At 39.7% G+C, this 66102-nt stretch overlaps 1 protein-coding gene across 2 annotated transcripts; it reads left to right on the top strand.

Annotated features, from left to right (window-relative positions):
- Positions 1 to 50732: 50732 nt before the first annotated feature.
- On the top strand, positions 50733 to 60139 carry LOC104610637 (ubiquitin-conjugating enzyme E2 5-like). 2 transcript variants are annotated; one of them, XM_010277354.3, is made up of 7 exons: positions 50757 to 51073; positions 51170 to 51249; positions 51882 to 51996; positions 52144 to 52196; positions 52341 to 52469; positions 58757 to 58810; positions 59709 to 60139. In XM_010277354.3, exons 1-7 carry the CDS (start codon positions 51030 to 51032, stop codon positions 59837 to 59839), a joined length of 606 nt encoding a protein of 201 aa, XP_010275656.1. In that variant the 5' UTR covers positions 50757 to 51029; the 3' UTR covers positions 59840 to 60139. The 2 variants fall into 2 exon arrangements, with proteins under 2 accessions (XP_010275657.1, XP_010275656.1); XM_010277355.3 differs by lacking the exon at positions 58757 to 58810 and having other exon boundaries at positions 50733 to 51073.
- The last annotated feature ends 5963 nt before the right edge of the window (positions 60140 to 66102 follow it).

Here is a 66102-nt window from a genome sequence, read left to right as displayed (position 1 = left end):
TCCCATCGTTTGAGAAGAAGAGCAGTCGGAGTACAGTCCGCAACTTCTTACTGGCCACTGCTTCTCTCATCATCTGAGAAGAACGGTGGATTATTGTCTCTTTCATCGTCTGAGAAGAAGAACATTCAGAATATTGCTGCTCATGTTTATGCACACACATACAGCATTAAGGTTCCTTCACAGGATTTTTAGAGAACTACCAAAGTCACGGTTGTCTACCATCTTCATCACACCAAAATCTGCCTTATTGGAACTCCCAATAGAAGACAATTAGGACTTGGTTTGTCACAGTTGCTTTCTAAGCAAAGCAAGAGGTTGCAGGAAATTAATGGGCAATAGAAGACAATTACGATTTGCACTTGCACTGAAAACTTGAGAACAAAAACACTGGACAGAGAGAATACAAAGAAAATTAATGGGCAATGCCATCTCTATTTGCAAAGGAAGAGAGAGTAGGTTACCTGACAAACGGAGGCCTTTCTGTAAGTGAGCATATGAGCCATGGCAGGTATGATGTATATGATGAAGCTGACCAGGAGAGCACCGACGACGGAGTTGATAGGACTAAAGAAAGGGAAAATAATGGCCAAGAACCAAATGGGGATGACCACCAGCAGCCTAGTCAATGCCCTCAAGCATATACTCTTGGTACTCTATACATCCCTATTACCTTCTACCACAGCGGCGTACATGCGAACCCAAACGTTATGAACTGCCCACGATGAACAAAGCAACCAAAATGGTAAAACGTTGTAATTTCAATCATTCAACAAGGCTAAGTACATCCAAATAAAAAAAATAGGTGCGCCAATGGGAACGGACTTGACGAATGAGCATCAAGATAACGGCAACGTCACACTAGTTGTGTGCCAACGGTGGGTTTGTCTTAATGTGGGACCAGTTATTCCAGGCTTTCCATGAACTTTCTTGTGGGAATAACTGGCTCACTAGTCGTATTATTAGGGATGCACTCACTCCTCTTTTCCTACAACCTCTTGCTTTGCTCAGGAAGAGAACTCTGTTTCTGCAACCTCATCCCCTAAACATTGGAATCTTCCACTTTAGTAGGAAAACCTCCAAACTTTAACTTAGAAGACACTAGTTCTTTCTTCCCTACTTCCTCTATTTTTATAGGGAAAGACCTCCATTGTGATTGAGAAGCCAAGGAACTACCGTTAAAGATCTTATATTGAGATTCAAATGCTACAAGGTTTTTTGCTTTAGTTCTGCTTCCAAACTTATCCAAAACCCAAGAGTTCGATAAAAAAAATTGTTTAATAGGTTGACTCACCATTCAGGGGCAATTTAGTCATGAAATATGCATTTAGGTTGATGTGGACAACTTGGGTCATTTAACTTTAATAGTGTTGTAACGAATGGTAAATTTTAGAAAATAAAATCTCACTGACATGGTGAGTTTTAAACATTTTGAAAAGTTGTGGTGGGTTTAAGAGAATTCAGAAAAAGTGTTGGTGGGTTTTTGACAATTACCCTAAATAAAAATATTCTTTGAAGATAACTGACGGAACACTAATGGAGGGGGTCTTTGTCTAACGGCTAAAGTTTAGGGGGGTCTTTGCCACTGACCCCATAGTACAAGGGGGTCTTTCTAATTTACCCTAAAGCTCAATTTGGAAGGAGCACAAATGCAAATATGTACTATAAAAATACATACAAAATAATATAAACTAGAAGGTTTTGTGCTATACATATTTGTATTTGTACTCATTCCAAATGGAGCCTAAAGAAAAAAAAAATGCAAAATTAAGAGCTTAGAACAAAGATGTCATGTTGAGGATGTAGGCACAGAAAAAGAAAGTGGTTCTTCAGAAGATCTAAAAGAGGAATTAAGTTTTGAAGTCCTAGTGGGAAGACTTGGGGTTGATTTAGGCCGAAGAACTTCTGTTCTCAAGGTTAGGGACGATGTTGCTCTAAAGATTTTGAGGAAAGGAAAAAATGAAAGCAGGTTTCACCTTGTTCATGTTTCTAAAGTTTTGCCTCATCTGATAGATGGGTTAGTCGGTGCTGATCCCACCAACAAATTTAAGAAAAGTGTATAAGAAGAGAGATCCAAAAGGTAAAGCTTCAAAGACAAATAACAACCTCTTTGTACCCTCCTCTTACACCCAAAAAACTTAGAAACACAACCAGATCAACTTGAGATGTTCCCAAACATGAAATGCCCTCATTTGACACAATCCACAAGACAAATAACAATCTTGAGATCAATATCAACATTCGATTAGACATCATCCCCAGACTTGGAAAATTATAACTTAGTTACACATCACTTTTCATTACTAAACTACAAAGATCCATCGTTCATCATACTAGCCCCGTTTCTGACAGCCCCGATCTATGCGATATTCAAACTCCAATCCCCAAAATTGGATCCAACATATCCATCACCTCAAGATCACTAGAAAACAATCAACTAACGAATCCTACCACAAATCTACAATGATCAACTACAAAAACATCAAGATCTCATTTTGATGGCCCTGAATAATTGTTAAGATTGGCCATATCTTTCTCGGATCAGAACCATCAACTTGACCTCTCACCCAAATCCAGGCCCACTTACCAAATTGTAGCTCAAAATTCCCTTGTTTGACCCCCCATCAAGCCAAGATCTTATTTCAACAAATCTCATTAATTAAAGCTTACCATCTATCATTCCAACTTCATATGACCAATGAGACCTTACCACTGTGTTCATAGACCCAAAAAATCCCACAGTGTCAAATTTCACGACCAAACACCTCCATTTGACCGTTAAAAAAGTAAGATTCTAATTCAGGCCCTTTTATTAATTGAAAAATCATAAGCTAAAACCATGATGAATTAAATCTATCAATATACACCTCTGATCAAAGATCCATCACTTCCATTAGATTCAAGATGTCCAAAAATGCCAACCCACCAAATTTCATCCCAAAATTCCCTCATTTGGCTCTTCATCAAACAAAGATTCTATTTAAGCAAATCCCGTTAATTTGAACTTGTCAGCCATAAATCTCAATCATCCCGAGCCTATTTGACCAATCAAACATCACCACTATGTTTAGAAACCCAAAAACCCCAACACGTCAAATTTCATGACCAGATTCATCCATTTGACCATTAAACTTGAAAGATACCATTTCGACGTACCATATTAAATTGCCACATCATCTGTCCCAACCTAAAGTCCCAAAAGGGTGATGGCTGATGTCAAACCCATTAGAAGACCTAGACCAATGAAATAAAGCCTAATAGACCCCAAAAGCCCAAAAACCTAACGATACCCCCACTTAAAACCAAGAAAAGACAAAATAACATTTAAAAGTTCATTAAATTTACGTTTTTTGCCATTGTCAGCCCCCAAATACGGGGCTGCAACGTCTGGCATGCCCCAAGCTCCCATTGGACGCACAAAACCCATGAAAGCCACCCCAAATAAAAGAAAATGTTTCACCAAATTGGTAAGCTTGATTAGACATTTATTTCTTTGAAGAATCCTTACCTTTTTTGTAAAAAACCTCTGTTAAATCCCAGGCACTGTAGCTGAGCAAATTCAGACTACACATCCTCCCTTTCTCTATAAATACTGGTTTAATTCGAGCTCAAAGGAGAGAAGAGAAAATGGAGAAAAGAGAGAGAAAGAGAAAGAAAGGAGGAAAACTTGTGAGAGGAAACCTGAGAGAAAAAAGAGAGAGGAAGAAGGTAACTTGAGGAAGAGACCAAGGAGATGGGCAGATTTCCAACTTCTATAACACACCCATTCTGCTTAAAACCCTGAAATCCCTGAAGCCAAGCTTAAGCCTCATCCCTTGTCTTTTAAACATAACACAACATCGCTCTGCCCAGCTCCCACCTTGCTCAAGTTTTGTTTAAAGTCCTTTTAGCTGCTGGAAAACTCCTGTGAAGGTACATACAATAGGTAAGCCTTTTTAGTTTTTTATGGGTTTCTTGAGGTTCTGAAATATTGGAGAACCATCGTTTTCAATTTCTTCTTGACTGAGAATAGAGGTAGAGAGGTGAGGGCATTAGGGAAATCAATACTTAAGACCCAATAACATCACCTTAAAATCGGTCTTGGGAGAAGTTGAAAGTATGTTCCTATAGATTTAAGAAATTCTTGCAACCATTTATGTCTTTCTCCAAAAGAAACTGAGCCTGAACAATTTTCGTATTGGGCTGCTACGACAACTTAAAGAAAGGGGTGCCTAACACCTTCCCTCTCCCAATCCCTGGGACTTGGAATCTCTTGGTTATGTGCCTTTTCCATGGAGGAAGGAATTACTATCAAAGACTTAAATCAAGTTTTTCAAATCTAAAAATGAAGGCCCATTTCTTCTAAAAAATGGGTGGCGACTCCATCTCTTTGAGCCAACCATGAGCTTCTCGGAGCTCACAATTGTGGTTTGCTATTGGGGCTCTCAAGGTGCAAAGCTACAATGAGAGTAGGAACCCCAGGACGAAGAACAGGCTCTAGAGAGGTCAGATGTGTTCCTAGTCATGGTTGTTTTGAGTGCACGAAATGAGGTTTGGGAAATGGATTTTTGTACGTTTCCTACAAATGATGCCAATCTGATTATGTCTGATCCGAGGTGTCCTAAACTGAGGACACAGTTAGATAATCCTACTAACTAGATGAAGCTGAGGTGGAAGGATGAAGTCGTGCACTAGGATCTGTAACCAAGAGGGAAGGTTAGAGGCCTAAGGAGTTATTCCCCGGGTAGGTACTCTGACGATCAAGTTAGTTGAATAGAGGTAGGTGGTTGGGCCAAACAAGTGAGAATAATGCTGGTCTAGGCAGAAGAGATAGTGCAGGGGTATTCTCAAATTGAGTGCTTCCAAAAGTCCCTTACCTTGAGCGGAGATTACCTATTTATAGTTAGATGTCCATGTTATAAATGGATGAGGCTTTCGGGATTGTCGGGATGAGGTTGCCTGTTGAGGTATTTGGAATGTCTCCTCTTCCCCAACGGAGTCAATTTCCTCATTTGTGTAGGATACTCCTTCTTGGTCATGATTATCCATCATGCGTGGTGCCGATGTGGTTGCAGAGAGAGGATGGTCGTGGAGGCCGCCACGTGACATCCTTGGCCAGCTCATCCATAACCCAAACAAGATTAATGAATGATATTTTGAGGCCCGTTTTGGATAAATTTGTGTTAGTTTTTGTTGGATGATATTTTAGTTTAGAGTGCTACCTTGGAGGAACATCTTAATCATTTGAAGGTTATGTTAGAAATTTTGCAAGATGCAAAACTAAAGCTAAATGGAAACAAATGTGAATTTGCAAAAAAAAAAAAGAAAAAGCCATTGGTGTATTTAGGACATGTGATTGGTGGTGGAACCATTCAAACTATTTAAGCTAAGGTGAAGGCAATCGTGGATTGGCCTAAGCCTCCAACAATGGTTGATATACGTAGTTTTATTAGTGCTACACAATATCTTTGAAAATTTATCAAGGATTACTCTTGAAATTGCTATGTTGTTGCTAAAACATATGCAAAAGGACAACGACATCATTTGGGGGTGTTAGAAAATGAAACCTTTGAATTACTGAAATAGAAAACTAGTATTTCCCTTGTTCTTGCTATGCCTAACTTGAGGGAACCATTCAAGGTGGAAATGGATGCATCTGGCCATGCTATGGGATCCATTTTGTTATAAGGAAGTAGACCTATTTCTTATCATTCTGAATTATTTTCTAGTTCTATTTTGAATTATCCCACCTATAAAGAATTATATGTGCTAGTTCTTGCTATTAAGAAATGGTGACATTATCTTGTAGGAAAAGAAACTATTGGGCATACAAATCATGAACCACTTAAGTATTTACATAATCAAGGTTGTAGCAAGTACAACATTCCAACTGGATATATGTTTCCTTGGGCAATTTCGTATATGTTTGGTTTCATTTACGTTTATTGACGATGCCACATAGGTGCCCCGTTAGCAAATGCTTCATTAATTGCATCAAAGTTTGCAAAAGAAAACTTTGGCTTTTGTGTGCCTCTCCCATTTCAAGAAATGAAGCTTCCTGAAATGGGTAGGCGTTTATTGGCATTTTGCTGATGTAGTGCCTAATTAATGGCACCTACGTGTCATAAACGCCTTCATTAATTGTTTTTTTTTTCGGTTTTGCAGTCATGCAAGTACAAAACGTTTAATCAATAAAGGTAAACGGAACCAAACACCTTGTTCATCTCCTCATCTAAAAGGGACAATAAACAAAGTACTTAATTGACTATCAAGGATACCTTCAAAAATTAGTGTAATGATTATGTGCTTTGATAGATTTAGCAAGATGGCAATTATGGTTCCCTATAGGAAGACTTTAGATGCCATTGGAGCTGCTCATTTGTTCTTTTTGCATGTTTTTGCACACTTCAAATTGCCTAGAAGTATTATTAGTGATTGAGATACAAGATTTTTTAGTAGATTATGGAATGTTTTGTGGGGTATGTTGGATACTAAGTTGAAAAGATATATTATATTGCATTTCATCCACAAACAAATGGGCAAATGAAAGTTGTTAATTGAACACTTATTCATGTGCTAAGGGGATTCATAGATCAGAGTCCTAGAAGTTGGGATGAAAATTTGCCATATGTATAATACTATTATAACTAAGCACTTCACTCATCTATTCAATTGTCACTGTTTGAAGTATGGTATGGTTTTCTTCTATAGTCACCATTTGATATCCTTTTTATAGAAAATGATGTAGAGATGGTTGAGGGCAACGAAGGAGACAATGCTTTAAAGTTTGTATAGATAATTCAACTTATTCATCAAAAGTTTGAACAAAGACTTAAACAATCCCAACAATGTTATAAAGGGCGTCATGATAGGTACTGTGTAAATCACCATTTTTAGGATGGTGAGACTTGGGCAAGGACAAATTAAAAAGGGAAAATAAAAAGTTAAAACCTATTCGATATGGTTCATTTAAAATCCTAGAATAGCATGGGAGCAATGCTTTTTAAGATTGATATAACGAGTTATATGCGGATGTAATGTGGAGTGGATGTTGAAAATCTAAGATTGTTTGAACCATCTCTCTCAGGGGTGTTCTTTGTTTGGATTTGGAGAGAGGGGGAAGTTGGTTAACGGGATTTTGGTTCCTATTAACCAAGAATCCCATGTTCTTTTTTTAACTTTATGTAAGGATTAGGGAAACTTTATTTTCTTGGGTACCACTTACCCAAGAAATTGATACCCATCTCCTAGGTGGGTAAATAACTTTCCCATATAGGGGGAAAGTTGCCAACACTTGAATGAGACAAAAATGCCCTTTTAATAAAAGAACATGGGTAAATGCACTTACCAGGGAGAAAAACCTACCCAAATAATTGCATTTACCCAAGTAACTTACCGAAAAGTAAACAGGGCCTTAGATGAAAAGGAGGATACTACTTTATTGCCTATTATTCATGATTTGGTGCCTAGTAAACAAGCTACAATTGATTTCACTATAGATAGGAAGACAAAAATGACTTGAAATGGGGAGTAGAAATTTTTGTGGATGTCCCAACATGCAATTTTCTAATCGAGCAAAGTTGTATTCTATTAAATGGGTGAGAGATGAAATTCCTCATTTAATTGAGGAACCTTTGACGAACCAAAAGCCTTCCAATGGGGAGGCTTGGTCTGAAATTAACAAAGAGAAAAAGGGACGTGGAGTTAGTTGGGCCCTATAACAACTATGTCCTAATGTGTTGGGTTGTAAGTGAAACCAACTCATCCTCTATTTTGTTTTGTTTATGGGGGTATACCAAAAAAGGGACTTGAGCGTAGGAAAAAAACTTATATAGGGAAGAATAAAGGAATTTTGGGGTTTTGAGGAGGCTAATATTGTTAGAGAGATATGTGGTTTGGTTCTTTGACACCATTGTATTTTCTTCCTATTGATTATAATGGACATTTTGCCATGTTTTGATCATGGATGTTTCTCTATGTTGGGGTTTTACCACTTTAAAAAAAATCCTAGTGTCTTGAGTATTATTCTATTTGGACTTTTTCTTATATCTATGGTGTTTACTGCATTTGATCTTGATTGTTTTTTTTCCTGATTTGAGGGACCAATTTATAGTACAAAAATAGGGTGTTTACAGATCAGTAACCCATTACCTTCTTGATGTTTCAACATCTCACTCTTATTTCAATTTTCACTTAATAATCAAATAAAAGCAAAACATGCCGGCCCTAAACTTTCTACCTAAAAGGTTTCTCTACTCCATATTTCAAACCCGGTTTTAGTTTTCTTGGTTTTGTTGATATGAGTATCCATGTGTAAGAGGGGTATGACACTGGGAATATGGTCTTCTTGAAAGATGAAAGATGGCCTTCCAGAAAGAAGGGGGAAAGGTGTGTAAGGGTCGTAGCAGGTAGAAGGTAATGAAGTTTGCAATAGGGTGGTGTCTCTATTCTTTGAAAGATGTTAAGTGGTCTAGGGAGTTTGGTCTTCACCTTATTTATAGGTGTAGGGTTTCCTATCTGAATGGGAAGGTGATGCGATAAGGAAGGAAATCTTCCTTGTCAAAGTAGGTTTGTTAGTTGGTTGGGTAAGGGAGAAGGGAGGTTCGCGTGTAAAGTTTTGCCACATGTTCACATGGGTCTCGAGGTCAAAGGTCTACAACTCCTTTTCTAGGTTGACACATGAGCATAATCTTAGCTACAACTCTATTCTTAGGGGCGTTCTTTTTTTAGATTTGGAGGGGAAAAGTTGGCCAATGGGATTTTGTTCTTTTTTCAGCTATATGTGGGGACTCGGGAAAGTTTATTTTTGAAAGTGATACCCATTTCCTAGGTGGGTAAATAACTTTCCCACATAAGGGGAAAGTTGCCAACACTTGAATGGGAGAAAAATGTCCCTTTTAGTAATGGATTTCTATGGCTGAAATGGTCATTGCCTTATTTACCTGGGAAATAAAAGAACATGGGTGAATGTACTTACCTAGGTAAGTGTTTCCTAGGAAAAACTTACCCAAGTAATTGCTTTTACCTAGATAAATAACTTACCGAAAAGAGAATGGGGCCTTAGAAGCCTCTTTTCTTTAGCTAGGGTGTTGTCATTTATGCTTGTAATCACATTCGTCTCAAGCACGATGAACTATTGCGTTGTACTTTGAGTAGCGTGGCATCGTAGTTTGTCTTCAGAGTGTTGTATTGTTGAAGGGAACATATTGCGATGGAGCAACGTTGTAGTGTGGGTGATTGTTGATTTACCATAGATTGTGAGATATTCTAAGTCTTTATTGCATGCATAGATTTCTATGCATAAGGCCTTTGGTATTGAGGCTATTGACATTCGGGTTTGTGGGTGCTTTCTTATGCATTTTTCTTTCTTTTACTGGTTATTTTGGGTGGTGCTCCATAGGCATTTGTCTCAGTACCTTTGCGGTCTAAGTCCATGCATTTACACCTGCATTTCTACTATCTAGACCACTATAGATCAATGGTTTCAAGGAGAAAGGATGTAGGATTCAATGATAAGTTATGGAATTGGATATGCTTAGGTGGTTTCTAGCAATTTTTGCATTTTTTTTGTGTTTTTATACTTTTGTTTTTTTATTTTATAATTTTTCTATAATTTCTGTTATTTTTTGTAATTTCTAGTATTTCTTTGTTTGTTGGGATTATATTAATTTTCAACATTTTCTATGTTTTACTATTTTTTTTGCAATTTCTATTATTCTATAGCAGTTTTTTTATTTTCCTATAATTTCATTTATTTTCTATGTTTTTTATAATTTCTATATTTTTCTTCAATTTATGTTATATCTATTCATTACGGGTTGGGAAAATTGATTAGGTTAAAATGGGCTTGGGTTGAACCCGACCCATTACGGGTTGGGCAGATTGATTGGCCTGGTATTACGAATAAAACTATAGACTATTAGAAGTCGGCATTAAGGTTTAAAGTTTCAACACAATACACTTAATATAGGGTGATGTTGTCCGAATTGAGGTGGATAAGTAATAAATAGAATCCTACCAACCTAGATGAGCTGATTTGGTTGGAGGAGGAGGTACATTAAGCACGACTTGTGAGGAGATAGAGTCAGAGGTCCCAAGGAGGTTCCCCAAAGGAGGCACTCAAATGCTTATCAGTAGTAGATGAGAAGGCCGATTGGGCCAAGTAGGGCTAAAGATCTAGAGAGTGGGAGCAAAGGGGGCTATGATGCGGAGTATGCATGTGTAGAAGAGAGAGATACATTGATGAAAGTGCCCTTAAATAGTTGAGTGTACTTGGTTATGCTCCTCACTTATAGGAGTGCTTGGTGCTTCAGCGAGGAAACTTTCATCTAGGGTTTTGTTTGCTGGGGCGTCCACTAACTCCAATGTATGACATTCTACCCATGGTTCAAAGTATCGATATGCCCCAGTGTATCGGTAGGGGCATATTGGTACTAAAAAATACCCGCTCAATGGTTTTTTTAGTTTTTTTTTTCAAATTTTAGTTTTAAAGATGTTTTTTTAATGATTTTTTATTAAAATAAATGAGGGTCCCAAAACACTTGTAAATAGGTGTATCAAGACCAAAAGATACGATATGATACGCTCGATGTGTGCATGGAACATTGTTTTCTACCAATAAATATTCCTTGTTAGTACTATATTGTTTGAAGTGGGTGTTTCATCTTGGAATAATCTTCTTGAGGTTTGCATTTAGGTATATAAAAGTTATTTAATGTCTTAATGTGTTTTAACAATTAATTTTTCTGTATTTGATTTTAGCATTAACACTTATTTAATGTGTTTTAATAGTTAATGTGTTTGTATTTGATTTTAGCGTCAACAATTATTTAATGTGTTTAATTTGTTATATTTGAGTATAATAATGACCAGTTGTGTGTTTGACCATGTTTATTATGTTTGAACTGAATAAACTAATGTTTAGGTTCACAATGGTATTTGGTATATGTTTGTTAATTTTGCGTATATGTTTAATCTCAATAAAATCACCTGTAGAGAGGGATACATGACTTTGGTTTTTACCACCTATTTATTGTTACCTTTGGGTATAAGGACTTTAGATATCCATTTATTACCCGCCTTGTCTCCTTATTCATGTCATCATGAGAGTTAGAGGGCGCTAAAAGGAAGGTGTTTATATATGAGGGGGCCAAAGAAAAACAGAAGGCGGGCGTTTCATCTCCTAAGGGGCTGACAAAGGGGGAAACCAAAAGGGGGGGGGGGGGGGGAAGTGTTTCAACACTTAATGTGTAAGTCCAAAATCAAATTGCTTGATGAATGATGAAGGAGAATTTTTCCTATATCTTCTAATTGTGAATCAACATGAAATTCTCTATGATTTTTAGCACTAATGCTTGTATACATGTTTTTGCCCAAATGTCAAATAATATGCATAGTATCAACATACACCATGGTGGTTACTTTTTGAACATACCGCCAATGATATACATTGGTGGTGATATGTTTGTAAATCATAATGTTAATGTTGACCTTCTATCATTCACTAAGATACAGTTATTAGTCAAAGATCTTGGTTAGAACTCAGTTGGCGTTGCATATTATAGGAGGTTGAATGCAGACCTAAATGATGGATTAGTAAGCCTGAAGTGTGATAGGGATATATTGGAGATGTGTAGGGTCCATGAGAAGTATAGACACATTCATATATACGTGACAGGGTGTAGGGCTGATGTAGGGTTGTCACAAGCAATAGTGTCACAGGTCCAACTTTCATAATCTGGTTCATTTGGTGCTTTGCCACAACCTCCACCACCACCACCATCATGTTTAGTTGATCATGTGGATGAAGTTGATCTTGGTGCTGATGTTGAATTTGAGTTTGAATATGGGTTTGAAGCAAATTATGGGTCTGATAGAGAGGGTGATTCTGATTTTGAATTGGAATGTGAGGTGGAAGAAGAAGTGGAGGTTGATGAGTGTTTTGAGGATGAGGTTGAGGATGGGGATGTTCACTAGGGATGAAGTTCTTGTTGACAATGTTGATGTAGTTGTTAGGTCAGAAGTACTGTTCAATTATGAGCAGTCGGAGGAGTTGGAGAGTTTACATGGTTTTGATGATGAGGAAGGACCTCGATTTGGTGCTTTTGATGAGAGGCAGATGGAGAATCCATAGTTGGTTATGGGTATGCTATTCTCCAGTCTTGCAACCTTTTGGAAAGCCTTAGTCAACTATGCAATCATGGGTGGGTTTGATTTTAAATATGTGAAGAATGAGGGTGCTAGAGTGATAACTGCTTGCAAAAAAGAAAAGCGTGAGTGGCGTGTGCATGCATTCTAGTTGCAGAGTAAGTAGGCCTTTCAGGTCAAGTCATTTAGGAGTTCACACACATGTGAACATGTGTATTCAAACACAAAAGTGACATTTGCATAGTTGCTTGAGAAGTATAAAGACAAATTCAGAGATAATCTTATTGTAAGAGTAGTGCAGTACAAAATGAGACACTCCCGTAGTTTAGGGTTGAAGTTTCTAGATCCAGATCTTACCACACAAGGAGGTGGGCAGTTGTTGACAATAAGGGTGTACATGCTAAACAATATAGTAAGTTGTGGGATTATTGTGAAACAATTTTAAAGACAAATCTTGGAAGTGTAATCAAGATTCGTTTTTGTGAGGATTGTATAGGCTAAACATGTACAGGGGAATTTTAGAGGTTGTTTGTTTTCTTGGTAGCAATGAAGAATAGGATTATAGATGATTGTTAGTGGTGGCAATTGGGCGGGTTGGGTTGGATTTGGTTTGGGTTGAGCTTCAACCCAACCCATCTAACCCGCCAACCCATTAATGACCCAATTATATAAAATTAAATGGGTTAGGTTCAACCCAAACCCATTAATCTTATATTTATGCACTTAAAACAAAAAACTCTCTTAACAAATAAGTTGGTCATAGCTTGGTGGTAATAGTAGTTGCTATTTACACAAGTGGTGAAGGTTCAAATCACATTACATGCATGCTATTTTTACACAAATGACGAAGCCATTTGACTATGTTCGGGTTTCGGGTTTGACCGAACCACTTAGGTTCAAACCGGTCAGACCAAGTTGAACTATCTAATTGGATTGTCTTCAAGCACATCAAGGGTGGTTGAACCATTTAGATTTGGATCAGTCCGGTTGGACCAGACCGGATCGGTTCAGTCAATGCCAGATTGACTTGGACCGGCCCATATCAGGTTTGTGCACGGGTTTGGGGTCAAATCGACTGGCCCAAAGCGGGTCAAGAGAAGTAAATCGGATCGGCTTGCGCTCTAATCGGGTTGTGTGGATACAACCTAGATTTTGAGTCAAACCAAACCATCACGTCCGGACTCGTTTCGAATTCGGGTCAACCTAGATCGACCTATCTTGGGTTGGGTTGGGTTGGGTTCGACTAGGATTACTGATCCAAATGAACCGAACGAAGGTGATCGAGCTTGTTCATATTTAGACCAAGTTGAGCCGGTCTAGACTCAGGTCAAGTTGATTTGGATGAAGTGTGTTAATTTGAAGCAAAACTAATTTTAGTCAATAATTAATAGAAAATTAATGCATTAATTATAAATTATTTTATTCAAATAAAGAAAATTTTAAAAAATGGCTAAGGAAACCTTTAGTGGTTAACCCAATTTATCCACAACCCAACCCATTTAAATTGACCCAATAGGTGATCAACCCATTTCCAATCTGCCAAGTAAATGGATGGGTTAGATACTGGGTGGGTTTAGCGGGTTCGGTGAAAATTTGCAACCCCTAATGATTGTCACCCTATCATTGGGCTTGATGGGTGCCATTTGAAGGAACCTCATTCTGGGATTTGGGCTGTTTTTTTTTCTCTTTGTATAAGTTGGTCAATCAGTCAACATTCATTTCAAGGGCAGGGGTAGTGGTATGGGAGGGCCCCCACCCTCACATAATCCATTGAATCAAGGTTCTCCATAGGCAATTGGTGTTTAGCATATATATTAATGTTTTCTAATCAGATAACTAAGTAAAATATTGGATATTATTTTTTATAGGTTAGCTAGACTACCACTACTCGTGCCGGTGTGAGTCAGTCAATCAATATTCATACTAGGGGTGTTGACATGGGTAGGTTCGGGGCTCTGATACCACCTTCCACATAACAACATGATCATTTAGTAAGAAACTAAGGCTGCGTTTGAAAATGATGCAAATAGAGTGTAAATCCCGATTCAGGATAAATTTGCACTCTGGTTCACTTTTGCCTGTGTTTGGCAACATTACATTTATGCATTGACAAATGACATACCAATGCATACTTACATTGATAATAAGATGTATTGATGTAAAAGTACATCAATAAAAAGGAAGTAAATTTGCATTCAAGTGGGCTTTTGATAAAAAAGGCATATGCTTTATTGGAATTTGTGTTTTCATCCATTAAGCTAAGTCTGTTTGGTAAGAAGATAAGTTTGTCAGTGCAACGCCAACCCAACTTTGCAATTTATATGGACTGTTTAACATTACATATTTGCATTCATACTTATTTGCATCGTTTCCAAATATGCAACCTAAATAACAATTTCAGACTTGATTAAGGAACATCAATAACTTCCCCTCTAGTTGCTTCATTAACAAGACCCCAATCAACATTTTGCCAATACTCATTCAGTTACAAGAATGATCAGTAGGGGCAAAGGAACAGCACCCACATCACATCAGGTAGTCATCCTATAACCCAAACCAAATTCTGATGCAACCTCACATGCAATTATTTGATGAGAGAGAGAGAGAGGGGGAGGGAGAGATAGTGTTTAATTAGTTAATGAGATTGATCCGTAACTACATTTACTAACTTATTTGATGAGAGAGGGAGAGAGAGAGAGATAGTGTTTGAACAGTTAATGAGATTAACAAATCATTATATACTGATCTGAAAGTACAACTACCAGGTTATTTGATGAGACATGAGAGAGAGAGGGGTGTGTGTTTGATCAGTTAATGAGATTAACAGATCATTATATATCGATCTGAAAGTACAACTACCAGGTTATTTGATGAGACATCAGAGAGAGAGGGGTGTGTGTTTGATCAGTTAATGAGATTAACAGATCATTATATATCGATCTGAAAGTACAACTACCAGGTTATTTGATGAGAGATAGAGAGTGGGAGGGAGGAATTCATTTGCTGTTTAGGTGAAATCTATGATTAACTAATGAGATTAATGATGTTATGTGGCTTGATATGATCTATTATTGGATTAATGAAAATTATTGTTATATACTTATATGAAATTCTTGATTTATTAACATTTAATGAAATTAATGATGTTTGTGCATTTCATAAGCCTTGTCAAATGATGTAAAAACTATTTGGTCTTGGGACTTTGTCACTGGGTATAGAGAATGTAGTTCACTGGGTATGATGACACCAAGTTCATTCTCTAATGAACATGTAAAGAAACTTGCTCTGTTTACAGTTTCAAGTGTATGTTAATGCTCAGCCACCATCTAAGTCCCTCAACCATTTAAAACATGCAAGCCCTTCTCATTCATGATGATCCACCATGAATAATGAACTCAACTGAGTACACTTACCCATATTGTGCTGATCACAAAAACAAAGTACTTAATTGAATGACCTTACCCATATTTGTACTATCCAAGTATTCACTGTAATCATTGTACATCATACAAAAACAAGGCAAAAGAATCTAGTTGCACCACTAAAAACACAAATAAGAATATACAGAAATAATTGTACAAAAACTTTATTTGGGACTTTGACATGCTTAATGAATTTGTTGAGCCGTCCAACTTTAGAATCAACAGCTACCTGTCTCTTCCACACTTAGCAAGCAGAATGACTTGATAAAAGCTGATCACAAGAACACTCTTTAACAAGTTCACAGAACCATGTCAGTTTTGGAGGAAAAGATTCTACCTCATTCAAAGGATTTGGTAATGTTTAACATTTGAGAGAAACAAACCAGCTTGTTCATAAATAAGCATCCCAATGAATACTTACACTGCTATCTTTTTCATAGATGAATTTTTTAATTGATAAAAGATTGCTTGGTTAAGAAAATCAAACAGTTATACTCACCACATTTGTTGTAATCCTCATATGTATTCATTGAATGAATAAGGGTGTATCCGTGTTTTAGTCACTGACCTCCATTTTCTTAACTGGTGTAGGGCACATCATATGGATATGGGCATCAATTCGGCAGGGGTCAATTAGGCTGAAAGAAGACTTGACAATTGAGTTTATTATTCTTTTTTTTTGGCAGTAAAGTAATTAAATGTTGTGGACAATGGTGTGATTTTGATTATAGATTTTTTTTTTTTTATTTTACACGCTTACTAGAATGGAGAGGGTCAGTACTGAGCACAATGAGGATGCTAAATTTATTGATATTTTGGGAAGTTGCACAGGTGGAAATATATTGTTACAAATGCTTGTACAGAAAGGAAAGGTTCAACCGAACTCAAGACATGAGCTGGAAGATGGAATTGATCTTTTCCTTCCAATATCTGATTCTCATTTATTCTTTTAATTCGGTCTCATCTTTAGTCTCACCATACTTAAGCTTATTCTCATCTTTAGTCTCACCATACTAATTAAGCAAAGTGTATTCTCAATGGATAGGCAAGCAAGCAACCTTTCAAAAATTTTAACTCTTGCAAGAGATCTCACTTTTACCCTTTAAAGTCATAACTCCTCCCCCATTTACCTTCAAAATTCAAATAAAAGGAAACTGATAAAAAAAATTCAAATAAAAGGAAAAGTAGAATACACATTGAACTCTTGTCTTCTGAACTCTAAGGAATTTTCGGATTAAAATCTGAATGATGATCACCAGCTTTTCTAAGGAATTTTACCAAAACAGAGAAACCTGACCCAAATCTCGTCAGCTTTACCAAACCAACATTCGGTTTAGATTGATCATTTCTATGTTAAAGGGCGAAGGGGTGCTCTACTCTACTAATAGTGAGCCTTAAGAATCCATCGGGCCATTTGGAGGAATCTGTAGGAACCTCTCTCTCTCTCTCTCTCACACACACACAAAGTTTGTCCATTGCCAACCTAATTAAGATCTAACGCATGCATCCATTACACCACATGGTAAATAACACCATAAAATTCACAATAAAAACATACCAAAAGGATCTAACGCCATAACCAACTACTACATGTTTTACCCATACAGTTAATTAAAAGTATTAGCTCCAAGAGCTTAAGTACTTTCCCTACCACCCTACTTTTTAAACATAAACATTAGAATGAATCCAAATAGAACTATCGGTTTAACGAGGTGCATGATCCCCAGGCCTTCAATCAACAGTTGGTCAGACTTGCTTTCCAGTGCTTTCATCCGATTGTCCAGTTCAACAACATACCTCTCAACCTCCCTAACATGTTATAGGGGTGCCCAACCGTGCTGTGGGCTAATTTTTGAAACCAAACCGGGGTTATCGGTTTTTGGAAAACTGGTAATTGAAATTGAACTGAAGCCAATCGGTTAACCGATTGACCGGTTCGGTTCATTGGTTTTTTTGACTTTTATTATAGAAAAATATATAAATATATAATAAAATACTAAAAATATATATAACATTATATTTTAAATAATAAATAATATATTATATATTATAAATATATATTTATATATACAATGCATATTTATTAATTTATAATATATTAAAATATAATATATAATATATACAAAATATATAAATATATGTATACTGGTAAGTTCGATTAACCGCTGGTTTTCTATTTTAGTTAACCGAAACCGAACCGGCTGGTTTGGCAGTTTGGTTAACTGAATTTTTGGTTTGGTTTTGGTCAGTTTTTTAGTCGGTTCGATTTTTTGGTTTTTTTTTTTTTTTTGCTCACCCCTAACACTATATGCTTGGCCATCTTCATGGTACACATGAGAAATGACTTCATTTGTGTGGTTGATTGGAACGGCCCATTCAAAGAAATAATCACAAGGCTTCACATTTGGTTGTTTCCCCTGCATAGAATATTTGTAAGGACAACTATGAACAATTGCAATCATCCCAATTATGATAAAACTGAATTCATCCTAACACTCACAACTTTGCGAGGGAAGGTATAGAACAACTTCTATGGGTTTGATGCTGTCTCGAACACCCTGATGACACAGTTCTTCCCATAATCACATACCTTTGTTTCAAACCTAAGGCTACTTGGTGATTGTAGGGTGAATGTTGAGTGCTAACTCATTTCTACAAAAAAAAAATCAATAAATTGAAATTAATTGCACATATAAAATTGATAAACTTATTTGTGAACTTTAACCTAAACAAAATGTGAAAAAAATACAAGCACCATCACTTATGCATGACAGTGTAACCAATCCATTTGCACAATGTGGACATATGGTTCTGCACAACCCTGAACCATTAGATCATCTTGAATTAGAGGGTTCAAGAGGTTAATCTAATTTCAACAATGAATTGAACCCACAATGGTGAGAGCCACACTTTAATGGATTTCCCTCAAATGTTAGAATCTGTCCAATCTTCAAGCTTGGGGCTTAGGGAACTGTACCAATATTGAGACAATAAACTTGTCCATGAATAACCCTACATAACCCATACCTCAACAAATAGGAAACCTTGTGAACTTAGAGCTTTCATAGATGTCTCATAACCATTTGATAGGTCTACTACCTCCACAAATCTCAAACTGTAACATTCAACTCATTAAATGGTTCCATTCAGTTGTCTCTGAGGAACTTGGCAGAACTATCCAATCTGATTCCATATTTATTTTCTACATTTGGAAATCTTTCATAGCTACAACTTGGAGGAACCATCATTCATGGTTAAGTTTATCAATCGGTTGGATTATTACAAACTTAAACACCAAGTGCAAAATGACATGAAAGTGCAAAATAGCAATGACAAGTGTTTAGTTATCTACCAAGTTTGGATTTAAACTATATCAACAGACATCAAAGTGCAAAATGGCAATTACTTCAAGTTGTAACCAAGGGACATGATCACCAAATAACCAAACAACGAAATACATTTCAAGAAGGAAGAACATCTATAATCACTTGTTACCAAACTAGTATAATCACTCAAGAAACCAAATACCTTCACATGATCACCACCCAAAAACGAAAAACAGTTACATTGTTTCCACACTTGTTAGTTTCGTCATTTCAAGAACCAAAAACCCTAAAAAAATAAGCACACGAACAAAAACCATTATCACTTGTTACCACACTAATATAGTCACTCAAATAACCAAAAATGAAAACATTTACATGATAATCACCCAAAAATGAAAACATTTAGCTTGTTAGTTTCGTCATTTCAAGAACTAAAAACCCTAAACAAATAGGCACTCATTAGCAAGATGGAGGCACACTCACCGGAATAAAAAAACTTGATGCAGATACAACCCACCACCCACTTACGCTTGCCCTCCCCCACCAGTGAAATCACTGATGCTGTTCGCGTGGAGAATAAGCTCGGTACGCTTCAGAAGCTTCACCCCGGTGGAGAAGAAAGAGAAGGGAACTTCGTCTGCAAATGGTAATAAGGGTAAAAGCGTCCAAAAACTTATCATAAGGGTAATTTGGGGATTAAAAATTATGGTAACAGCAAAAGTAGAAAACTGAAAACCCAAAGTTCAAGTTCGGCTCTTTGTCTAATGGTACAAGTTCGGGGGTCCTTTTGTCCAAAAACAAGTACAGAGGACTTTGTTACAAATCCCATAGTGTAAAGGGGGTCTTTGTAATTTATCCAAAGTTTAATATTTTACAATGTATGGGCAAAAAGTAGGGAAAGGAAGGGAAAGGCTGGGAAACTTATACAAGTTATGTAAAAGTTATTCTATATTTCCCTTTCTTTCTCTATTTTTTCCTTTAAACCAAACATAACCTAAGGAGTCACGGGAAACACTACAAAATCATTTGTGTCATGCCTTTTTGTCATGTTGACATCGTACTGTGATCATATCAAGGCATATCGGGGCATGTTAGGATTGTATCATAGCCATATTGGGGTGTATCAGCCGATATAGTACAATTTCCTATAGGCAAAAAATGAGAAAAAAATGCTTCTAATTCTCTCTAAAAGCCTTCTTTCTCTTCAAATTCACCAAATCATCCCTACACATTCTTGGATTGTAAAATCTTAAAAAGAAAACCCAAAAACAACTTCCAAAACTCAAGATTTTTAAAGTTTTTTCAACTTTTTACAAAAATTACAAAAGTAAATATTTATTTTTCAAATTATTTGATAGTTTGTTATAATATTTTGTGTTTTTTTAATGGTTGGAAATGCTATATATATAACCCTATATTTTTTGTGCTTTAAATAGATCTATTTAATTTTTTAAAGAAAATTTAGAAAAAATATAAAGTAACACAAAAAATAAAATTTTATATTTTTGGGTGATCTACCATATCCGTAGATCTATTGAAATTTCTAAAATAGTCATTTTTTATTTTTTTAGTTTTTTAAATAAAAATATATTTTTTCATTTTTAGTATGAAAAAATATTTATTTATAAAACTTTCTGTAATTTTAGATTTTTTTTCTAAATTTCAATTCATAGATCTATTGAAATTTATTGTAAAATATTTATTTTTTATTTGTTGTAATATTTATTTTTAATTTTTGGTGTGATCCAACCATAATATTTACCATTTTGTAAATCTATGGATGATTTATCACATCCATAAAATTATTTTTCTGTTACATTTTATTTTTTAATTTTTGTTATAAATTTTGTAATAAAAAATAAAATAATTGTTTGAATAAGAAATAAATAATTGTTTAAAAATTTATAGAAAATGTTTCATTAAATAATTATTAAGCTTATATTTTGTAGTTATATAACATTATTAGAAAATACCATTATGTTGCCATATGTTGATTATGATATATTTTTTTCATAAAAATCACATCCTTATGTAATTTTTATGAATATATAACTCATTTAGGCCCTATATTTAATGTTATTGATGTATATTTATGATTTATTGGAGTATCTAAAGTATTTTCATGCGTTTCCATGATTTTTTGTGCATATCCAATACATATCCCAATACATCTTTTAAATTTGGTTTTCCAATACACTTACTGATGTAGGCGCATGTGGCAGGGCCAAGAAGCAATCCTGGTTGTACGTTGCTAACTAACTCCGGGCGAGTTCAAGTATAAATAAGTGGCGTCACTCCCTAGGTAAGCTATCTTGGCTCTTTCTACTCTCTAGCTCCTAGGTGACATCATCTGAGCATTCTCTCCTCAGGTCTCATCTGACCCCCTTATTACACACTTACTAACTTGACCGTCAGAGTCTCTGGCACTGGGATAACACCTGGGGCATCTGACGTGCTTCCTCCTTCACAAGCGAACTTACAGGCCCTCGGCTTTATCAACCCTCAAACATAAGGGTGTCAATGGATTGTGATGTAGGGTGATTTGGCCCGACCTCGTAGAAAGGGGACACGTGGACATGACCTGGCATAAGTGACAACTCAGTGCGACAGCCTGGCCACAACTCGGCGTAACAACTCGCCGAGAAGCAAGGCCCAGCTCGCCCCAAGCCTGAGGGTGGAGCGCCCCGAGCTCCTCCTAAGGGGCTCCGAGCTCTCCCTTCCTAAGAAGGGAGAACCCTAGCTTTTGGCTAAGTGTCCTGAGGGAGAAACACCTCGAGACAGCACCGTTGAGACTCCTGTTCGTACTTGCTTAAGGCTCGCCTCCAATGCGAGCACCTCGGCACCTCGGTGCAAGGCAAACCAGCCCAGGCGGTTCAGTGCAAAGTAGCTTGGAAGCCTGCAGGGGAGATCCGCCTGGCATCCGTACCTGCCGGATCCGGTGGCAGTGCCCACATACCTTGCCAGGCGGCGTTGTGCCTGTCGTCTCTGAAAAGCATGGCACGCCTGACGAGTCCGTACCCTGCAGCAACAGCTTGCACATGCCACCTCAGCCATGGCAGTAACGGCTAGGGCAATGGCGGTTACGCCTGATGTGACTGATCTCCGGTATAAGAGGACCCCGACCCTCATGAAGCAAAGGTATTGAAGCTAGCACTTTCAACACTCTTAACTCTTTGTGTTTTCCTCAGAGTTCTAACTTAGCCATCGAAGTGTTCCTGCCGGGAGAGCTCCCCGAGAACCCTTCACGTTCCTCTTCATCTCAGGTGTCGTCTATCGCAGCTAGGAGCCAAGTCTCAGCCAACTAGGAGTGCCCAGATCGTGCTGCATCATTTGGCGCCATCTGTGGGAATGCTTCAAAAGGCCTCCCTCTAACTTCTCTGCAACTTTCTCCAAAAGAAGTCATTAGCATCACCAACACCTATGGCTTCCTCCAGCAACGTCGGATGCCGGAACACCCTTGAGGAACAACCCCAGTTACCCACCGTCTGCATCGCCCAGTTCACCGTCCCCCTCTCTATGGACGGGGTTCCTAGTCTGAATGTGCCCCAGACGGTGGCACCCGTGACTGTTCCACTACCCTCTATAGTCGAAACAACCTTCGCTGAACCCACCATCCTCACTCCGGTGGCCATCCATGGTCAGCTTGAGGATCTGATGCAGTGCATGCGAACCATGCAGGCTCAGATGCAACAGTTCCAGCAACTCCAGTTCCACCAGCAGCAAGTGTTGCACCAAGTGTCCCAATACCAGTATCAACAACAATTTCCCTGACTCCCTCCTCAGCATCCAGCTGCGCAGCCAACCAAGCCTCACCGCCGAAGTGAACTTCCTTCCCACCGAGGAGAGACCTCGGTATCGTCCCACGGAAGGAAGGAAAGACCCCCTACCCCCGCCTCATGGCCTGCAGTTAGGTCGGGGGCTTCCCTGCCGATTAGGCCAGTATCACCTCAGCATTCGCAGTTCGAACCTCCGCTTGCCGAAAACCGGTTCGAAGTGTTGGCCAACGACCTGGAACAAGGTCCCTCTGTTCGCAGCTACCGACAGTCGTCCGAGCTTTTCCCTGGGCCCATTGAGCTCAGTAATACCGAGGCCAGCAACACCAACGCCGAGCCGGCTAAGAAGCAGCGAAGGCGTCGCCGAGCTCGCCGAACTGTCACCCGCGACATGCCGGAGCTCAGAGGCAAGGTAGAGGTAAGTTCGGGCGAGGTAAAAGCTACACCACTTCTTTCAGTTCCCTCCCCCTGTCATTAGAGCTCCTTGGTGTCCCCATGCCAAGGGACTTCAGGCTCCCCCCGCTGGACAAGTACGATGGGTCCTTCGATCCCAATGACCATGTGGATGCCTTTCAATCCTATATGCATTTTCCAGAGCGAGCGAGTCTTGCATGTGCGTGGCCTTCTCCACCACTTTCAAAGGAGTAGCCCGCACTTGGTACCAAAACCTCGCGTTAGGTTCAATAAGGAGCTGGGCGCAGTTCGTACAGGTCTTCACCTCCCACTTCGTCACCAGTAAAAGGTGCCCAAGGACCCAAGAAATCCTCCTTAGCATAGTCCAGAGGGAAGGAGAGTCCATCCGGAACTACATCAAGCGGGTTAATGACGCTTCCTGCAGATACCCAACCTAGACCCTACAATTCGGCTCACTGCGGCCAAGCGGGGCATCACCCACAAGGAGTTCAAGTGGCACATGGTTGTCAACCAACCCAAGACCGTGACTGAGTTCCTCGAACTCGTAGATCGGTTCATAGGGACAGAGGAGGAGATCAACCAGAAGGGCGAGCAGGCCCTTGAAAAATGAAAAAGGGAACCGGAGCCCCCAACTCCAAGTGACAGCAAGAAGAAGAAGGACCAAGCTTGGGGGGCAAAGCCAATTCAGCCTTTTCGAGCTCCGACAGCAGAAAGGGATTATATGCCCCTCAACGCAAAGCGGGCCGAAATCCTAATGGCGATCAAGGACGCCCCATATGTGAAGTGGCCACCTCGGCTGAAGGTCGATCCTAGTGTTAGGAATAAAAATTTGTATTGTAGTTTTCATAGAGATCACGGTCATAGTACCAAAAGTTGTAAAAACCTCCGCGACGAGATAGAAGAACTCATCCATCGCGAATATTTAAGAAATTTTGTACAAAGTAATAATAATAATAATAAAGCAGGTCGGCAGGGGAAGCAGAGTAAAGATGCTCCCGAGTCCAGCAGACAAGCAGAATAGCCACAGAGGCAGCCTCCCGACGAGAGACCAGTCCGAGGAACCATCCATGTGATTGTCGGAGGATCAATTGTCGCGGACTGCACCTCAGCTGTAGCTCAGTCATCAGCCCGCGAGGCCGCCAGGGAAGAGCTTAAACCCCCGAAGCGGCCAAGGATGGAGGAACCGATCTTCTTCACAGAAGACGATACACGAGGGGTCCATTATCCCCATGATGACGCGCTAGTCATAAAGATAAAGATCAACAACTTCGAGGTCAGGCGCGTCCTAGTCAACTCGGGCAGCTCGGCAGACATTCTCTTCAAGGTGGCCTTCGACCAGTTACAGCTCCAGGAAAGCAACCTAAAGTCCGCGAACACTCCACTTGTGGGATTCAACGGTGAGGAGGTCAGGCCTCTAGGGAGAGTCACTATACCTGTGGAGGTCGGCACCTGGCCTAGTGTGGTAAGGCTCAATCATGAGCTCTTGGTGGTCGCGACCCCCTCCCCGTACAACGCAATAGTAGGTCGGCCCATCACCCACGCCTTACGAGCAGTAGTCTCCACCTACCACCTGGCGATGAAGTTCCCTATAGACTTTGGAGTCGGAGTGACATGAGGCGATCAGCTTGAGTCCCACAAGTGCTACGTAGCCGCCCTCAAAGGAAAGGCCAAGGTAGCAAACGACCTCGAGCTAGAACGACCTGCGGAGCAGTTCGCAGAGCGAGCCGCACCTACCGAAGAGACCATCCCCATCCCGGATTTGGTAGAGGACCCAGCTCGGGTACTTCATATCGACACTTCTATTGAGGAACCCCTGCGGTCTCAACTGGTAAGTTTCTTACTTGAAAATTTAGATATTTTTGCATGGTCAGTGGCAGAAATGCCCGACATAGACCCCAGCATTATAACTCATAGGCTCAACACTGATCCTGTAGTTAGGCCCGTTAGACAGAAGAAACGCAACCTAGCCCCAAAGCGATGGAGGGCAGTCGACGAGGAGGTCGGGAAGCTCCTTGCAGCCGATTTTATTAGGGAGGTTCATTACTCGAGTTGGGTGGCCAACCCCGTTCTGGTGAAAAAGGCTAACGGTAAATGACGCATGTGCACCGATTACACCGACCTAAACCGAGCTTGCCCAAACAACTACTTCCCACTTCTCAGGATCGACCGTCTAGTGGACACAACCTCGGGGCACGAGTTGCTGAGCTTCTTGGATGCCTATTCGGGCTACAATCAGATTAGGATGGACCCAACTGATGAAGAGAAAACTACCTTCATAACCGAGTTCGGCCTGTACTATTACAAGGTCATGCCCTTCGGGTTGAAAAATGCTGGGGCCACTTTTCAAAGACTTGTAAATAAACTGTTTGAGCCACTAATTGGCAAAAAGGTAGAGTGTTATGTAGACGACATGGTCGTCAAAGCCCAATTTTCACATGATTTAATATAAGATTTACACTCAGTTTTTGAAATCTTGCGTAAATTTAAAATGAAACTAAATCCGAACAAATGTGTCTTCGGTGTCAAAAGGCACCTCGCCAGCATCCCAGTCTTAACCCGACCCGAAGAGGGTGATGTTTTAGAGCTATACCTCTCGGCAAGTGACGAGGTGGTCAGCTCGGTACTAATAAGAGAAGTAGATTGGGTCCAACGACCCGTCTATTATGTTAGTAAAGTGTTGCAGGGAGCAGAGAAAAGGTACCCAAAGATAGAAAAGTTAGCCTATGCACTGGTTATAGCAGCCCGAAAGCTCCGCCCGTACTTCCAAACTCACACCATCGTTATCCTTATCAACAAACCTCTGAGGCAAGTCTTGCCCAAGCCCGAGGTCTCGAGAAGGTTGACAAAGTGGGCCATCGAGCTCATTGAATATGAACTCCAGTATAAACCACGAAATACTATCAAGGCCCAAGCCTTGGCAGATTTCGTCGTAGAATGCACCTTTAGCTCCAAAGTCCCCAGGCTGGTGGAACATGAGGCCCCTAGTGCGGGTGAGCCAGGGGTTCTCGGGCTGGTTGAGCTCGAGTGCTGTGAAGTAGCAACTAATGTGGCATCTCTCCTAGTTAGGCCAAGCGCGAACTGGGATGAAGAACCCTGGATCCTTCACGCCGATGGCTCGTCAAACCAGTAGGGCAACGGAGCTGGGATCGTTCTGTACGGGCCAAGCGATGTGAAACTGGAGTACGCACTACGCTTTGAGTTCGTGACATCCAACAACGAAGCAGAGTACGAGGCGCTACTAGCCAGACTGGATCTGGCAAAGGAAGTGAAAGCCAAACACATTGTCGTCCGCAGCGTTTCCCAGCTCGTGGTCAATCAGGTTATGGGTGAGTATGAAGCTCGCGAGCTAACCATGGTAGCTTACTTGGCCAAGGTAAGAGGGGCTCTGCTCAACTTCCGGTCACACTTCATCCTGAAAATCCCAAGATCAGAGAACGCTGAGGCTGATGCCCTATCCCGGTTAGCCAGCATTGGTGATAACACCATGAGGACTGTGTATATAGAGAACTTGCCTCGGCCTAGCATTCTCACGGGGTAGAGGAGGTCGCTCCCGTTGTTCAAATAGAACCGAGCTGGATTGATCCGCTCACGAGCTTCCTACTACACGGGACCCTCCCCTCATTATCGTAATGCCGCCAGGAGGGTAGAACATCAGGCAGCCATACGTCATGATTGACGGACGGCTGTATCGAAGATCCTACACCCTCCCCTACCTGTGCTGCTTGCGACCCTCTAAAGCCGAGCTCGTCCTCCGCGATACTCACGAGGGCCTGTGCGGTGGACACTTGGGGGGCAGAGCCCTCGCTCAGAAAGCACTACGACAGGGGTATTACTGGCCAACGATGAAGGCAGATGAGACCGAGCTCATCAAAAAATGCGACAAGTGTCAGAAGCACACCAACATCCACCACCGACCTAAAATACCTCACTAGCCCGTGGCCATTGCACAATGGGGGATTGACTTACTCGGGCCATTCCCACTAGCAATAGGACAAAGGAGGTTCCCGGTGGTGGCAGTTGACTATTTCACGAAGTGGGTCGAAGTTGAACCTCTCGCAACAATCACAGCCCGGAATGTGCAGAACTTTTTTTGGAAGAACATAGTGTGTCATTTCAGATTATCTCGGGTACTGATCTCCGACAATGGTAAGCAGTTCGAAGACATCAAATTCCAAAATTGGTGCCAAGACATGGGAATTCAGCAGAACTTCACCTCAGTAGCGTACCCTCAAGCAAACGGTCAGACGAAAGTCATGAACAGAGCTATTCTCTATGGACTAAAGGCGCGCCTAGATCGAGCTAAGGGACTATGGGAAGACGAGCTGCCCAGTGTATTATGGGCCTATCGTACCACGGAAAAGACCGCCATAGGACAAACCCCCTTTAACCTCACCTACGGCACCGAAGCAGTCATTCCAGCCGAGACCGAAGTCTCCTCGTTGAGACTAGAAGCGTATGATGACAAGGCAAATGAAGATGAGCTACGTACCAACCTCGACTTACTTGACGAAGTACGGAACCTCGCATACATCAAGACCGCAACCTACCAGCAAAGGGTAGCTCAGTACTATAACACTAGGGTCAAAAAGTGGACTCTCCGCATTGGCGACCTGGTTCTCCGTAAGGTTATGGTGCCTGAGCCCGGTGTTGGTAAGCTCGGTTCGAACTGGGAAGGACCCTATCGAGTAAAGCGAGTACTCGGGGAAGGAACATACGAGCTCGAAACCCTGGAAGGGAAACAAGTACCTCGGGCATGGAATATTGTCAACCTAAGGCAGTATTACCTATAAATAACCGAGTGGACCATGTGTCACTCTCAGAGCCTAAGGGCCAAAACGTCGAGCTAATAGAGACCTCGGTGCCATAAAACCCAGTCGCTTCTATGACGTGGGCGAACTCCAAGAGCAAAACATGAGTCACTCTTAGGGCTTAAGGGCCATAATGCCGAACTAATAGACTCTGGCATAATAACCTAGCCGCCTCTATGATGAACGAATTCTAAGGGTGGCTGAAGCCACTCCCCTCCGGCCAAGGGGCTAAAACACCGAGCTGACCAAGGAGCTCGACACCACAATAGATAATGTATCGAGGGTGCAAGCAGACTAGTAGATTCCGCGACACTTAGCTCACCTTGGCGAACAACCAGAAGATAGTTCAGGCGTATGCCTTACTATGTCAGTCACCTCAGTGTACTCCACAAGACAGTTCGGGCATATGCATCACTATGCCTTACTATGTCAATCACTTTGCACACTCAACTATGATAGCTCGGATAAAACAACACTTGGAAAAGAAAAGTCAATTTCATTAACAAGTAAGTTTTGTACAAAGAGCTCGATACAAAAAAAAAACAAAACAATAAAGGCTGAGCTCGCAGGCTCGGAATACAAAGACAATCACTTCAGGGGCTCTTCATCTCCGCATGAGACCTCCACGGGAGCTTCGGGCTGATCAGGGGAGTCTGCTTCTTCATCACCGTCCTCCTCCTCTGAATACGGGTCCTCTGTGGCTTGACGAGCTATCTCATTCGTGATTCGCGAGGTGGTGATGGCACTCATGTCAAGCTTGGGGTACGTGTGCCTTATCAGCCACCTGTTGAGCTTGAACCCCTTGCGGTAGGCCTCCCCTAGAACGGCATCGAATTTGTCAGATTGAATGTACTCCGTGATAGCCTTGATCTTTGTCTCTTCTATGGCCTGAGTAAAAATCTCAGTCTTCTCCTCGATGTCAGCCTTGAGGAACTCCACCTCCTGCAGGAGGGCCTTCTTGTTCTCCTTAAGGCCTTCCGCCTCTGCCCTGAGAGTGTCCAGCTCGCCCCTCAATGCACCCCTCTCGCGTGCCAACTCTACTTTGAGGGCCTCCACCTTGCCCCTTTGCTTTTCCAAAGGCTGCACTAGGGGACCAAGATACTTCGGCCCCCATCTGAGCTTCTTGAGCTGGAGACCGCCGTCTCGGTTGTACGAATGGGCTTGGCGGAAACCTCAGCTACTACGTCAGTAGCCCCAATGGCAACCTCGGGCTCAGCTGCTGCCCTCATAGCGAGCTCGGCCGAGGTCTCGGGCTCCCGAGGTGGTATGGACTCCTCCAAGTCAATGATCGGAGGAGCGCCAGGGAGCTCGGGCTCGAAAGATGGAGCTGGTGGAAGCTTGGGCTCGGGCGTGGGGGCTGGCGGTGACTCGACACGAGCTCTCTTAGCAGCCTGCTTCTTCCTCCCCTTCATGTGCTTGAAGAGCCTATATCCCTTAAGCTTATCCGCTTCCATGGGACCTGCAACAGAACTCGGCATTAGTACTCGAGTAAAAGAAAGGAGCAGGACAAACAACTAAGGTACTAATTACCTACCCAGGCTCAAGCCGGCCTAGATGAGCATGCTCTTAGTGGTGTAATCCTTGTAATTACACCCGACCTCAACCCACGACTGGAATGTCTCCCTTGTCTTCTTGTCAAGGATGATGCCGGGGTCCTGGATAGCCGCCCTCCAGTGAGTAGGGAAGGGCCACTCCGCAGGGTTCCGGACTACGAAGTAGTCCTGCTTCCAAGCCGGGATCTTGCTTGGAAGCTTATGCATTAACTTGAAGCCCGAGCGAGGGGACAAGTAATAGGCCCTCCTGTGCTCGGGGAGAACGCATGAAGCGCTCTTCTTGATTGTGAGGATGGAACAGAATATGTCCAAGTCAAGGGGGAGGACATACTCGTAGCAGAGGGAGATGGTCCCGACCACGTTATGGACCGAGTTCGGGTGAAGTTGGTCTATTGTAACATTAAAGTGGTTCAGGACCTCCACTATGAGTGGGTGGAAGGGAAGGTGAAGCCCGGCTATGAGCTGCTCTCGGAAGATTACGACCTCGTCAGGGCCGTGCTCCCAAGGGAAGTTACCCGCAGGTAAACTGTAGGTGTACTCCCCGAGCAGGTTGTACTGCCGAATAAGGTAACGGAGCCTCTCCAGGGTCATGGTGGAGGGTCCAAACCTGTCCGGCATCCGACCTCGGTGAGAGGTGGACGCCAAGTTACCCGAGGCCTCCTGCGCCTCGGGGAACTGGACTCCAGTAGGGTCACCTTGAGCCGAGGTACCCACCTCGGGCTCATCTAGCTGGATATCAAAGGAAGACATAACTAACGGAACTGAAGAAGAGCTAGGGTGACTCACCAAAGAGAGATGGACCGGACTAGGAAGAACTGACCCGAGTAGGAGGCTTTGGACGTGAGCTCAAGACTACGGCTAAGGATTTGTGGCGAAGGAAAATGGCCAGGACCCCCGCTATTTATAGCCACTATACGCGGGCATCAACGGTTGAGAACGAAACGATCCGACGGTCCTCATGATAACCGGTTGCACGACCTTCGAGGCAAAATCGATTTAGCGCATTTCTTGACGTTCGCGGAGTCCATAAGTCACATGACGTCCACGCATAGACCGTACGCGATCCGAGCTGCACCTGGTAGAGCCGAGCAGAGAACCGGTCCAACCGATGAGCTGGCAGACGAGAAAGCTTAGGCCTCGAGCCAAATCCACTCGGTAGACCGCGGACTCCCCGCGCTGGGTCAGGATCCCTAGCATGGGGAGTCGGGGGCAATTGATGTAGGGTGATTTGGCCCGACCTCGTAGCACGGGGACACGTGGAGATGACCTAGCATAAATGACAACTCAGCGCGACAGTCTGGCCACAACTCGGCGTAACAAGCTCGCCGAGGCCCGACCAAACTACTCGGCGGGTGTGACAACTCGTCGAGAAGCAAGGCTCAACTCGCCCCAAGCCCTGAGGGTGGAGCGCCTCGAGCTCCCCCCGTGCAAAGGGACCCGAGCTCCCCTTGAGACCCGAGCTCCTCCTAAGGGGCTCCAAGCTCTCCCTTCCTAAGAAGGGAGCACCCCAGCTTTTGGCTAAGTGTCTCGAGGGAGAAACACCTCGGGACAACACCGTCGAGACTCCTGTTCGTACTTGCTTAAGGTTCGCCTCCAGTGCGAGCACCTTGGTGCAAGGCAAACAAGCCCCAGGCGGTTCGATGCAAAGTAGCTCGGTAGCCTGCAGGGGAGATCCGCCTGACATCTGTACCTGCCGGATCCGGTGGCAGTGCCCGCATCCCTTGCCAGGCAGCGTTGTGCCTGCCGTCTCTGAAAAGCATGGCACGCCTGACGGGCTCGTACCCTGCAGCAACAGCTTGCACCTGCCACCTCAGCCCTGGCAGTAACGGCTAGGGCAGTGGCGGTTACGCTTGATGTGACTGAGCTCCGGTATAAGAGGTCCCTGACCCTCATGAAGCAAAGGTATTGAAGCTAGCACTTTCAGCACTCTTAACTCTCTGTGTTTTCCTAGAGTTTTCCTCAGAGTTCTAACTTAGCCATCGGAGTGTTCCCGCCGAGAGAGCTCCCCGGGAACCCTTCACGTTTCTCTTCATCTCAGGTATCCTCTGTCGCAGCTAGGAGCCAAGTCTCAGCCAGTTAGGAGTGCCAAGATCGTGCTGCATCAGATTGGTTTGGACTGGACCCTCGTCCAATCCAAAATCAATTTGAACAGATTGGATGGACCAAAAGGACCTAATGGATTGGATCAATTCGGTCCAAAATATTTATTAGATTGGACTGGACCTAGTCCATACGTAATAAATTTATATTGGATTTGGTTGGATTAAGCCAATATCCGATCCATTGATATAGCATAAGAATATAGGTGTCGATGGACCAGGTTTGGATTGAAACCAATCTAAAGTAAAATGAATTTGAACAAATTAAATGGTCCAAACATTAAATTAGAATGATCCAAAATGATCTAAATTATTCATTGAATTGGACCTGGTCTATATTTGTAAAAGACTCACATTGGACTGGATCGGATTAGACTAAATCCAATCGAATCAATACCCCCTACTCGTACATACTAGCACTCGGCTAAGGAAGTGAGTGAAAATAACTTCTTGCCCTACACTTACATTTCCCATACCGTAAACCTTAAATTTACCGTTATTTGATTTTTTAACGAGAAAAATATGAAAAGGTGAAGAACTAAAAAGTTGATCGTTACTCTTTCAAGTTTCAAATCAAAATGTTTCGGTAACCTAACATTTAGGCTGTCAAGAAGGTACCTTTTTCCTCTGCTTTCCTTTTAGCCGTATCTTCTTGTTCTTCCCACTCTGATGGGCCCTTGATTTTGGACTATCGTCAACCCTTTATTCGTCTCAACTTGCAATCGGGAGATTCATGTATGTATCATTATCAGAATAGTGTACGGAGCTTGATAGATGAATCATGCAGCAGACGAATATGGATGGCCCCTAGGACTTGACGTGTGGTCACTAGGTGGTGGTCCGAAAGTGCTCGATGTATTGCCGCATTCAAACGCAATAGCCTTCAGCTACCTGGCAAAAGGAGCCCTTCTTTTGACTCTCGACCACTTCAAATTATTTCTCTTCGTGTAAAGCTGATTTTGAACCTACTCTCAAAAAGATAAGAGCAACAATATCAATAAATAAATGAGTGGTAAATACTCTTCTTTTATCATTTGTACAAATAGGAATTTCGCCCGCAAGGTTATATCTTTTCTTTCTTTAATTGGAATACGGAAACAATTGATGATGCACAATCTGGCCACTCCTAATTGGAGGTGACGAAGCTTCTCGTTGGTGATGGGTAAGAAATATCTGCAAGAAGGACGAAGGGACCTGGGGCTGAACACCTGGCGGGGATTCTCCAATGCTTAAGTTAGAACTCGGTAGCAAGTTGAGAAAGAGAATGAGTACACAAGAAGATGAGAGATAGAGAGTGGTGAATATGCGATACCTTGGCCCCTAGGGGGTTGAAGTCTTTATATACTAACATTCTGGCAGGTTTGGAGGGGTTGATCCCAAATCTCTGGCGCGGCGATCTGTTGTCAGGTAATGCCTCGGAGTGTTTGGTTGTTATCGTTAGGACTAGGGAGCAGGTGGGCTAATGCGACCGTTGTAGGGTACAGTCCCGCCAGGCAGGAGACAACCTCCGGGGTTGGCAGGCACGACGCCGCCAGACGAGGGACAATGAGTGCAGTCCTCAGAGTTGTCAGATACTGCGCCGTCAAACAAAAGACGTGGGAGCAGCCTTCGGGATTGGCAGGTACAGTCCTGTCAGGTAGGAAGCTTTTCGCGAGAGCCGGACTACCTGATAACGAGCTGCCCTGTAGCGAGTTCTATCTATGTTGAGCTGCCGAGTGGTGAGCTGCCTGTGACGAGCTGCCTATGGCGAGATGCCTGTGGCGAGCTCGAGCTGTCTAGTTGTCAAGAGGCTGCACTTAGTTGGCATGAGGTGTTAGGTGTCATAATATCATTGGAGGGCCAAATCTGCCCTCATCAATTGCCCCCACTCCCGAGCTGAAAAAAACTCGGCGAAGAGAGTAGATTTCTCCTTTTGGCCCGTAATTTGATGAGCTCGTAAGCGCTGATTCGGTTTCTTAGGCTCTGAGAGCTGCTTGGAAGCGAGCTGCCCGTAAGGTGCCTAGGTCTCTGCTAGTTCGGTACTGTAGCTCTTAGGCTCTGGGGGCAACTTATAGTCCACTTTTATTGATTTTGTCCATGCCGAAGAGGCGATTGTGTCTTAAGTGCCAATGCCAAAGAGGCGACTGGGACTTGCTCGGCCATACCGAAGAGGCGACTGGGTCTTAAGTGTCCATGCCAAGGAGGCAATTGGGACTAGTTTGCCCATGCTGAAGAGGCAACTGGGTCTTAAGTTCCCATGCCGAGGAGGCGACTGGGACTAGCTCACCCATGCCGAAGAGGCAACTGGGTCTTAAGTACCCATGCCAAGGAGGCGACTGGGACTTGCTCGCCCATGTCGAAGAGGCGACTAGGTCTTAAGTGTCCATGCCAAGAAGGCGACTGGGACTTGCTCGCCCATGCCGAAGAGGCGACTGGGTCTTAAGTGCCCATGCCGAGGAGGTGACTGGGACTAGCTCACCCATGCCGAAGAGGCGACTGGATCTTAAGTGTCCATGCCAAGGAGGCGACTGAGATTAGCTTGCCCATGCCGAAGAGGCGACTGGGTCTTAAGTGTCCATGCCAAGGAGGTGAGTAGGACTAGCTTGCCCGTGCCGAAGAGGCGACTGGGTCTTAAGTGCCCATGCTAAGGAGGCAACTGGAACTAGCTCACCCATGCCAAAGAGGCGACTGGGGCTTATGCGGTGTCGAGGTCTTTGTCGTCGTCTCTCCTCCTCTTCTCTGCTGGAGCTCCGGCTTTTTGATTCATTTCCTCTTCAGTCTTGATGAATTGGTCAGCGAGCTTGAGGAATGTGGTGATGTCCTTGGGCTTGTTCACCACTACGTGCCACTTGAACTCCTAGTGAGTGACTCCTCTCTTTGCTGCGGCGAGTCTCACAGCGGGGTCTAGGTCCGGGATCAGGAGGCAGGTGTTGTTGAAGCGCTTGATGTAGCTCCGGATGAACTCTCCCTCTTTTTGGATATGCTAAGAAGGCTTTCCTGTGACCTCGGACACTTCTTGCTAGTAACGAAATGTGAGGTGAATGCTTGTACGAACTGCGCCCAACTCTGGGACTGGAAGGAGTCCACATGGTCACTTGGGTCAAACGACCCATTGTACTTGTCTAGAGGGGGTACCTTGAAGACCTTTGGCATGGGAGCTGCTAGGAGATCGGGGGAGAGGGGAGATGGCACCGAGAGGAGAGGGGCGGTCTTCGCGACTCCCGAGCTCGCTCTCGTCTTACCTTTGGGTTGTTCGGGTCGGATCGGCTCCGCGAGCTGTTCAGGGATTATCACACAGCACACCTTGGGATGCTATCTTGGCTGCTTCTTGGCGGGATCCGTGTTGGTGCTGCTTGCTTTGGTGCTGTTAGGCTAGGTCTTGGCCTGGTGAGAATCAGGCTAATACTGGCTTCCGCAAACCGAAGGGTCTCGTTCAGAGCTCGCGGCCAGGACTTCGAATCGGTTGCCCGTCAGTGAGGTTTCCGGTTGCGTGCGCTGGGGCGGACCGGCAATGTCGCGAGGCTATGGGAGAAACTAGCTCTCTCCTGCTACAGGATGAGGCTTGGGAGGTTTCTCCTCTCCAAGGAGGGTGGCTACTTTGATGGCGGTTGAGCGGTTGCTGGTTCAACGGTGTTATGGGGCACCGTGGTTGGGCTGGCTGCTGGCTTTGTTGCGGCGTTGGGAATTGCTGCCAGTAGAAGTGACACAAGACTTGTTGTTGGAAATGCTGAAGTTGCTGGACTTGCTGCATTTGGGCTTGCATGACTCGTATGCACTGCACTAAGTCACCAAGCTGGCTCTACCCTACCGTGGGGGGACCACGGCGGGTTCAACGAAAGTGATGTTCACCGTAGAAGGGAGTGGGGAGTTCACAGCTTTGGCGACCTGGGGTAGGTCCAACGTGGGAACTCCGAAGGTGTTGAGGGGTACAGTAAACTGTCCAATACGTACAGTGGGAGCTTGGAGGTGCCCCCTAGAGGTGTTTGTTCCGTTGTTAAGCCCGGCGTTGCTAGAAGACGCCATTGATGCTAGTGAAAGTTTGGTAGAGATGCCTTTTGAAACATTTCCTATAGACGATGCCAATTGATGATGTGCAATCCGGCCACTCCTAACTAGAGGTGACGGGGCTTCTAGCTGGCGACGGGCAAGAGATACCTGCAAGAAGGACGAAGGGACCCGGGGCTGAACACCCGACGGGGACTCTCTGATGCTTAAGTTAGAACTCGGTAGCGAGCTGAGAAAGAGAATGAGTATGCAAGAAGATGAGAGCTAGAGAGTGGTGAATATGCGATACCTTGGCCCCTGGGGGGTTGAAGTCTTTATATACTAACATTCTGGCAGGTTTGGAGGGGCTGATCCCAAATCTCTGCCACGAAGATCTGTTGTCAGGTAATGCCTCGGAGTGTTTGGCTGTTATCGTCAGGACTGGGGAGCAGGTGGGCTAATGCGACCGTTGTAGGGTACGGTCCCGCCAGGCAGGAGACAACCTCTGAGGTTGGCAGGCATGACGCCGCCAGACGAGGGACAATGAGTGCAGTCCTCAGAGTTGTTAGATACTGCGCTGTCAGACAAGAGACGTGGGAGTAGCCTTCGGGGTTGGTAGGTACGGTCCTGTCAAGTAGGAAGCTTTCCATGAGAGGGCGGGCTACCTGAAAACGAGCTGCCCTGTAGCGAGTTACCTGGTGGCAAGCTATTTGTGTTGAGCTGCTTGTGACGAGCTGCCTGTGGCGAGTTTCCTGTGGCGAGCTCAAGCTGTCTAGTTGTCAAGAGGCTGCACTTAGTTGGCATGAGGTGTTAGGTGTCATAATATCATTGGAGGGCCAAATCTGCCCTCATCAAGTCTTACATGAAACTTAATAGATGGTTGATGGAAAATGGGGTATCTGAAGATATTATTTTTAGAGTGTTATTTGCCCTCATTCAGTTTTATTGAGTTTGTTGTTGGGTTATAGACAAATTCGTTCCCAAGATACAATAGAGACTTAGAGGCTAAGAGAGTCTACAACCAACAAAATTGAAGAGTCTCCGAAGAAACCTTTTATGAGACAATAGTAGATCAGACTGAGAGAGACAGGAGTGATTTTGAAAACTTGTGTGTATAAATGCTTGATTCATGCTCCTTAAATAATTTCTGAAGAGTTATGGAGAGAGAAAGGTACTGGTTCAGAAAATACTCGTTGAATAGTCACAATTTCAAACATTGTGACTGTTAAAAATGTAGCAGACAATTTAACTTTGAATTATGTCTCTTGATCACACCTAGTCGAACCATGGCCATTGAAAACATCAACGGTCAGCCTCGCACCAAAAGTTAAAAACACCCTTCGTGAGTCATGCAGGTGTGCGAAGTGCGAGCAAAGTGCACCCTTAAAGCGCCTCATTGTGCCACACACACATGCGCACACGCATGCGTGGTAGCAAGCCTCCATACTCTACTCTTTATATCCAAGGAGTGTAAATAAGCTCCTATTAAAAAACTCAAAATAAGTCTTGTAATTTTCCAATGTGAGGCAAGTTAAAATTGGTTTTAGTAAAAGAAAAAACTATTTTTCAAGACATGTGTGCATGTGTATTTTTCATGTAATTGATCAATCAAACCCCATTGGATTTAATCTCTAATCTATACTATTTTAAAAAGTATGAATGTCCTCAAGAATTTTTCTGGAATTTTCCATTGACAAAATTTACCCCTCTATGTAAATTTAGTGAGGGTAATCAGTTCTTGATAATAAATGAGTTGAAAAGAGGTATTTTAAAGATATTCAATGCATTCGATTCTCTCTCATTAAATCCAGCATTTAAGTTATTAACTTGCATTCATGTTTATTGAATCATATATTTAATTCATTTTTATTTCTTCTCATCATTAAGTTCTATTAATTAAATCCATACTTAATAAATTAATAATTCCAATAACATAAAAGCTTATACTTTTAAACTCTACCTAACAAAAATAGTGTTTTCATCTAAGTGGTGGTAAGAAATTAAAACATTTTGGGTCAAATGAGTTAATTCATGTATCCACGATTAAATAATAAAATTAAAAAAAAATAGGAACATTTTTAACATGCATATTAAAAAATAATAAGTATGATAAATAAGAAATATTTTTATTAAGGATGAAAATGGAATGTAAAATTTAAAACCAATTGGAAATAAAAATATTTTCCTATTCTCTCTCATTAAATCCTATATTTAAGATATATTTTTCTCATCATTAAATTTTTGTAATTAAATCCACAATATTAATTTTAATAGTATAAAATAAATATTTTAAAAAGTAATATGAAAACAAAACCATTTTCTTCTCTCCTGGTGGTGGGTAAGCAATTCAACCATTTGTGGTCAAATGGATTAATAAATAATGTCATAATTAAATAATAAAAATTTAAAATAAATAATTATGAAATGTAAGAAGTATTTTTTATTAATGATGAAAATGGAATACCAAATTCAAAATCCACCTAGAAATTAAATAATGTCATAGTCAAATAATAAATTTTTTAATAATAGAAAATACAAAGAATCACAAAAAAAAGATAGAGAAAATTTTGACATATATCTAATGTTATATATTTATAAAAAATAAAATATTGGATACATCTCTAATATTGTAAATTCATTATATTGAACAAAAATAAGTTTTATACATAAGAAATAATGTTATCAATGATGGAAATGTAATACAAAATTTAACGACAACATAGAAATCAAACAATTTTTATTTTTAGATGGTGGGTTAGTGGTTTGAATAAAATGATACCATAGACAAACAAAAATTAAGTTTAATAAGTAAAAAAATATTTTATATAATATAAATGAAATATATAATTTAAAGGTGAAATTATAGTCCAAGTCGGTTGTACATTTAAAATTAGGTTGCAGGTTGGTCCAGAAACCAACAAAACTCTGACAACTGGTTCTACATTTTGAATTATAAAAACCCCCGCCATGTCATTAGAGGCTTATGTGGTTGTTGGCAACATGTGACTCTTATTCCATGTTGGACATAGCAAAAAACCTATATCGAAAATAGGTTTTCAGTTTTCACAGTCATCTCTCGATTTCCTGCTCCCTCTATCTCTCCTACTCTTTCAGCTTTGGTTTGTAGCCAAATCAAAATCTCTCTCTCTCTCTCTATTGTTCTCCCTCAATCTTTGTTATTCTTCTCCCTCCCTCTCCTTCTCGGTCAATATCTCATTCTCCCTCAATCTCTATCGTTCTCCAATTGGTGTAAATTTCATAGCTAAGAGTTTCTTGTGAATTTTTATCAAATTAGTGTAATAATTTTTGAACCATACCAAGTTGGTCTCATGTTTTTTTATACGATCTGATTAATACCTTATAAGTGTGTAAGAAAATGAAAAAAAAACGAGAGAGGGAGCATGAGAGAAACTGAGGAAGAACAATAGAAATTAAGGGAGAAGGAGAGATCAATTGAGAAAGAGAATGAGAGAGGTTGAGGGAGAACGATAGGTAGAGAGAGAGAGAGAATGAGAGAAATTGATATAGAGAACGTAAATACAGAAACCAAAAACCATTTTTATTTATTTTCAAATCACATAGTCATTGAGTAAATAAAGATGATGTGAGTGAGAGAGTGTGAGGGAGATTGAGAGAGAGAGAGAGAGAGAGAGAGAGAGAGAGAAACTAAAAACTCTTTTTTTTTTCAATCAACCAACATTAAAGGGCAATTTCAGTATAAGATTTTTGTTGTGTCCAATATGGATTAAGAGTCACATGTTGGCAACAACTGCATAACCCTCTGATGACATGGGGAGGGTTTTTATAATTTGAAATGTAGAGCTGGTTGTTAGAGTTTTGTTGGTTTATGGACCAACTTGCAGCCTAATTTTAAATGTACACCTGGCTCCGACTATAATTTTCCCTAGTTTAAATCTAATCCAAAAGAAATTCTATTTTCTTATCTGGATGGTAGGTCAATGATCCAACTTTTCAACGAAAACCCATGATGTTATAATTGAATAATAAATATTTAAGTTTATTTTTAATCATATTGTTACTTTTGTTAATTTTCAATTTCTATCTTAACTATGATATATCTAAAATTCACGTAATTAATATGAAGAAAAATTTCTCACGTGCAACACATGTGCTTAATTACTAGTGAGATTAAAATCCAACAATGGCTTTGAAAACATTAATCATAATTTGGCACTCTGTCTTAGCGTTCCAGGGATTGGTAGCAACCATTGAGTGGGTATCAAGTCTCAAACTTAACTTTGTCTAATGTTTTTGAAAAAACAAATGCTGGTTAATGCAATAGCATACCAAGATAGAAAATCCTTTTGGGCGTTAACCGTGGAACTGCTTTTTGATTTGAAGCTCTTCAGCATTGCCCAATTCTTGAAGTAAAACAGATGCTTATAATTGTCTCTACATGTTGATTTTTGGCCTACAGGGCAACAAGGACTATCTATTGGTGTATTCCAAAGCTCAAAATATGGAATAGGATGCTGGGATCCCATACCTCAATTTTATTATTACTATTATTATTATTATTATTATTATTATTGGTGTTGTTTAGCAAGTGTTATTAGAGAGATCTTTTAGTAGTCCAAATGGCCAAAAGACATATTGAGCCTTTGGGGTCTTGTCTTAAAAGACAATGACCATTTGGTAATCGGTTCAGTCTATCAGGCTTTTAAAAATGCATTTAGAGGTTAGATATCATGCAAAAAGAACATAAAGTTTCATTTGAAACTTCCCAAAATTTGGTGTTTCCGGTCTTTCAAGGCCTTTCTGTGCATCCATCTTCTCATCTTTTGGGCTTTTAGTTACCAAATGGTCGAGCTTGCCCAAGCCCAGAAGACCGTGTGGAAAGACTTGTCAAACGCCTATTATTATTATTATTATTATTATTATTATTATTATTATTATTATTATTATTGCTTCATGTAACCACACAACAGGGGTAGCCACCCTTGCTTAATGCTGAAAGGGATTCTATATCACAAAGCATCCGCATTTTAAAACCAGTCAAGATCAAGTAGGCACAATATTGTAAACAAATCCAATGAGCACTTAGAAAACTTTTTGACACCTGTCTCTTAAAATACCCCAACCTACCCTTGAAAAAGATCAAAAACCATTTTTGACAATTGTCAAAATATTTATCAAGTCCTCATTGAACGTGCTTACTATATCATGCCTATTAGATCTTGTCTCTTTCAAAATGAGTCTAAGGGCCTGTTCGTTTGCTCTGAAGTTTGACATCTGAAAGTGTAATAATTACATTAAGAGGTATATTGGTATTGGTGAACTTTTCTTTCCTCTAAACTCTGAATGCAGAGAATGTTGTTTTGAATTCTGAATTCTAAAAACTATCATATATCCATTTTGACCCGATATATGAGAGTTTTGTTTGTCTTTTCTCGGGGTATCATTGGAAAACAAAAAGTTGTATAATTGCATTTTAAGAGATAAGAGATAAGAGATAAGAGAAAATGAACAACCAATTTTCTCTTAAAATTAAAAGATTCCTCTTAAAAGATAAGAGTTAAGAGAAAACAAACAGACCCTAACTGTGAAAAGAAGCTGGCCATTGGTTTGCTGCCACAATACTCGTTTGGAACCCAAACCAGGACCTGTAGTCTACATTTGAATTTGGATGGGTCAGATCAAGATCGTAGCTGTTTTTGTGCCCTACAAACTATATATACACTTCCTTAACATAAGAAACTTTACCAAGTATGGATAAGGTAAGGACCCTTAGGCTGTGTTTGATTTGAAAGAAAATAAGAGAGAAACAAAAAGTTGGGGAAAATTCAACTTTACAAAATTTTTATCAAAATTCAACTATGTAATGGGTCAAATTCCAACAAATCATTCATCTAAATTGATTATTAAAGGCCTCTCACTTATTTGATGTTATATGGAACAAAAATCAAAGATTTTTTATGCTGATTGAATAATGAAAAGTATTCATGAGACACAAATGTCCACCATACGCAATTATTGAAAAAACTTGAAAAGGACCTTCAGATGTTAAAATCACATGCCAAAATCGTTGCCAACCCAACTTCTCTTGGGTGGTTACAACACCTACCTCAAATGCAGCCAATCTGACTACAAGTCTTCAACACAAGTATGAAGGCGAACAGATTAAGCTATAGATGCCAAGGTTTTAAGTTTTGATATGAGCACCAATCCACAAGTTCGGATCAGGTCGGTATAACGTTGTAAATATGTTTAATGAGTACTTAAATTTTTTTTTGACACCTATCCCTTAAAATACTCTCATCCCATCCTTGAAAAATATTAAAATTTATTTTTGACAGTTCTCAAAATACTTATCAAGTGTTCATTTAACATATTTACTTATGTTGTGCCTACTAGATTCGGTCCCCTAATCCATTCTATCGAATTGGCCATAAGGCATCCTTCATGTTGAGAGTCCCGATCTACTGGCCACACACATGTAGTTGTACATCAGAAATATCGGTGATGTAAATTACAATCAATGTTTCCGATGTGCGGCAGGATGCACATGGCCAACAATGTGATCACTGATCAGCAGATCTGAACTCTCATGTTGAGAAGGCATGGGTTTAAATCATGAAGAAACAGACTCTCCATGTTGTATGTTAATCGACCTAACCTAAAAGACAATATTGGTAGGGGCTGAAGGCCATGATCTACCAAGTTCCATCTAGCTGCTACGGATTGGCATGACCCATATATACCTAAATCATGGTTTTTAAAACCGACCCGGTGACTGAATCGGTTAGGGGTCCGGTTACCGGGTCAAACGGACCGACCGTTCGAATCGAACGTTCAGCCCGTTCTGACAAAAAATAAAAAAATCAAAAACGGTTAAAATCGTTTGAACGGTTAACTGCCCAGTTCAGTGGTTCGCTAACCAAAATCAATGGTTTTGGGGGGAAATCCGGTTTTTGGAGAAAACGGAACCAATCACCCAACCGGTTCTGGGTCCTATCATCCGATCCAGTCCAATTTTGAAAAACTTGACCAAAATACAATTTTGTATTAAATTTTTTCTTTTAAATTAATTCATACTTGTTCAGCTTAATAATAGGGGTTTATTTCTATTTTGGGTTCATGTAGTGGAAGCGATTTACATGGATTATCTTTATTAACTCTTTTATAAGGTTAGAAATTATAATGGGTTTATGTGCTTTATGCATATAGATGTAATTATAATTGGTTCATGCTTACTATATCGATTCTAATGTAGTGCTTCATAAAAGCTGTTTTAAGTGTGTTTTTCTCATTGGTTTGCTCCTTATTTACAGTCAATTCAGTTTTAGAACTAGTACTGTTGTTGATATCATAATGTCCACATCTTAATTATTCTAGTCTTATTCTAATGTTTTCCAAGCATATCCCAATGCCCCTTAAAATTGCTTTTCCAAAATTATACTTCCAATCCTGTTAGATATGGTGTTTGGGATAAGTCTCCCTAATTCACAGGTTTTGATGTTTGGATCAGTCTTATAAAAATCTACTATATATGTTCTGCACTGAGAATAGGCTCTCAAAATCACAACTCCTTAATGTTCAATCCAACCTTATGTGGAGGGATGATAATCTTAAATTTTACAGATTTTCTGCCCACTACTCTTTATCCATACTCTACCCGCTTTAATTACAACCCCACATCGCCATCTTGTATTGTGAGATGTGTGGCTATAGTGTATTGTGGGTAAGGTAGGGGTAGGGAAAGTGAATACGAAATCTCGGTTCTATTTTATTAATCATTTTCAAAAAAACAAATTTAAAAGAATAAGAGAGGACTTATCCGTCTTACCCCATAACCCAAACATACATAGCTTTCCTTCGTCATCTCAGGCCACCAAAAAAAAGTAAAAAAACTAATCAATTCTAAAAACATGCAAACCCAAATCATCTTCATACATAATATGAGCCAAATCTCTAGGAATAGTACAACGGTATCCATCTCATAAGATATGGATCAACCTAATATTCATTCAAGATGTAAAAAAAAAAATTTATTGTTGCTTACCCATCAAAATATCAATAATTATTCTATTGATTTCACTGCTGTAACATTTTGATTGAGCCTAGGTCTTCTTCTACGCATTAGATTCCCATGTGAGAGCAATCTAATTATATAAATATATAATAGTTATTATAAATATTGTTAATAACTAGATATCGAATTGTTTGAATGGTTTTAATCATTTTTATTTTTTTAATTTTTTTGTCAGAACGGGTCGATCGTTCGACTTGATAACCAGACCCTTTACTGGTTTGATTAACGGTTTTGACCTTTCATTTTAATTTTTTTTTTATTTTTTTGTCAGAACAGGTTCGACCCGGTAACCGGATCCCTGACCGTTTTGGTCTTCGAGTCGGTTTTAAAAACCATAGTGTTTTGTCATTCGAACATGTGACTCATACAACCCAAAAATAGAACTATTCTAGCCACCGGTTTCTGGGTCAACGGTTTGACTATTTGGTTCGAACAGACAACCCGTTCTGACAACAAAAATTAAAAAAATAAAAAAATAGCCAAAAACCATTGAATGGGTCAACAAGTTAATGGTTCGACCACTTGGGTCAATGGGTCATTGAGCAATTCAACGGTTTTTGTCCAGGGACTAGGGTTGGGGTAGAACGGAACCGGTTGTCTGGACGGGTCCCAATTAAAAAAATAAAAAAAATCAGACAACCCGTTCTGACAACAAAAATTATAAGCAAAAAATTGAGTGTGTGAGGTCCATTAAGCAGTACCATACGTGTTATGTCATTCGAGCATGTGACTCATACGACCTGAAAATGGAATCGTTATGACCACCGGTTTTTGGGTCGATGGTTTGACTGTTCAGTTTGAACGGATGGCCCGTTCTAACAACAAAAAATAAAAAAATAAAAAAATGACCAAAAACCATTGAACGGGTCAATGGGTCGTTGACCGATTCAACGATTTTTGGCCAGGGACTGAGATTAGAATAAAATGGAACTGACTGCTTGGATGGTTCCCAATTAAAAAACTAAAATAAATAATAGCAAAAAATCATTTTATGGGTCAACGGATCGATGGTTCGACAAATCGGGTCAATAGGTCATTGACCGATTCAACGGTTTTTTACCAAGAACCAGATCAACAGGTCAACGGTTCCATTCCAGCCCCTACGAAGAAGGCCCCTTTGCTAGTCTAAACATTATTGTACATGCAATCAAATTTGGTCATTTGTAAAGGCCTAGCTTATGTGATGGTAAGTGGAAGTCCTCAATTATTCCTTTATAATATAAAAAATAATAAAAATTAAACAAACCCTCAATAAGAAAACTCTTCTATCACCTCTTTCTATCCCTTCCCCCACCTTCTTGTCCTCTTCAGTTATAGATGAAACAGTGCTTTGAAATCATCCTTGATCCAAACAGTCAGACTGTTTAGCCTGGGAACCGTTTAGATAACCGGTTTTGCTTCACCTTTAACCTGGTTTTTGGTCAAAAACTATTGATTTGGTGAATGACCCGTTGACCCAAGTGGTTGAACCATCGACTCACTCAATGTTTTTGGCCTTTTCTTATTTTAATTATTTTATTATTAAGTTGGAAGGGTCCATTCATTCAAATCAGACAGTTGAACCATCAACCCAAAAACTGGTGGCCAAAATGGTTCCAATTCCTATTGATTTTTAAAACCTTGAGATGAAATGCCAACAGCTGACATGGTGTTTTGGCATTTTGACCGCAACTGTCCAACCCCTAATGATGCAACTTTTGTCAATGACAAAAAATAAAGTGATAACCTAGGAAATTCTGATGGCAAAATCAATAAGTAAAGAATACAGTGCAAAGAAACCGCCTTAGTAAATGGAAAGCCAATTCCCTTTCTTATGCAGTCAAGCAAACCCTTGTTCAATCTGTAACTCTATATTGCAATCCCCATTTACTGCATGAGTGTAGCAAAACTGCCCCAAAAAAACTATCAATGAGATGGAAAAATCACAAAAGCAATTCTAGTGGAAATTTGGTTGTAAAACACTTGAAATGAGCTGCTTGGAACAAACTCTGTTCTCCAAAAGACATAGGCGGACTTGGAGATTTCTTACCGAGCCTGAATCTTTATGAGTCAGAGTCTTAAAAGGGAATACCTTTCAGGGAAACATGGTATCCTCTTCACAGACTCCAGAACTTGGAAAGCCCTAGTTGAAGCTTCTCAACTCATACACTCATCCATAGGAGTTAAACCTTGTAAGAGCTCAAAGGAGATGGTCTGAGACCTCCCATGGATCCAAAAAAATGGAGAATTCATAACTCCCCAAGGGCTTCCCAGAAAACTGACAGGAATCCGATGATAAAAGATCTAATTTTTCAAAACCTGATGGTTGGGATACTGATAAAATTCAGTCCACACTCCCTGATTATATGGATTTAATTCTTAACACAAATATATCAAATGATCAATCGAATAATTTCTTTTTGTGGACTAATCTCCAGAATGGAAAATTCTCTACAAGGCAGATCTATGATTCTTTTTGGAAAAACCAAGACCTGGGTCTGCCTTCTGTGAGTGTGAAATGGATTAAATTAGCTTGGAAGCTAAAAATTCCTCCAAAATTCAAACTATTTCTCTGGAGGTTTATAAGATAACTTGTCTTATGTAAAACTGAGCTCTTGAACAGAGGGCTACTTGGAAACTCAACTTGTTCTCTATGTGATAATAATGCGTAAAATTCAATGCATCTTTCCTTATGGTGTCCTTTTTGGCCAGAGCAGTGCTATTTGCTAGCCCATGGTCTATTGTGTTTCCCCATAATCTTCAGAATTTTCAAGAGGCTCTGCCTTATTTTGGCTTGCTGTTGCTTGGTACTTTATATGAAAATTAAGGAATGATGCCATTTTCAAAAATGAATCCAAGGATGCCCTCTTGTGCTTTAAACAAAATCCAAGAATGCCAACCCTTCTTTGCCCCAACAGAAAAGGAATCCCAACGAATTCAATGATAAAGCATATACATAGCTTGTGATGGAGGTTTTCTTAGTAATAATCAAGGATCTTTCTTTGGTAACAAGGTTGATTCCATTTGCAGCTCCTTGGAAGCTGAGTGTGTTGTTGTTCTTCAAAGTCTGTTTTTTTTTTTTTTTTGCGAGAGTGTGGATGAACCAATTTATTAATCTTCACAGATGCCAACCAAAGCTTTAGTGGATGCTCTGGAAGGATACTTAGACTTTTTTTGATTGGCGTCTGGAACACTATCTTGAAAAAATTAGGCTATGTTTGGAAATGATGAAAATAAGTGTAAATGCAAATATGTAGAGTGTAAAATGGTTCATATAATTAAATTGCAAAGTTGGGTTAGTTTTGCACCGACAAAATTACCTTTTTACCAAACAGATTTTTAGTTTCAATGAATGCAAACACGAATTCCAATAAAACATATGCCTTTTTTTTATGTACTTTTACATTGTAAACATGCATGGGAAAATGTGTTTTCTTATCATTTGTCAATGCATAAATGTAATGTTGTCAAATACAAGCAAAAGTGAACCAAAGTGCAATTTTACCCAACAGGGATTTACACTCTATTTGCATTGTTTCCAAATGCAGCCTTAAGAACTTATGCAATGATTTTACTTTTGTAAATATTTACTTTAGATCTTGGGAACTTACTTCACCACTCACATGGTAGCCTAAGAGGCTAAAATCATTGATATTTTTCTGGTATTGGAAGAATGCTCCCACATGGCTGGACCTAAATTACTGTAAATTGCTTTAAATTTAGTTCTCTTTTACCTATCAAAAAAGAAGAAGAAGAAGAAGAAGAAGAAGAAGAAGAAGAATTCAGCGCGAAATTGAGAATTATATTTAAATTAAGAAGAAGAAATAAAACATCTATCCTTTTGATCATTTCATCCATATGCCAATCATTCATTGTTGATGTTGGAATATCTTCTACACAATACATTGTTGGTCACTGGTGTCAATGGCCAAAACTAGAAAAATTGGGGGTGGCCAATTGGAAAAGGGAGAATTGGGGAGATCAAGGTTCAAAGTATTGCAGTATATCAGTGCACATCATAAGATATATATTTGGGACCATTAATACATTGAATACTTAGGGGGCATTCTTTTTTTGGATTTTGAGAGGGGGGAAAGTTGGTCAATGGGATTTTGGTTCCCATTGACCAAGAATCCCATGTTCTTTTTTCAGATTTATGTGGGGACCAGGGAAAGTTTATTTTCCTGGGTACCACTTACCCGGATAAGTGATATCCATCTCCTAGGTGGGTAAATAACTTTTCCACCTAGGGAGGAAGTTGCCCCGACTTGAATGAGACACAAATACCCCTTTTAATAATGAATTTTTATGGCTAAAATGGTCATTGCCTTATTTACATGAGAAATAAAAGAACATGAGTAAATGCACTTACTCGGGTAAGTGTTTCCCAAGAAAAACTTACCCAGATAACTACATTTACCTAGGTAAATAATTTACTGAAAAGCAAATGAGGTTTTAGAGTCAATCCAATGTAATAGATTCAAATCAAGGGCGAGGCTGCATATATATGTGTTGAAAAAAAATAGTAAAGAGTATTGACTCCACAAATTTAAAAGGGTGGGGGTCAACTTAGTAAATTATATACTAAAGTGGATTAGCCTATCAAGAGACAATAAGCATGGGCTACCATTCCAATTGAATAGCCCTCTCATATATCTTATACATATAAATTTCAAATGTAACTTTCATATTTTTTTGTATGAGACTTGTTATGAAGTTAAAATCAAGAACTCATTTACCACACTAATTTAATTACAAGCATCACAATTATAGAATTGAGAAAGATAAAGTATGAGTTCTCTAATTTTCTTACTTACAATTGTGTACTTGACTTAATAAATCCATACGCTTTCAATTTTCCCTTCTGGTTCAGTTTGGGAAGAATACAAATATAAATATGTACAATACAAAAATATACAAAATACAAGGTTTTGCACTCCACATATTTATATTTGTATCCCTTTTAAACTGAGCCACTGGAATTATATTTTTATAGGTTTATTTTGTACATATATCTAGATTATTTGTTTTAAGATATAAAATTCTCAAGGACACTTATAAAATGGCATTTATTTATTTATTTTTGTTGAAGTAGTGTGATTAATGTAATAAGCCTCTTTTTTATTTATATTTGTATTTTGAAGATTTTAAATTATGTTTGTTACTTTTAATCAAATAATTTAATGCATGAAAAATATTTTTGATACAAGTTATTGAATGACTCCACTAGAAAAAAATTCCTAACTAATCCACTAATTCAGAAGCTAATATATATTCATCTTCACAAACATATAAATATATTTGCAAAGTATGTATTTGCACATTATTAGTCTAAAAAATAAAAAAAAAAGACTATTATAGTGATTAGATGCTCAATATCAATAATTTGGATCATTGACTAGAGGGATAAGGTTAGGAGATAGAACCTAAACATGCCTTCCCATGATTAAGAAAAGAGTGAAAAGGACCTTCCCATGAATGTAGGGCAGGTGCTAGGATTTGATTGCATGTACAACATTTAACAAGGAGTTCACATCTTCGCCCCATAATGCCCCACGGCACTCCCCCGCCATGTATTGAGAACATCTCCTGATGATAGTACCAGATCAGATGATGTCATCATCGGGAGATGTTCTCAATACATGGTGGAGATGTGCTGTGGGGCGGAGATGTGAACTCTTTAACAAGCCATGTGCAACAAATTCTGACTTGTTTTGAATGATTGAAAAAAAATAGAATGAATTAGGGACCATTATGTAATGGCTGAATTATCTGAACTGAATAACTCATTGCTTTGCTTTAGTAGATAAAATAAAATGATTATATAATAAAATGTTTGAGTGTATTGTACTTCTAAACCCATCAAAGAACTCATAAAATCCTTAATAATTTATTTATCATTAAAAGACAAAATAAATAAAGTGACAATATTTTTATGGGTAATTTACAAATTAAAGACCTCATGGCCGAATGTATAAATCATCAAAACACCCACATGAATTTTCCTTATTTCCTTTTTCCTCAACCTCTTCTCTTAAACCCTAATTCACACAAAATACCTTCATTTTCTCCAAACAAAATCAACTAAAATAACAAATATCATTTCACTGACATAGAAAAACATGTTTTTTAAATTATTATTGTTTCATATAATTGACACGAATATGTCTCTCTTTATCTTAAAACATAAAAATTATCTATTCCTTTCTCAAGAAATCAAAAAGAAAAAAAAAACAAATAAAACTTTAAATTTATATCTACTAGAAAAGAAACCTCTATCTATCATTTCATATGGCTATTGAATCTAATAAAAAATCTGCAAGATATTAGAGCAAATAAATAAAAAAAGGGTAATTTGAGGATTTAAAAAAATTAATATTTTTCGAAATTTAACAAATGAAACTTTAACACAGGGGTATTTGTCTAAAAATGAAAGTTCAGGTGCTCTTGTTGCAAAAATGGGGTAATTGTCAGTAACCTTATAATGCATGCGTTCTTTCTAATTTACCCTATTTTTATTTTATTTGTTGAAACGAAAAAGGCGTCGGTGGTTCGGTGCCCTCAAAACAAACCAATGAAAATATATTTATAAAAATTGAGAAACCAAACAGGCCTTTTCAGGCTTTTCCCAATCCAAATCACATATGATGAATGCTAGGAAACACAATGTGTACAATGGGCTACGTACAGTGAACACGTCAATGTACCTGCTCTTGATTGAGTTACGTAGCTGATGGCCTGATCTAGAGTTATTAATTAGTCTTCTAGATAACACACCGAACCGAATTCCCACAGCACTCACTCAAAACAGCAAATCTCAATATCGTCGTAAAATAAGGACGGCACTCTTCAAACCTCCCAGTGAATAAGCACAGATAACTTAAAACAACGCTGCATCTCTCTGTACTCCAGTGGGTGAGAAACACGAGACTGTTGGATTAGAATCCGGATGTACATCCTAGTAAGATAAGGCTTTAATTTGACCACCCATCAATGAAATACGCATAAAGATGCCAGTTGTTGCTACATAGAATCAAACAAACTCATCAATCCACACACTTCTCGGACGTATTTCAGATTTCTTCCATCTGTTTCTAGATGATGCCCATCCAACGGTGCAACATGATTTGTGATATGAACAATCAACTATGGCGTTTTGGCTTCATTGATGATGATGACGACGACGACGATGAAAGATTAGCCATGAGCAACTTGAACTAATGATTTGTGTTAGTGCAGAGGGGGCAGGATAGGGAAGAGAGTAAAGATTTTGAGGAATCTTGGAAATGCAGGCCATTCTTTTATTGGTTTCTAATTTTAATTTAATCTTGGAGATGGGTTTTGCTAGACGAGTCGTGTAGGAATCTGATGAAAAAAGAAAAAATAATAATAATTGGCTTTATATCTCCTTGCTTCTCTCTCATTCTGTCTGAACCGCCTGTGCTCCTATCTCTGTTGCCAAAGAGCTTTTCTCTCCTCTGAGACTAGAAAGATTCTGAATTTCTGATACAACAAAATGTCTTCCCCGAGTAAACGCCGAGAGATGGACCTGATGAAATTGTAAGATTTTCAACTATCCTTCTTAATTCTGTCTTTTTTTTTTCTTACTTTGCTGGTAATTTTGACTCTGTTTCTTGTTTATTTTTTGCCTGCTAGGATGATGAGCGATTACAAGGTAGAGATGATCAACGATGGCATGCAAGAGTTTTATGTCGATTTCAATGGACCCAGTGATAGTAAATTTTCCACGCCAGATGCTTTTTCCCCTTTTTATTATGTTATTTTCGTCACTAATAAGACATATAAGCGTTTTCATATATTTCCTTTTCTGGGTTTCTGTTATTTTTGTGGTGAGTTTTTTGTTTCGATCATGTTGGCCATCACTGGATGTTCGAAAACGAAGGCTGCTTCTTGGTTTTGTTTGGGACAGTAATTATTTTGATCAGTTTAGAAGGACGGTAGTCGATATTTATATTTGTGTTTTACTTCTTTCCTTTGTTTACTGTGAATTTCGGAATGAAATTTTATTTTATTTTTTAGAGTTTGATTTAGGCTCTTAAATTTTAATTCTTTGGTTCAGCCATTTGTCCAGCAATAGATGCTCAAAACTATACATTTGTTTTCTGTTCTGATGAAGAGAAATAAAATATAGGCAACTGTAAGTGTTCTATTAAGTTGCTTTTCTTGTTATTCGTTGTCATTACTTTATTAGTTTATAATATGAATTTAGAACCCTTCTAGCCAATGGGCTCTTTTACTATTAATTTCTTCAGTTCTTGGTATTGCTATATAGTTACATCAGCTTTAAATTATTTGATTGCCCATACTATTCAGTGAATTCAAGAACATTACTTGTGGGTTGCAACAGGTCCTTATCAAGGGGGTGTGTGGAGGATCAGAGTAGAGCTTCCAGATGCTTATCCATATAAATCTCCATCAATTGGCTTTGTTACCAAGATCTATCACCCCAACGTAGATGAAATGTGAGTTACTGCACATTGATAACTATGCGTTTTTTTTTTGTTTGAGTGTTTTCATTAAGTTTTGCCCATGGATGGTATACAAAATGCATTTATTTTTCAGCTTCACCATTTCATTTATATGGTTATCTTGATGGCTTTAAATTTCAGGTCAGGATCAGTTTGTTTGGATGTAATCAACCAGACCTGGAGCCCCATGTTCGGTAAAAAATCTTAACCATTATTTCTGTGATGCATATAGGATTGTTATGGCTTTGTAGAAGCATTTTATTGGAAAATTTGCTGCTTTTTAATTTTATGGATTAATACAATTGCACTCAGTTGTTGACGTTGATGCTTCTTCTTAGATCTGGTAAATGTGTTTGAAGTGTTCCTTCCACAACTTCTTTTGTATCCAAATCCATCAGATCCATTGAATGGAGAGGCTGCAGCTCTCATGATGCGTGATCGAACTGCATATGAACAAAGAGTCAAAGGTGGTTACCCTTCCCAAAGTTCAATTTGTCTGATTATTTTGCTGCAATGTTAATGTGACCTGATTGAAAACCCATTTATTATAGCTTTTCTGTATATTTAGAACAATAATAATTGAGAAATTCCTTTCCAAGTTGGAAAAAGAAATTCAAAGAAAAATCTTCCCATAATATGGTTGTATTGAAATTCATTTTTCTTTTACATTCAAGATGTGTAGTCTTAATTAGATTTCATTTTGTACCTATTGTAAACATTTACTGATTTGCAAAACTGAGCAAATTTTAATACATGTCAAATTTTCCTACACTCAATTTTGGTCTAACTTATTATTATTTTTTTCGTTCTTTTGTTTTTTTATTTTTTGGTTAATTTGTTAGTCATTTAAATATTAATTAGGATGTTAGTTTTGGCCCTTCTCAAAAAAAGGATGTTAGTTTTGGCACAACTCTATATTTGCTTTTAAGAGGTTCACTGGTAACACAAATGTGGGGACACTAGGACTTCTAAATCTGATCCATTATCATTCCTGGAGTACATCCAAGCACTATTGTAAAATCCCTTGCTGTATCTTGAAGTATATTTACTATCTGGACAAAATTATGATATGTTGTTATCTTGGTAATCTTGCTCTTGCTCAAGAACTTGGGAAGTTCATTAATTCCATTCATATTCTCTGTTCCATATAGTTTGGGACAAGGCTTAGATGATGATGAGACAATGGATTAATACTGACACTTTGTTTCTAAGTCCTTTAGTTTTGTTCTGGAACTTCACTTTGTATTAAGCACTAGAGATGCTGATTTGTTGTGGTTTCTATATCTTACTTTAGGATAGTATAACTCTATACGAGTATTTTGGATGAGAATTATACTTTGTAGAATTTGAGTTGTGGAACCTTAAGGTTCTTTCTCTCAGGTGTGATGGTAAAATCTCAGGCTGACAAGCATGATACGTTGGTTCTAGTCTGGGAGTGGCCACTTTGTGCTAAAAAATGCCGAAGTTTGGGTCCATGTCCAGTTGACCTATCAAAAGTCTGGGGATGGCTGGGACCAATGTAGGGTATTGGCCTTCTTTTAACAGTCAGGTTCTTTCACTTGTTTCCATGCACTTTTTGAAAACCTGGATGGGGCAGGAAACCAGGAAGGAGTCTGATCCATTCTTTTAGCAGTTCAACTGCTGGCTTATATAAACCACTGAACTAAGGACTTTCTGGTCTCCAGTTTTCCCAAAAGGTTAGGCATTCTCTTTGAGTGGTCCCGAAAGGTTAGGCATTCTCTTTGAGTGGTCTCCAGTTCAACTTCTAAATAACTATCTTCTTCATTGCAACCTTTATTTTTTCAGTGGTCCCGAAAGGTTAGGCATTCTCTTTGAGTGGAACAAGATATGCATTTAAAAGGCGGATTGATGCTAAAACTTTTCCTTTTCAATAAAGAACCTTTTGGTTTGGTTCTACTTATGATACCAACTAGTTAAATTTCAACGGGTTTTCTTAGGGAAATCCAAGAGCATTGGGGCCAAAAATGCATTTGGTATGGTCTTGAGACATTTGTAATACAAACTCTCATTTGCTAGAAGTTCTAATCCTTTTTTCTAGAGTCAAGGTTTGAAGATTTTTTTTCTTTCCATTATTGCTAAAGATAGTTCTCAATTCTCAAATGCAAATAGATGGGGTGGTGGTGGTGGTGGAGGTGGAGGGCATGATTCTTTGAGCATGTTGTTCTAGAGTGTGTCAAGTGTGCTGTTCTGCCATTTTATTCTGTTCAGTGCATTTGCTTTTTGGTTTGCTCCTATTTCTTTCTCCTCTTGAACTTTGTAACAGATCATTTCTTCTATTCATACACGCTTGTATTTTCTTATTCTTATTTGACCATGTACCACTTCATTGTCATGTAGGTGATATGTTACATGGCTTTCACTTTTCACCATTCACTTCTCTTGACAAGCATGGTTGGTTCTTATGCAACAACCATAGAATTTTCTACCTATCTGAAATAATTGAGAAAATTTCAAATGCTCTCTACCTGAGTTCTCTTGGGGTTAGTGCTCACAATTTGGTTAACCAAACCATGAGCTAAATTTTGAAACTGAACCGGTACCACCAGTTTTTGAAAAACTGGGAACTGAAACCCAACTAGAATCAATCAGTTAACTGATTGATCAGTTTCTCAATTCTTTATATATATATACCAATCAGTTCAGTTAACCGTATTTTTTTGGTTTGGTTCAATTTGTTGAGCATCCCTACTTGGGATATTTCAATGTGAAGGATGGGGTTCCTATCTTATAACCTTCAAGAGTTACAGCGATAATATCATTCATTGATTATCTTATTCTTGCAACATTGAATGATATGGGTTATTAAAGCATGGAATAGTCATGCTATTAGTTTCCTCAGATATCCTTATGTCTTTGCAATGTACTTCATTTTTGAGCTTGCCTTCTGTTTGCCTCTCATTGCTTGTCAAGAAGAGAGTTCTGTCTAAGAGCTTGAAAGATGCTTCGAGGGTCAGATATGTTTCTAAATATGTTTATCAGAGATAGTATCTTGTGTCATAGATTATAGTGTAAATTCATGGAAAGAGACCAAGAATAAAATCACTCTTAGTTCATAAAGATGAAGATAGATTTGTGGTGGAAACCTTGAGTTAAGAGTTGTTGATCAATGAAGTTGACAGATTTGGAGCTTCAATTAATGGTGAAAACAGTGATTTAAAAGGCATGCCTCAGGCGTGCCTAGATGCAAAGGTGAGGTGCATTTTAGGGTATGCACCTTGCTTAGGTCCTACGTGCAGCACTTCAAAAGGTGCATGCCTGGTGCGTCTAGGTGTGCGCCCGATGCACCTTGCGCCTCAGCCCAGGCATGTGCCTTTTGAAAAGAGTCAATTGTCAGACCCAGCCAAAGGAGGTACAAAGAAGACAACAACATGAGAGTTCTTCAAACAATACAGAAAACATACAAATACACCAATAGTAACAGTTCAGGATTTCCTGGTCATGGAAGTTCTGTGCCCAGAAATAACACCTTCTTCTTCGTGTCATCTCTGGCTGAGAGATCTTCAAAAAAAGTTAACAATAAACTAAGATGCATTGATAAGCCATAGAATTCTTCATAGTGGGAGAAAAGGCTTCATTATTGGAGGCTATATTAGCTACATGCCAATTGATTAATTATGGATGTCTGGTTGCTCCACTCCTAACTTAGGAATTCAAGAGAGAGTTTGCAAGTGAACATTGATAAGTCAAACATTCTTTGTATGGGGAGGAAAACCTTCATTATAGGAGGAACTATCAACTAGGATGTCAACTGTAACTATCAAAATTTTTGGTCAATGAATTCCCTCTGAAATTTGTTTATAATTATGTGGATATCAGAGAAAATCTCTAGATGTAATTGTAGCTTGTTGAAGATTGGAACTTCACTTTGTGCTTAGGAGAAACTTGAATTCCACATGAACTTTTACTTTCGGAGACAAGCCAGTGTGCCACGCACACGAGAGGTTTTTAACAATGGTATGGAATTCAACAGAACGGAATGGCAAAAGGATTCGTGTAACCAACAACTAAGGGCCATAAGGTTTGGATTATGAGTTTATTGACTTTCAAATTTCATGGACTTTTCCCACAGTTGATTGATTATTGATCTTTAAAGTTTGTCTAATTCTTCTGAGCAACCATGCAAGGTTGAGCATCAAATAAAATTTTAAGGTGGAAAAGATATGCCAAGTTGCAAGTCCCTTATATTCCATAGTGAAGGTTTTCCTCCCCATAGAGTAGAATCTGAATGAATTTTATGACCATTTTGGTTAAAAGTATCATTTATGTTCTTCTCAAGACTGAGGTTAAAGCAAGATTTGATGTTTATAGAGAAAAGTCACATGTTGTAGTGTTTATTCACATGCTAAGTATGTTCCCATTGTGAAATCTAACCTAGATAGAATATAGAAAACTGTAATATATATTTAGACAGAAATTACTGTAAGTTATCAATCTTGAACAAGAAGAGAAAATGTCTTCAACCTACAAATTGTAACTTGCGTGAAATCTTACTGTCTATCTTCTGATTTAGGATCTATACTTTGTAACTCCTACATTTTTTCCCACTCTCCTACTTTCTAATCGTCTTGACATGCTAATGTTTTTTCATATAAAAGCACTTCCATTTTATATAATGCTACCTTCAAATGCTCAAGTCTGTTAGGAGTCCTATTTTCATGGGGTGCAACTTGGGTCGGGTTGGGTTGGGAATTTGTTATAGGCCCGAGCCCGATGTAGTTGAACTTCTTTGAGTAGGTAGCCCGACTCACAGTATTTTGTAGTTTTTGACTTGTTAAATTTCTGCCCCTCAAATCACTTTAGAGTTGGGGTCAAATCCCGCCTGCACCTGGGTTGGGGGATGGGCTACCCCCCATTGTGTAGCCCTTCAAAAGATATAAAAATAATCCCTTTAGAGTTGTGAAGTAGATTTCAAGCATCTTTCTTTATCCTTGTCAATTGTCAGACCCAGCCAAAGGAGGTACAAAGAAGACAACAACATGAGAGTTCTTCAAACAATACAGAAAACATACTAATACACCAATAGTAACAGTTCAGGATTTCCTGGTCATGGAAGTTCTGTGCCCGGAAATAACACCTTCCTCTTTGTGTCATCTCTGGCTGAGAGATCTTCTAAAAAAGGTTAACAATTAAACTAAGATGCATTGATAAGCCATAGAATTCTTCATAGTGGGAGAAAAGGCTTCATTATTGGAGGCTATATTAGCTACATGCCAATTGAGTAATTATGGATTTCTGGTCTCTCCACTCCCAACTTAGGAATTCAAGAGAGAGTTTGCAAGTGAACTATGTTAAGTCAAACATTCTTTGTATGGGGAGGAAAACCTTCATTATAGGAGGAACTATCAACTAGGATGTCAACCGTAACTATCAAAATTTTGGGTATCTGGGTGCTGGATATTTTTTGTCAATGAATACCCTCTGAAATTTGTTTATAATTATGTAGTTATCAGAGAAAATCTCTAGATGTAATTGTAGCTTGTTGAAGATTGGAACTTCACTTTGTGCTTAGGAGAAACTTGAATTCCACATGATTTTTTACTTTGGGAGACAAGCCAGTGTGCCACGCACACGAGAGGTTTTTAACAATGGTATGGCATTCAGCAGAATGAAATGGCAACAGGATTCGTGTAACCAACAACTAAGGGCCATATGGCTTGGATTATGAGTTTATTGACTTTCAAATTTCATGGACTTTTCCCACAGTTGATTGATTATTGATCTTTAAAGTTTGTCTAATTCTTCTGAGCAGTCATGCAAGGTTGAGCATCAAATAAAATTTTAAGGTGGAAAAGATATGTCAAGTTGCAGGTCCCTTATATTCCATAATGAAGGTTTTCCTCCCCATAGAGTAGCATCTGAAAAAATTTTATGACCATTTTGGTTAAAATTATCATTTATGTTCTTCTCAAGAGTGAGGTTAAAGCAAAACAAGTCGCATGTTGTAGTGTTTATTCACATGCTAAGTAGGTTCCCATTGTGAAGTCTAACCTAGATAGAATATAGAAAACTGTAATATATTTTTAGACGGAAATTACTGTAAGTTATCAATTTAAAAACAAGAGGAGAAAATGTCTTCAACCTACAAATTGTTACTTGCATGAAATCTTACTGTCTATCTTCTTGATTTAGATCTATACTTTGTAACTCCTACATTTTTTTCCCACTCTCCTACTTTCTAATCCTCTTGACATGCTTATGTTTTTCTTATAAAAGCACTTCCATTTTATAATAATGCTACCTTCAAATGCTCAAATCTGTTAGGAGTCCTATTTTCATGGGGTGCAACTTGGGTTGAGTTGGGTTGGGAATTTGATATAAGCCCAAGCCCGATGTAGTTGAAATTCTTTGAGTAGGTAACCCGACTTGCAGTATTTTCTAGTTTTTGACTTGTTAAATTTCTGCCCCTCAATCACTTTATAGTTGGGGTCAAATCCCGCCTGCATCTGGGTTTTGGGGATGGGCTACCCTCCATTGTGTAGCCCTTCAAAGGATATAAAAAGTAAATCCCTTTAGAGTTGTGAAGTATATTTCGAGCTCTTTCTTTAAGCTCACTAATGTCATCTTAGCTAATGGCTTAATGTAAATCTAGGCCATTACGTGTGACTATCACTGCATGTCATCCTGAATGGAGAGACTCGAATATCGTTAATGACCTCAATAGTTGCTTACCTGGGGAACATAAAAATGTCTGGAATTTATCAACAGAACTGATATATGCCTCTTTTGCTTACAGTTGCAGTATTAAGCATCGATGCAAGATGCTTTCAACTTCTGGATGACAATCAAGGTTGTTTAGACATTTGCTTGTGTATGAGACCTTTAAATTGATTGGCACTGCCTCGTTGTTTGTTTTTGTATACAAGTTGATTTGCATCCTCATCTGAAGTGAAATGCTTATGTAAACAGTAAAGTTGTATAACTTTGTAAAATAGATTGGTAATATGAAACTGGCTTCCCTATCTTTATAGAAAACTAAAAAGGAGCTATTTGACATTGTTAAAACTGGATCTGGAATTGCCAATAAAGAATCATTGCATTGTCAGCTCTCTGGGATACCCAAAGGAGGTCATGCTAAGAGGTTTCCCATGGTACATGTGTTTTTTTCTTTTGCTAGAGAAACGGTATATCTTGTGGCATTATATTTCCTTGTTTCTTCTTTGTTTGGCTTTGGTGGTTCACCTCATGGTTCACAAATATAGACTTGGACCTCAATAATTGCAAATATTATTGATCTCCCTGTAGTGATTAAATTGCAACATTTTACGAAGCAGCATTGCATCTTCCTTTACAATGCCTCAACCCATTTTTGATCTAGAAGGTTTTTCTTGTGTGTAACTGTAACTTCTGTGCATCGAATGCCATGCTGAAGTTAAACATTGTTACATTGCCAGAGCTTCTTGGATGTGCTTTTAATGAATTTGGATTAGCTGAATGCGATGGCTGTGAAGCCAGCTGTGGAACCAATGACAACGCTCCACAACAGCATAAATACTAAGTGAGAGAGAGTGGTTGTGGGCCATTGTCATTTAATGACTGGCATGGGGCATTATCTTTGGTTCCACAGCCTAGTACACAGCCATCATGTTCAGTTAATCTGATTTCACTTTCAATGTTTTTGGTGCTAGAAATGTTCCATTTATTGCTTACTGAGTTCTGCTTCTTGGCTTCACATTTACGAGGACCAGAATATTGTGAGAAGTATGCGAAGCCAGAAAACGTTGGGGCTGCAGTGGAGGACCAATCCAGTGATGAAGAACTGAGTGAAGATGAATATGCTTCCAGTGATGAGGGAGTAGCCGGCCATGCGGATCCCTAGGTGCATAAGTTTATGCATCCATTTAACTGTCTGTATCTGTACATGACATTTTAGCTTCAGATATTCAGGTAAAACAAACCCAAGGCCGCACAAGGCTTTATTTATTGGGAAAAAATATCCAGGTTCTTCTGTTTATTAGTTTTACTTGGCACTCTGTACATACATTTACTTGTGCCTTTTCTTTCGGTTGTTGAGACTTTGGACTGCAAGATGAACACGGGCACCCCCAGTGTGGGTGGGGTTTGAATTTGAATCCCAGGCTTTGAAGAAATAATCAACATCCCTAAAGAGTTATCCTGAGTTTTTGTTTTGTGTTTTTTTATTTTTTTTGATAGGAAAAGAGTTCTCCTGATTCCTGAATGTAACAAGGACCATTATTTCTCGTCAGGTCAGGATAAAAATAAGGGTAAATTGTTGAAACCTCTTCTGAAATTTCTGGTTATTGCTAAGACCTCTCCTAAAGTTTGATAATTGCAATCGTCGCCCCTGAACTTTCTGACAATTGTAAGTAGACTCCCTCTGATAGAATCTTTTAAAAAGAGGTATGAAAATGTCAAATACCGATGCAGGTGCTTTTGACAAAAAATGTCTATATTCTAAATTTTCTCTCATATGAATCACTACCCCAAACCCTTCCAATATCTTTTGTAAAATTGATTTATTTTTCAAATTTGTCCATAAAATCAATCACTCAAAAGGCTTCAACTTTAAATTCTCTTTGTTTTTATTGTTCATAAAGTTTGTATTGCCTTTTTAGAAACCAACATCAGTAGTAATTGTGTCTACTTGCAACCGTATAAGAAAGTTTAGGGGAGTTGATTGTAATTACTAAACTTCAGGAGTTTTAGAAGCTGTCACAAACTTCGAGGGAGATTTCAGCAATTTACCCTAAGGCTCATTCATTTTTCGGTAAGTTACTTACCTGGGTAAATGCACTTACCCATGTTATTTTATTTTATAGGTAAATAAGGCAATGGCTGTTTTAATCATAGGAATCTATTATTAAAAATGGTATTTTTGTCCCATCTAAGTGTTGGTAATTTTCTCATAGGTGGGTAAGTTATTTACCCACTTGGGAGATGGGTAAGTGATGCAAGGAAATAAACATTCCTTGATCCCTACATAAATCTGATAAAAGAACATGAGTTTCTTGGTCAATGAAAACCAAAATCTTGTTGACCACCTTTTCCCTCTCTCAAAATCCCAAAACAAACACCCCTTAAAAATAAAGTAACTAGTAAGACTAAAAATACCCTTGCCTAGGGGTGAGTGTTGGACCTGGCTTATTAAGTGTGTTTTGTTCTGTGGATGTTTCGTGATAGACATTTATCAAAATGCCGCCATGTCATCACCAAATCAACATTTTTTTTTTCATCATATGTTTATTCGTACGCATTGATATTCACAAAAGTGGGTTTTTTTAATGTGCACACCAACTGTTGGGGAAAGTTTCATTTTAACGCTTCCCCCAACAGTTGAGTATTTATTCATTGTTCCATTGATGTGGTGCCTAATGGCGCTTAGTTGTCAATAAACAGTTTATTAAGTACTTTTCTCGGTTTTGAAGACAAATCAAGTACAAACGTTTATTTAATAAATGAAAGCTATACCAAACACATACTAAGGGGTCATCTGATTAAATTGATATTTTTGGTTGGGACCCATTCATTGGTTGGCCTTGATATGGGTGAAAAACACTAAAACAAGGCACATGGCCAGTTATGGGCGGGAGGGACCCAAATCCTTTGGCCTTGGACACTACCAATTTATAAGATCATCATTCATCATCGACAAGATTCGTGCCTTCCTGGTAAATGGTCCTACTAGATGGATACTAGTTGCTCTTTGTAATGCATGAACAACTGAGCCATCAAATTTACATTATGGCCTTGTTATGTTAACCTAGAGAGCAGATCCTTTGACCAATGGTGAACCAGGATGGAGCATTACCATTGTATGTTACTCTGGTGGATGGTCTGATAGCCTGTGATTAAATGAATAAATGTGGAAGTACATTGTTTGGCAACCTCCAAAAGTTGGTCCTATCAAAATTAACTTTGATGCGTCCTAGCTAAATAATGGGATGTGCTCAGTTGCAAACACAGAGTCTGCATTCTGTGCACCCATGGGTGCATTGGACGAGTGCACCCTCGAATGGGAGGTGAACACGTCATCTCATCCATCTTAACCATGAATTAACGGAGACTTTCTCCCATTACCAGTGGTTCGACTAGTTGAATCGACCACAAAACATGATTTAGCTTTCCCTTTCATCGGCAACCAACACCAATCAACGACGGCAACAACCAACTGGGGATTCGAAGCACTCCCCCACCCCTTGCATCTACGAGTGAAAACGAAGGTCATCATCAACATAAGTGAATCCCACCGTGAGAGAAAGAGATAGCGATGATGGCCAATGTATGAAGCACAAATGGGTAAAAGATGAGAGAAATGCGTCAAGAGATGCAAAGGGTCGGTGAGATAGGCCATAACAGTAGAGAGGTTGGGAAGAGAGAGAGAGAGGGCATAGAGACAGAGGTGGGTTGGTTGACAGATGTTCGGTGAGTGATGGTATCAGGATACTCATCTGATCTGACCAATGGGACAAAGGAGGGTTGAAACTTGGCGTTTCTCTGCTTTGGTTTAAATTTGGCAGTGACGAATGAACAACGTTTGTCTACACTGAACACCATGTCCATGGAGGAGGAGGAATGAACGACTTCTTTGTATTTTTCTAGTGAGTCTCCCAATCAAACCATTTTACATTGCTGACTCCCCCATGGCTCATTCTTCTTCACTGGTAATAGGGTGAATGCCAAGTCATGCTCACTCTTCTTTGCTGAGTTTGTAGGGAAGGAGGAATTTTAGTGATGTAATTTCGTGTCTGGAAGATTTGAGTTCTTGCCACAGACCCCGGCTATGTAGTGGAACGGCCGAATAGGTAGGGTTCAAATCACCCAACCAACACAAGAAGAAGAGGAGAGAGAGGAAGAAGACGTATGGACTAGAGGCTGAATGATTTATCCCTCGCCGCCGGTGGCTTCGTCATTCACAGGGGCACGGGTTAGCTTCTCACTGCTGGAGGTGTGGGAGTTCGAATTCGTGTGAAGGGAAAATGAAAGTTTTTGTCTTTTTGCATCTGATTGAACCGGACAGAATCAATTGATGGTAACACTCATTTAATGTGGCCGAACGTGATTGGTGGGTGCACTCATCCGGTGCATAAAATGCGGTCTTGCAAACATAGCTAGAGATTTTATGGGAGAGGTGGTAAATTACAAGGCCTACCACTTAAGTTCTTCAACCATTAACTTGGTAGAAGCATGGGCTGCTTGGAAGGCCCACAACTTGGCAGCGAATTTCTCAAGCCATTTCATCATCATTGAAGGTGACTCTTTGCTCATGATATCCTGTTTGAAGCAGCTCATTGACCTCACCTGGAATCTGTGGAACAGCATTGAGGAGTGTCTAGAATTGAAGAATCATGCAAATTAAGAATTTGTCTACAATCACGGGTATTGGGAAGCTAATTAATCAAGCGGTGGACTGGTTTGCCAATCAAACCTTTTCCTCTCAACGGGGTACAATAAGTCTCAATCTAAGTGACATTCCATGGAATTTAGCTTTTATTTGTATGTTGGATTTGTGGGGACGTGCTACCCCCCATCTTGTGTAGCCCCCTTTCGGTTTCTATCAAAAAAATGAATGAATGACTGTACTAACAACAGTAGAATTAAAAAATTGGTATTACCTGTAACTTTTGTCTTTTGATGTCCATTCCACAAAAGGTGATAGTTCGCAGTCCAAAGTTAACCGCGTCAGCCTTTGAGGAATGCCTCCAATTAGGTGTTTTGAAAGAATTTGGATTCAGTCCTCACAGAACCGGATTTGCATCTGTGCCCCACATAGCGCACCCCACAGCAAATCTCAATCGTGTTGGAAAGTTAGGGGAGATGTTCTCAATGCATGCTGAGATGTGCATGTGGGGCACCTGTGGGGTTCAAACGCGAACTCCACACAATCGTTCTCACACCGTGCTCATGAAGTTGTGTATTGGGAATCTCCCATGAATAAAAACATAAAAATATGGAGATGTTCCTGATGTGCTGTGAGTACATGTGAGGATAGTTTTGTGAGGACTGAATCCATACCAAGGTTCAAAATTTTGATACGAATCGGACCATATTGGCTGATATGTATTATATTAGTGGATTCCTGATATGCCCCTATTGTGGGTGTTTTGGGGTCTGATCTGGTTCAGGGAGTAGATCGACCCCTTTGAACCAGATTGAAAAACAAAAAACTAAAAAAAAAAAAGAAGTGAGCCTCAATACATGCCAATACACCCCTACCGGCGTATCGACCTATATCAATATTTTGAAGCTTAATCCATACTCTCTTTAGAAAGCCAACAATGTGTTTGACGAATCCAAATTTGCTCCATACAGAGCATATGTTACACCAACCTCACAATCCATTGCAGCCATGAACATCTTCCCATGAATTAAATATGGGAGATGTTCTCAATGCACAGCTGAAAATGGTTTAAGGTTGGTATGAGGCGCACTCTGTGAGGAGCAAATCTGAATTTGTGTTTGAGTATTTGATAAGAATAGTCTATTTTGAAAAGGCAAATGCTAGTGTATTAGAGCTACGTGGCAAGTTCGTCCCCAATAGCCAATACCCTTTGAGAGTGTTGTAATAGGATGCCACTAATGAAGAGTCTTGCATTGTAGTAATTGGTCGCTGTAGTGGATAAATCTGTAGTCCATTGCTGAGGGAGAAACGATCGTGGAGATCGTCCAAACTATGAGAGCCAAGTCAGTATACAGTACACTAGGAGCCAAGTCCCTGTGTAAGGAGTTTAGGATCCACGAAAGAACCATCTTGTTCACATGTAGCCATGCAAGATAAGTTGCCTCAGAATCCTTTGGTCTCTTTATGCTTCCCTTTAACAGACCCAAGTTTGTTCTTAACTGAGAGAGCCATGGTATGGCATGGTTCCAGGTGACGTAGTTATCACTTGTGAGAGGTGTTGTGACACTTCCTCCCAGATCAGACTATCATATAACCCTAACCCTAGGTTTTCTTAGAATATCTCTGCCTCCCCCATCTCCTTGTCTTCCCATTGTTTTCTGCTATGATCGTAGAGTCCACCGTACCAATACCAACAAGAAGTGATGGAAGCACAATAACAGAGATATTTTTAGGTCAACTGAAGTTTAAAAAAAAAAATGGGCCTACTATTGATGGCTCATTGGGATGACGTGAATTGGCTGTTTGCCTGTCCGGACTCCAGAGAGAAACAAGAAGCGAGAACCGAGCGGAGCAGAGGGTAGATGACGCGGGAATCGTGTCTGCCTGTCAGACGAGGGACTGGAAAATGCAGGCCGAGCATTCATCGGGCATATCAGAAATGTAATCACAAGTTCCGGAGACAATCTCGGGATTCAGCTCGATTTGCATCGACTAGATAACAGGCGTGGATCTATTCTTGGTGAAAAAAAAAACTCACCGACCTCCGCCAGACCTCCGTCGTTGGTATTTGCAGCTACCGCTATCGTTGGTGATGCCGATGGCCGCATCGATGGATGGGTTCCTCGTCCACAAGTGTATAAAACCTCTTTCACACGATCTGAGACAACCTGAAACCTGAACCTCCCTTATTACCGATATCACCATTCTCTCTAATTAAGTAAGCCTCTCTCTTCGGAAATCTATTTCACCGACTGGGGTACGGGGTATCCAACTATCCAGCTACGGAAACCGTCGACGCTATTACCACCATCACCACCGTCGCCACTACCACCCAACTCTTCTTCGATTTCATCATCATCGACGACTGAAGCAACAAATGATGAACAGATCCAGATCAAAGCAGTGGAAGAGGAGGAGAAGCAGTAAGCTTTTTACCTTCTGTACGAAGAGAGTCGAAGCAAGGATGAACAAGAATAAAGAGTGGCCAATTTTTGTAGCTAATAGAATGAGGAACAAAGCAAGGGTGAAGAAGAACAATTTGTTCAAGCATCACAAAAACATATATACATGGTTAAACTTCCAATCATTTAATCCAGAACTGATTAGGAATGGCCAAGATTGGCAAAACACGTACGTAGTCGATCGTTAAAGCTTTGTTCTTACACACTTTATAGCAATACTCCAAAACCGGATTTTTGAGATGAGTCTTCTCTTCCTCTCAGACCATTTTATAATTAGGGGTGCAAGTAGATCGAACCATGATCCGATTTGAATTCCCTTAT

Source organism: Nelumbo nucifera, chromosome 6 (assembly GCF_055504915.1).
Source record: "Nelumbo nucifera cultivar China Antique chromosome 6, China Antique-T2T, whole genome shotgun sequence".
Classification (NCBI taxonomy): domain Eukaryota; kingdom Viridiplantae; phylum Streptophyta; class Magnoliopsida; order Proteales; family Nelumbonaceae; genus Nelumbo; species Nelumbo nucifera.
This window is presented reverse-complemented; position numbering and strand designations above follow the sequence as displayed.

Coding starts and splice junctions, on each gene's coding strand:
- LOC104610637 (XM_010277354.3), top strand. CDS start 51,030: ATGTCTTCCCCGAGTAAACGCCGAGAGATGGACCTGATGAAATT. Junction 52,470..58,756: donor ATATGAACAAAGAGTCAAAG/GTGGTTACCCTT, acceptor TTTTGCTTACAG/TTGCAGTATTAAGCATCGAT. Junction 58,811..59,708: donor ACTTCTGGATGACAATCAAG/GTTGTTTAGACA, acceptor TACGAGGACCAG/AATATTGTGAGAAGTATGCG.